This window comes from Brassica napus, chromosome C3 (genome assembly GCF_020379485.1).
Source record: "Brassica napus cultivar Da-Ae chromosome C3, Da-Ae, whole genome shotgun sequence".
Lineage (NCBI taxonomy): Eukaryota > Viridiplantae > Streptophyta > Magnoliopsida > Brassicales > Brassicaceae > Brassica > Brassica napus.
Genome location: NC_063446.1, coordinates 8,234,977 through 8,307,065, shown reverse-complemented (window position 1 = coordinate 8,307,065; position 72,089 = coordinate 8,234,977). Strand labels below are relative to the sequence as shown.

At 32.5% G+C, this 72,089-nt stretch overlaps 7 protein-coding genes and 3 pseudogenes across 8 annotated transcripts; 6 read left to right on the top strand and 4 right to left on the bottom strand.

Annotated features, from left to right (window-relative positions):
- Positions 1-2,896: 2,896 nt before the first annotated feature.
- On the top strand, positions 2,897-4,418 carry LOC106443352 (transcription factor TRY). Its single transcript, XM_013884915.3, has 3 exons — positions 2,897-3,241; positions 3,588-3,675; positions 4,087-4,418. The coding sequence occupies exons 1-3, from the start codon at positions 3,178-3,180 to the stop codon at positions 4,253-4,255; spliced, it is 321 nt and encodes a 106-aa protein (XP_013740369.1). The 5' UTR covers positions 2,897-3,177; the 3' UTR covers positions 4,256-4,418.
- A 9,835-nt stretch (positions 4,419-14,253) lies between these two features.
- LOC106443353 (transcription factor SPEECHLESS-like) lies at positions 14,254-24,817 on the bottom strand. The gene is made up of 4 exons (XM_013884917.3): positions 24,287-24,817; positions 23,339-23,956; positions 22,569-22,683; positions 14,254-14,476 (listed from the first exon to the last, which is right to left on the bottom strand). Exons 1-3 carry the CDS (start codon positions 24,662-24,664, stop codon positions 22,618-22,620), a joined length of 1,062 nt encoding a protein of 353 aa, XP_013740371.2. The 5' UTR covers positions 24,665-24,817; the 3' UTR covers positions 14,254-14,476; positions 22,569-22,617.
- Positions 24,818-35,469: 10,652 nt separating this feature from the next.
- Positions 35,470-37,447, top strand: LOC106437511. Of its 2 annotated transcripts, none has more exons than XM_022698913.2 (4): positions 35,470-35,584; positions 35,670-36,049; positions 36,134-36,968; positions 37,049-37,447. In XM_022698913.2, the coding sequence occupies exons 2-4, from the start codon at positions 35,716-35,718 to the stop codon at positions 37,242-37,244; spliced, it is 1,365 nt and encodes a 454-aa protein (XP_022554634.2). In that variant the 5' UTR covers positions 35,470-35,584; positions 35,670-35,715; the 3' UTR covers positions 37,245-37,447. The 2 variants fall into 2 exon arrangements, with proteins under 2 accessions (XP_022554634.2, XP_013733858.2); XM_013878404.3 differs by having other exon boundaries at positions 35,490-35,584; positions 35,663-36,049.
- A 90-nt stretch (positions 37,448-37,537) lies between these two features.
- LOC106443354 (arabinogalactan protein 22) lies at positions 37,538-38,369 on the top strand. The gene is made up of 2 exons (XM_013884918.3): positions 37,538-37,972; positions 38,079-38,369. The coding sequence occupies exons 1-2, from the start codon at positions 37,855-37,857 to the stop codon at positions 38,150-38,152; spliced, it is 192 nt and encodes a 63-aa protein (XP_013740372.1). The 5' UTR covers positions 37,538-37,854; the 3' UTR covers positions 38,153-38,369.
- A 2,453-nt stretch (positions 38,370-40,822) lies between these two features.
- Positions 40,823-42,175, top strand: LOC106437512 (plastid division protein PDV1-like). The gene is made up of 2 exons (XM_013878405.3): positions 40,823-41,178; positions 41,399-42,175. Exons 1-2 carry the CDS (start codon positions 40,888-40,890, stop codon positions 41,846-41,848), a joined length of 741 nt encoding a protein of 246 aa, XP_013733859.1. The 5' UTR covers positions 40,823-40,887; the 3' UTR covers positions 41,849-42,175.
- A 1,748-nt stretch (positions 42,176-43,923) lies between these two features.
- On the bottom strand, positions 43,924-45,583 carry LOC106441680 (uncharacterized protein At2g39795, mitochondrial-like). The gene is made up of 3 exons (XM_022697440.2): positions 44,707-45,583; positions 44,314-44,630; positions 43,924-44,201 (listed from the first exon to the last, which is right to left on the bottom strand). The coding sequence occupies exons 1-3, from the start codon at positions 44,941-44,943 to the stop codon at positions 44,027-44,029; spliced, it is 729 nt and encodes a 242-aa protein (XP_022553161.2). The 5' UTR covers positions 44,944-45,583; the 3' UTR covers positions 43,924-44,026.
- Positions 45,584-49,309: 3,726 nt separating this feature from the next.
- On the top strand, positions 49,310-50,853 carry LOC106443356 (annotated as a pseudogene).
- A 756-nt stretch (positions 50,854-51,609) lies between these two features.
- On the top strand, positions 51,610-53,615 carry LOC106441681 (annotated as a pseudogene).
- Positions 53,616-54,823: 1,208 nt separating this feature from the next.
- LOC106443357 lies at positions 54,824-56,742 on the bottom strand (annotated as a pseudogene).
- Positions 56,743-67,310: 10,568 nt separating this feature from the next.
- Positions 67,311-69,056, bottom strand: LOC106443358 (ethylene-responsive transcription factor CRF3-like). Its single transcript, XM_013884923.3, has one exon. It carries the CDS (start codon positions 68,583-68,585, stop codon positions 67,548-67,550), a length of 1,038 nt encoding a protein of 345 aa, XP_013740377.2. The 5' UTR covers positions 68,586-69,056; the 3' UTR covers positions 67,311-67,547.
- Between the last annotated feature and the right edge of the window lie 3,033 nt (positions 69,057-72,089).

Sequence of the window (72,089 nt, the reverse complement as noted above, 5' to 3'; positions counted from 1 at the left end):
TATAAAGACAATGACATATAAGATTCTATACATTCACATATGCGTAATCATGTAATCAGTTTTATCTATCAAATATATATAATCAGTTTGAGATAATTTCACACAAAAATACAACAAAGTATTGTTTCAGTATGAAACATTATAAATGTGAATTCATATACGATATAAAAGTAAGTCAACATAATTAGATGCCACAATCTTTAAAGTCTTCTGTTTATAATTGTGGTATGATCCCAAAAGTTTTACAAACACTAATCCCACGAAATACTACATCTGTATACGCGTGGAAAAATTATTTTCATCTAAAGCGCGGCTAAATGACTAGTGCGAATCGAATTTAAGTGACGGTAGCTCTGCCAGAACCAATGGTAGACCCAGTAAAGGCCAACATGAGTGAGATGATACCCCTAAAATTGTCAATTAAATAAGAATGTGTAAAAAATGTTAAAGAATCTGCAGTAGAAATGGTTGTTGTGTATGGTTTGACACCTCTAAAACCAAGGTTCCATTCCCTTTTGACACCCTTTTTCTTTATTTTTAAAAACTATATAAATCTGATCCCGGAAAAATAATTTCTGGGTTTGCCACTGGCCGGAACTTCTTTATTACCAGTTTACCACCACGTTTTGGTTATCTTTAAAGTCTTTCAAAACGGATTATGTCCAAAATGTTCGATAAATAATATATTTATGCATTATAACAGGTAAAAATATAGCTTTTTAATTCCAAACAAATTTGCAAACTGTCTTCATAATAATTCACAGGGGATGCTCATAAATGCTATGATAGTAATCGTGAACTTCCTTACAAAATTTATTGAAAAGCGTACTTATGTGATGTCTCACACTCGAATTTAATACGTTATTTTGATGGCCCCGTTCAAACTTATCATAGATTCTGAAGTTTCTGAAATTATTATTTTTTAAATCAAGAGATTTTTGTTGTATAATGTATGAGAGAGATTAATTTCTCCTGAATCACTTTAAATCGCTGGTTTCAGTACTCCGCCAGCGTAGGAGTTGCCATTGTGAGTCATATGTATTGTCATAGTCATAGTAGATTCTAAAATTAAAATACATTTGGTTTTTTTTTCTGGATCATCCATATATATAAAATACTCCATCTGTTTCACAATGTAAGTAGTTTAGACTAAAAACACTAATATTAAAAAAGTTGATACTTTAAAAAAATAATATTTAATTAATTAGTTCAACTAATTATAAAAAAAGATTGATATTATTTGATTGGTTACACTATATCCAATAAATGTAAAAGTTATCTAGATATTTGGAAACTATTTATATTTTGGAACAAAAAAAATTTCCTTAAACTACTTACAATAAGAAACAGATGGAGTATTGATTATTATTATTCTGTTTGAAGGTGAAATTTAATTTATACATTTTTATTCAAAGATTTTTATAAGTTTGAAACTATAAAAATATTTGTTATGCGATTTGGGTTAATTTATGCATGGAAAGAAGTTGAAGGCTCAATGCGCTAACGACCTGGTTTGCAAGCAGAGGGTAGTGGAGTTAAATTGTTCTTTTTTCTGTATCAACTAATTTCAAACAAACTCTAGAATAGAGCTACTACACATGTTGTAAAAAAAAATGATTTAAATTTTTTTTACATTCTTTCAAAAAAAAATCCGCATATCACACACGATTATCAATCTCTGGTAGAGAAAGCCAGAATTTTATTTCTAAAATTTGATTAGCAATGTATTTTACAACTTTTAAATTCGGTAATTAGTAGCATTGTAAACTTTGGATGTTGTGTGTTGGGATTTTCTAAAATTTGATTAGCAATGTCTTTTACAACTTATTTTGAGCGTTGTTATAGCTAGATTGTTCATCAAATCAGAAGGGGAAAGCTTTCGTGGAGGAAAATTTATACGGGTTTAGGAATCAAAATATGAAGGATCAATCGCGTTTCTTTGCTACAAATATAATTTTGAAGTTGATTACTCTCTCGAGATGCCTGGATCAGAACGCGTGCTGAAGAAAAGAGACCAGCGAGAGTTTCAGAAGCAGCCACAATGTCATCATGTCTAGTTTTGGTTTTATGCCCGTACAAAAAAATCATGAGAAAACCAATAATTTCATAAGAACTTTATTTCTTAGAAAAATAAATTAGACCTGACAAAAAGATGGAAAGAACAACAGGAAAATTACAATAAATTCGTAGATATATATATATAAGAAAAGAATTAAAGAAGGTTCACAAATTTGGATGTATGTAAAAAATTAATAAGTTTGCCAATATTAGTGATTTTGAACAAAAATGGCTTTTAAATACTTACAAAATCTATTGGGAAACCAATAAGATTAACAGTTTCAAAATAGGAATTTTCATGTTTACCAATTTTTGGTAACATTATTCATGTTTACTACCATTAAAAAGATTTTTTCAAAAATATCTTCTTCATTAAGTGGTAAAATACTTGTGTACCCTTGTTGTCTATATATATATAATAAATAATTATTTAAATAAATAAAAAAATTATGTTTTCGAATTATACTTTCTCAAATTCAAAATTTTTTATAATTTATTTTTGATTTTTTTTTTCGAATTTTTTTCTTCAAAATTCTATTTGAAAATAGAAAATTATTTTTGAAAGAAGTTATCAATAAGTGGATAATCCCCACATAATAATCCATAAGAAGCCCTTAACAGACCATCAATCCCAGGTCCTTGTCGTTAAGTGACTTATGAATTAGATTATATATGTATTCTAATACTAATATCATGTTAGGTTTATTAAACTTCTGATCTAAACTTCCAATATAGAATATATTTTACACATTCTTTAGAGACTAAGAGTTATGATCCATTAATTCTTAGTTAATCGTTACAAATCTCAACAAAAGACTTCACCATGTGTGATCAAAACAAAACAAAAAGACTCCACCATGTGTACATGTAAGTCAGTAAGTGTCAACGACAAGTCTACATAAAGGCTAATAGGTCAACAAGACCACACAACATTTCTTACTATTATTTGCAAAGGCTGTTCGTTGGGCATTTCCTTGTCTTCATCTCTCTCTCCTCTCTTCTTTTTCTCTATATAATTCTCATCTCTCACATTTTTCTTTTATTGCATTCTCCAACTAAACCTCGAATTCCATTTACCTTCCCTCTGTTTTCTTCTTCTTCTTACTATCTTCAATAGCAATGGATAACACCGACCGTCGTCGCCGTCGTAAGCAACAGAAAGTCAGTCTCCATGACTCTGAAGGTCCCTTTTTATACCCTACTCTTTCTACATCGAATTTTACTTGTTTGCGTAATCTTTCATGGGTGGGGAGCAAGAATAATGCTTTTGCAAATCTTGAAAGCATTTTTGGCTTCGATTATAAATTTAGTTCCTGAGATCCGACTTGTGGTTTATTTTGGAGAGTATTTGTAGAAAAGAAGGCAAATATTCACTTTTATATCAGTTGAACACCTCGTGCCAAGTAACTTAATAAACGTAGCAGTATAACGTTTCTAAATTTAACAAAACAAAAAACAAAACAAAAACGAATATTTTTTTGTTAATTTATCATTTGTTTTAAAGTTTAAATGGTTGAATATATCTACAGAAGTGAGCAGTATCGAATGGGAGTTTATCAACATGACAGAACAAGAAGAAGATCTCATCTGTCGAATGTATAGACTTGTAGGTGACAGGTAACAACAGTTCCTTCTTTTCTTCTACTTCTTCTTCTTCTATCAATTATCTCGGCACAAAGGAAAATGATATTTGTATACATTGGTAGGTTAGTGTTTCCATTTTAACAAATGTTAATCTAGGCATGTACGTATTTACTTAAGTTTGTAGTTGTACAGTGTACCATGTTGTAGATGAAGCACATGGCGTCCACTAATTTTCTTAAAACATTTAATTAAAGCTAGGAAGCTATCACGATCATTAAATTATATACGTACACATACAATCATATAAAAAAAGTAAAATAGGCTATTTTGCTTTTCTTTATCGCTAGGTACTTGTGAATAAATGCTTGGTTTTCTCTAAAATGGAATCTGAATTTAGAAATAAATTTAAATGCTAACAAAAGTAAATATAATTTTTATTATTAGGTGGGATTTAATAGCAGGAAGAGTGCCAGGAAGACAACCAGAAGAAATAGAGAGATATTGGATAATGAGAAATAGTGATGGCTTTGCGGAGAAACGACGCCAACTTCATCACTCCTCTCACAAAAATACCAAACCTTACCGTCCACGTTTTTCAGTTTATCCTTCTTAGTATTTTTTTTTTTGAGCAACAATCCTTCTTAGTATTTAATGTCATTATATTTTATTCTGTTTTCTGCCCCCAGCCACAAAAAAAAAGAAAGATGAGTTGTAGTATTATTAAGGGTAACGTTTAAAAATATTAGCGTAACGAAATTATTATGTTTGTATGTCTTTTTGTTGTGCTTTATGTTTTAATTATATAGGTTTCAATTCGTATTTAGAAAAGGTTTCATTTAGCAATCAACTATTGATCAGTGTGCTTAATAAGGTGGTAGTGGTTTTGAGTTTTTGATGGGATTTTGGTGATTTTTGGTGAATTTGGGTCTGTTGTTATGAATATTTTTAATAGAAATCTATCAAAGTACCACTAAAAACCGTAGAAAAGTTCTCCAAAGTATGTATATACATTACAAGAAAATCAATTATATCGTATGAGTATTTAAGATGCTTAATTTTACAAATTTGTTGTTGTCACTTGTCAACAACATGCCTTGGATGGTGACTAAGACTACTGTATTTAAACTGCATTAAATGATATATTTTTCTTAAGGTCCTTAAATAACGTAAATTATCTAGGCCTCTTTGATCAAAAATAAAAATATCTAGACTTCTACTTTTTAAGAAATCATTCCCTTCTTGCTAAGAAAAAATCAATAAAAACCCTGTATATATTAATTGAGAAGTCAGTTGAGTAATTTATGCTGACGTGTTGTTCATAATGCTAACGTGTTGTTATAAGAGAATTTTCCAATTAATTGTTATAATTTGTTTGGTTGATGGTTTTTAATTTTTTAATTATTTAATTAAAGTTTTTTTAAAATAAACTAACCCTAGAATTACCTAATCTAATATATGTTTCCATACATACAATTAAATATCTTAAATACAGATGAATTATTATAATTTACTTATAGAAACAATTATATATCATAGATTACATTATATAAATTGATAATATACATTTAAATACATATGATACTACAAAAACAATTAGAAAATGGTTTTTAATATATTTATATTTATAGTGAATACAATAAATCAAAGATTCCAGAAAACAAATTAATGCAAACCTAATAATAATAAGTAAACTCACTCATTCACTCGATGTATATATATATATATATATATATATATATATTCAAAAATATTTCAAATGAATGCAAAACAGTCAAATATATAATTTTTTTAAAAAATTCATCATTTTCCAATGACAATGAGATATAATAGATAAGTTATCACTTTTAAAAATGATTAAAATATTTTTATATTTTAAAAGATCCTCCTGTTTACAGAGTCAACATGAGTTTGTAAATTTCTTGCTGAAAAAAAAAAAAAAAAAAAAAAGATCCTCCTATATATTAATTGAGAAGTCACTTTAGTGACTTCTGCTGACGTGTCACTCATACAAGCATTTTGAAAAAAATTCTTATAATTTTGTTGGTCAATGATTTTTAGTTTTTATTTACTTAAATCCTCCTATATATTAATTGAGAAGTCACTTTAGTGATTTCTGCTGAGGTGTCACTCACATAGAGAATTTGAAAAAAATCCTTATAATTTCATTGGTCAATGATTTTTGGTTTCTATTTATTTTAATCAAATCTAAAAAAGGCAATCCTAAAACAAATTAATGTTAGTTGCCAAAAAAAATTTATAATCTTATGAATAATTATTTATAGTAACTAATGGTAGCAATTATAGAAATTCTATATAACACCTCATCATTTATTTTTTTCACTAATAATTTATTTATAAATTATATGAAGCATGTCGTTAAAAAAAGTTAATAAAACTAATATACTAGCTTTGCTTTTCTATTATAGACACGCGTAAAAAGTTTTATTTTCCTATATAAGTCATAATATACATATATAAAACATATAATTTTAATAAAAAATATTATAATAACTATTTATGCATCATATAAAAAGCTTATAAATTATTTACATTAGTTTAAAATCATCTGTGGTGATTGATATATATTTTGGAAAAAAATAAAGTCAATTATATTGATTCATTTCTAATGGTCTATAAAAGATATATAATAATTTATAATTATATAAAAATTCTGGTAATCATTTTAAGGTTTTAAATTATCAATAATGATTAGTATCATTAACTAGAGTTTACAAATCAATATAGAAATATCTATTAAAAATGTTACAAATATTTATAAAACCATTTATCATGAAGAATTTCTCATCATTAATAGGAATTTAGAAAACATTTATGAAGGTTAACAGATTTGTAACTTATTTAAAATTAAATATCAAGTAATCATAAAACTAATTTATAAAATTCTTAAATCAGTTTTAAGTTTATAAATTAATAGATAAAAAATTATTTTCTTGGGTTATAAAACCATTTATTAAGATTTATGAAACTATTTATCATGATTTTAAAACTTCTGAAATATAATCCATAAAATTTGTAAATATTTTATAGATTATTTATAATTGTATAGTTTCATTTATAAGAGGTTATAAACACTTTATCAAATCAGAATCAATCGCAAAATACTATTTTGTTCACAAGTTCATTATTTGCAAAACATTTTTGAAAAATCTTTAAAAAAAATCGTTTTGATTTCATCTGAAAGTAAAATAACTACAAAAATTAGAACAGTCATAAAACAATCCAAAGAATACTATGAATAAAATTATATTCCTAAATTTCTGAAACTTTATATATTCTTAATTTTTAATTAATTTTTTGACAACTTCTTAATTTTTATTAATTTTTAATTAATTTTTTAACAACTTCTTAATTTTTTTGACAAGTTCTTATTTTTTTAACAATCCAAAGAATACATATATATACTTATGTTTCTTTTTAATAATTTTTGTTTTTATACTTTACTTGCAAGTGTGAGTCTATTTGTCACATAAGTTCATGTTTTTGGATTTTAATAATTTTTATAGACGAAAAATTTGATCTACAAACCAATTAAACTATATATATGTTCTAACGATAATGTTATAAAATAATTTAATGAAATATTGTTTGTAAAAGATGTGAAAATCTAACTAAATACTACATAAATCATATTTAAGAATTCTAAAAAGTATTAATTAATAAAATATGTTTATTAAAAAATCACCTACCAAAATTTTACTTTCAGTTTTAAAGTATTAAAATATATTATTGCAGATCAAAGACATATATTATATTATATTAAAATTTTAAAATTATATGTACCCGCAAAATTTGCGGGCAACCACCTAGTATCTAACTAAATATTGATACTTTTTAATAGAGTTATAAGTGATTTAAACCTCTAACTATTTTTTAAATCAGATAAAAAATATTTAAATATTTATCGATGTTAATTTTTAAAATTATAAAGATTTTTTTTAAAAATAACAAAAATCATATTATCTAACAATGATTAATCTTTACTACCTTAAACCAATGAAAACAAATTTTAAACTATATAGTTTATTTTAAAAATTAAACAAAAACTAAATGTTTAATTATTTACTCGATAATATAAATCTATGAAGCGAAAATATTAATTTTTAAAAAACTTCCTAAATTTGTGATATATTACAATATCTTTGAATATGACAATAAACCAATATTTTACTAATCTTTATATATATAGTTACGATTTTAATAATGAAATAATACTCCGAATATATATATATAGAAGAAGATATAAATACATGTGAAAATTTAAAAAAATATATTCAATGAAAAAATATACCGTAAACTTATTATGTTTTAAAAATTGACAGACACATATATTATAATATATACCAATTTAGAATTGAAAACAAAATATTTATATATAATAAATGAAAACAAAAATCCGCGCGGTTGCGCGGATCAAGATCTAGTAACATGTTACAACTACGTCAATTTAACATTCTTAACTTTAAAAACTAAAAAGATGACGTCCATTATCTAACTATTTTTAAATAAAAATTAAATTTTGCAAAATTTTCAAAAATCTCAAAATTTAAAAGTATTACTATTAAAAATTTCAATATTAAATTCAGAAAAATAAAGTTTAAAAAGAATATTCCATAAAATTATCTAAAGCAAATAAAATAAAAAGTTAAACAGAAATAAGAATTTGTACAAATTCAATCTTTCTTATAGTAGTTTTCCATTTTTAGTTACAAAAGTTCTCTATACTATACTAAACCATGTAAATATAGAATTTAGATATTAAAAATTTTCTTATAAAAATTTAGAAAATGTAAAAAATAAAATTTTGAAAATTTTAAGAAATAGTTTCTGAAACTTTTTAGAAATATATTCTGAAAATTTTAATAACTTTCTGTATTTTAACAAAATAATAATTACTTAAATATAATTTTTAAAAAAGTTGAATGGGCAGATTTTTTATGTTAAATGAAAAGGTGGAATGGGTATATTTTGAAAATATAAGTAGAAAAATAATTAGTTGATGTTAAATGAAAAGAAACAAAAAAATAGATATTAAAAACTTATCAAAATTAACTGACATATGAAAGTTTGGTATAAAATTTATAATATTTACTTATTATATCTTTCATGTTTTTTTTTTGTGCACCAAAGTCTTCATTACTAGATTAAACTATGACAATAGTAGTAGCAACATCGTACAAGCCACGATCTGCGAGCCAAACGGCTAAATCCCTAACATATAATTCAAAGCAATACAAGGATAGAGACACAAACTTTAAAAAGCTTGATAAAACGTTATAGAAGATAACAAAGTTGGCACTTGCGATCCAATCTATGAAAGATTTACACCGCACTTCAATCTCTTCAAATAACAAACGATTAGTCACAGAAGTTTGTGACGTCGAAATATCATCCGAAACCTCGACTCTCATATGAATGAGATTTGTTGCATCTACCGGCCCCAAATGGACCATCACATAAGATAACAAACGGTCTGAAAATTTGTAAATTTTCCCGGTTTTGGATTCCGGTAGAGAATCAACTCTTAGAAAGAGGGATTTTGGTGGGATAGTTCTCTCCTTTGAGAAGGAGGAAATGGAAAAGGATCTCTCTCGGCCCTGTCGAGAGGAAATTTGACTAATTTTATCCACAAAGAATAATTTTAGTGGGCTGTTTGGATCAAGCCTTACACATCTCAGCGAAGGATATGGAATTGAGTAATGTCCTGAGAATGAGCTATCTGAAATTGATCGATACCTGAACAACGCAACTCCCGACCATTGAATGTTGGAAGAGACGCTTTGACTGGCTTGTGAGTGCTCCAAAGGATGTTCTTTTATACACAGAACATAATATATCAGTGGTGGAGGGAGCAGATTTCGTGAGTCAACAAACAGGGTGGCCATTAACGGTTGGAGAGATTTATCATCTTGTGCAGAGCCACAAAAGCACTCAACTATGGTGAGGTCTGAAATAAAGCCACTGGATATGATGCCTCGCTCACACCATAGCAGAGTTGAGCAGTTCTTCCAGGTACAGAGAGTGTTCATCGAACACTGAGTCGTTGATTGTGTTAAAAACCGGTGAAATAGTAGATCTGACCAACGGAAAGACCGTGAGGAAGAAAAGCTAGCAGCATCACCCGGCGGTTCTACAGGAGCAGAGAGGTTTAGGACTGAGATTAACAAGCTCCTCCGAGGAGAAACATTCTCAATACCCACCAATAAACGTTGAGCAGAGGAGTACCAGCCATAGGGAAAGCATCACCAGGAGCAACAGGTTCAACCGGCTTTGCTTCCGTCTCCGTTGTGAGCTCCGTTGAGATCTCCAGCCATCAAGAAGCAACAGATTTATAAACGGACAAAACAAAGACAAGATGTTTGAGAGAAGCCGAGAGATGAAGAAGAAGAGGAGACAAGCCGGGAGATCCCGGCGCCAACGAGATCTAGCTTCGCCAGCGCCGGAGAAGGCGGAGTTAGAGCTTGCCTCGGGTATCGTGTCTGAGAGCGGCTAGGGCGAACTCGGCAGTAATATATATTTCATGTTTATATTACAATTTTAGTTGTATGTTGAATTAAAAATTTACTCTAATAAAATAAAAAATTATAAAAAAGCAAAATTTGAAAACCTGTGAACTTGCATTTCCACTTAATAAAAGTAAATTGCCTAACAAAATATGAAATTTAACTTCTACTATGTCATTTTCTCTGTAGAATATAGAATTTCTTATCCGTAGAGCAAAATTTGAAAATTTAGTCAAATTTGAAAGTTTAGAACAAAATTTTCCGTAGAATATAATTTTTTTTAATGTTTTGGACTTTATCTATAATTTTATTTTATTTTCCCAATAGTTTGCATCTACTGATGATCATAATTGTTGTTACAATTATGTAGAATATAATTTTAAGGATTTGAACTTTATCTATAACTTTATTTTTCAATAGTTTGTATAAACTGAAGATCAAAATTGTTGTTACAATTATGAAGACTTTCTTTTGTTTCAAAGCTTTACAAGTCGTGGCATGGCAGTAGTTTGATACATCGATCATAATAGCACAAGTCATAGTCTAATTTTACAAATACTTGATATATATCCTAACACCTTTTTAAATGGTTGGCTCATTCCAGCTTGAATCTCCTTCTCATATATATATATATATATGTATATTTACAGGACCACTAATAACATGAATATTATATAGTTCTATTGGTAAGGACGTCAGTTTCGTACCTGAGGTGTTGGGTTTGATTCATGAAACTACATTTTAGTTAGTTTTTCTCTGATTTTTAAAGATAAATGGACCCAAAAAAAATATTTTTGCTTCTGGATAGGATATTTGTCTCTATTGTCCATGGAACCGCACGAGATGGGTTTTACATTTATTCTGACCTCCGACGTGAGAATGCTTCTATAGTAGCATAGAGTTAGCGCTTTATGCACTTTATTTTTGCTTTTCGTTGTTGTGCTTTTGGTTTAAGAACTAGGACAATGTCCTTATTTTTACTCATAAAAGAAAAGTTCATTTTATTGGTAACTACTAACTAGTATATCTCCTGTGCTACGCACGAATAGTGTTTATATGTATATACTAAATATAGTATTGTATTTGTGTTTTTAACAATGATAATATGTTATTTTGCATCTTAAAAAATATATTTTTTGATGTTTATATCTTATAATAGTCTAATATAAACCTTGAATGTGAAATACTGATCTCTTTTCAAAACAAAAGAAAACTTATTGGATATGGATTTTTTTTGAAGAAAAGCATATTTTTGCTGATCTCTTTTCAAAACAAAAGAAAACTTATTGGATATGGATTTTTTTTGAAGAAAAGCATATTTTTGCTGAAGTACAATTATAATACAACCTTTAATTTTCTAAGTAACTGACATTGGTATCTTTTGTAGTGTTAACCTCTTTTCCTATGAATACATTTGTTGTCTTTCATTGTATATATTACAGCTCTTTGTTTCAACTTTTTTGAGTCTAAGAAATCTACAAATTCGGTTACAGTATATAAGAAAAATAAAAGAAAAATGTATATATAGATCGAAAGTAAACAAAATAAATAGATAATAAGGAAGACCAACATGATCAGATTATGTTTTATCTAGATAGTAAATAGTCGTTTTGGTTTTCCTATCACATGAGTTTCTTAAACCCCATCCGTTGCTTTCTAATTATTATCACTTTTTCTTCTTCTTGCCGCATGTCTCAAAATTTTAAAGGCATGTATGTGTGCTTTAAAGTGAGTCTCTATTACTCTTCTTCCCTGAATTATCCCCACCATACAAAATAAGTATTTCCAGCAAAATCGAGAACTGATGTAATCCATTTTGAAAATGTTATTGACTTGTTTTGTTGTCACCCAGTATGTAGCTTTTGACTATATCTATTAAAACGAAAAGAAAAACAAAAGCAGTAAGTAGATTAGAACAGAACAAAATTTTATGAAAAGGAAATTCAACATGATGCAAATTAAGATCTGAGCATGAAGAGTTTGAGTGTTTTTAGAGATACTAAACTGAACTTTGCGTTCTTCAGCCTACTTTGAAGTGCGCTCGGTTTACATATCCACAACTTTTTTTCTCAATTCATGAAAGTATTTTGTTTTGAAGAATACTGTTGCACCACATTTTTTTTTTTTTTTTTTTTTTTTTTTTTTTTTTTTTGGTTAACCTGGGGGTATCCCAGGCCGAGGCCCAGACTAATCCCCAAGGGGAGGTGCAGCCCACGGATGGACCCTCTCTCCGGGTTTTCAAATGGGCCCTAAAGCAAGCCCATATCCGCGTGGCCACCTAGTGATTTAGCCGTAGTGGGGTGCCTTCGAACCCGGGTCGCTTAGCTCACCGGTATCCGCTTATGCTGATATGGATCGAGAATGGATACGGTCAGTGGAAATTTCGATCTATTTGCTTAAAACTTGAAACTGCATCACATTTTGGAGAGAATTTGAAGATGTGACAAAAAAATAGGAATTAAAGTTTCTTGAAAGCAAGTAAAAATGAATTTACGTTATATGCATTTTGAGTTAATCTACAGAAAGATTAACTGTTATAAAGATCGTGAGTTCATGAGTGAGATGTGAGAAATTTTAAAGATGTTTTAATTTATATGAATTTTTTTTGTAAAACAAAAAACAGTTAAGAGACGAAAATATTTTTGCATTTAATTTTTTTTTAAATTATAAAATATATATCCTATGTGTCAAAAATTTTGTGCTTTGGTATATAAATTTTACATGATAGATAGATCATATGATTATTTGGTAGTCGTCCGTGATGGCGACTAAATACTGTTAGTTTGCATGTTGATTACAAGTCGCAATGATTCCCTGGAAAAAGTGAACTGCTGAATTTTTATCGACGCGATCCCGCAACCACGTGAATGTTATTGTAGTCGCTTTGCCATTTTCTATTCAACAAGGTCATCCTATGTGATTCACACAAACAAAAGTCACAATCTCAGTTAAAGGGAGGAATTGTACGCCTAATAGTAAACTAGTGCCAATTAGCATAGCCAGCTAGATAACAAGGTACGACCGATCAATCAGTATTGGGCTGAAACTATCTGTCCAGATCAATTTTTCATAACTACTCAGTTGAAAGTTCACCAGTACTGGGCCACATTGCGCTACCCTCCGGTAAGATTTTATATAATTTGGGTGTTTTCAATGACAAAATCATCACATTAACTCTGATCAGATCGGGTGAGTGTTCGGACTGTAGTATTCTGGTTGTGGGTGATTTAAAAAAAAACGCTTAAGTTTATATTTAACTTTAAAATTTTAGTGATCCAAACGAATCATTCGGACACCCAAGTAATTATCAACTATTTATATATATATTATTAAAATTGAAGTAAAAATAGAACTAACATTTTTTCAACAAGTTATTGCATTAATTATCTTTTCATTTTCTATTCAATTTAACAACTTCATTAATTATATTAAATTAGCAATACATCACATCATTAATTATATTACCATAATAATAATATTACAGATTTTTATTTATTAGTCAATCAACATTAACTTTGTACCAATCATAAAATTAAAATGTAAAATAACCAGATTTTGCATATAGTTAAAAGTTCGGTTTAATCTGTTTTACTAAAACTTTTTTTTATCTTAGTTTCAATCGGTGAAAAACTATGTAGCCAAACACATAATAATCACTTAAATCAAAATAATAATAAAGTATTACATTTATTGGCACTTAATTTTTCACTCCATATAAATAATTTACTAAATAAAAGATTCTTTCTATTTCACTTAATTTAGTCAAACACATATAAAACAATTTATTTGTTTACAGAATCAGTTAGGCATGAATATTCGGGTATCCATTAAGGTACGGATTATTTTTTCGTGTATCGTTTTTTTTAGTTTTAAAATTAAACTTTGCTTGGATATCATAAATTTATGTGTGGGTTTCGAGTTGGGTTCTCCTAGGTCTATATGAGTTCGGTTCTGATGTATTTAAACCTAAAAATATTTAAAAACCAATATATCTGAAACATGTTCGGATATTTGCACCAAAAATAACCATACTAATCTATTCAGCTCAAGTCTTTTGAATACAATTTGTCATATGGCGACACATCTAAAATATATAACACTAATCATGAAAAACAAATACCAATATATAAAAACGTAAAAAATAAATCTGCTCAAACTCTAGTACATTTTATATGTCCACACTTACATGGATAGTTTCAGTTATTATTTTTTTTTGGTAAAAAGTTTCAGTTATTATTACCTAAACTAGTAGGGTGAAGGCAGGGTCGGATCATTCTTTTGTTCTGCCGGTGATTTCCTCGTGCGATGATTTACTGTGCAAGAAAACTAAAAAGTAAACTTAATTGTCACCCAGAGCTGAATTTGCATCGACTGAGAGTTGGTTTTTGGCAACCCCTCAAAAATATGTCAATTGTTTATTTATCAATCAGATTTATACTAATATATTTGAATAAACCCCTAATACAAATGGACTCAATATCACATTGATTGGGTTTGATAAGGTTTGTGTCTAATAGATTTGATACAATTAATTGGCATTTTCACGTCTACACCTTCATTCACCTGCTGCGGGTGGACGGTAAACCAAAATGGTCGAATGGTCAGATAAATCTTTCCGCAGTTCAGTTCTAAGTAATAATATAATTATTTTTTCGTTTATTAAACGTTCGCGTTTGAACTTGTATTGGCTCTAGGCACGACTATAAACTTGTGTATGTGCCTTTGTTTTATTCTTTTCCAGTAACTTTGGATTATTACATTGATTACTTAATATTTGAAATAAATATACAGTGGGTATCTTCTTACATAAAATAAAAAATACAGTATTGAATACGTTTTTTTACTAACAACAATGTGAAAAGTGAAAACCAGATAACCCATAGATAAACCGTATACTTTTAAACATCATTGTCAACAATTTATATATAACATTAATATACAGTTACATCATGTAACTTGGAGACAATATAACATTAATTTGATCCAAAACAATGGAATATGTATTTATGCGTTTGAGTTCCAATGTAACAGCACGCGCTGTCATATTCTATTCTTTTCGTTCGTCTAATATAGACACTACAAGAAAACAGCGGTATTCTGAAGGACATTCCGACGGAAAATGAAATCCTCGGAATATCCCGAGGAATTTCCGAGGAAATTCCGAGGAAGCACAAAATTGGGTTTCCTCGGAAAAAACCGATGAATTCCGAGGAAATATTATAGCCGTTGGAGAGCCGTTGGGGGATTTTACAAAATTCCGAGGAAATTCCGACGAACTAGCCTTTTCCGTCGGAATTCCGTCGGAATTTCCTCGGTCTGTCGGCAGGATTTAAACTATAAATACAAGCACTCATCTTCCTCTTCATTCACTCCATATCTTCATCCTCCCTCTTACTCTATTTACACACGAATTTGATTCATAAAAAATATGTCTTCTTCAAATTATTTTCGTTCTTGGATCGATCGACCTCATTTGGATCCGAACACGAGATTGCTTACGGAAGAATACCAACGAGGTATAACCGAATTCATGGGGTTAGTTCACCGACAACCGAAAGAAAAAACAGGTATGGTAAGATGTCCTTGCCCTAATTGTAAAAATAGAAAGGTTATTAAAGAGTGGGATGTTTGGACTCATCTATATTTGAGTGGGTTTACACGAAGTTACAAAATTTGGTATCATCATGGGGAAACTGATTATGAACATGGTAGTACTAGCGAACCTCAGCCAGCGGTTAGATTAGAAGAACCAATTAGAACAGATGTAGATTATGGTGTAGGTACTGAGCAGATGGTAAATGATCATTTTAGAGGGGAATATTTACCCAATGCAGAAGCTAGGAGATTTTATGATATGTTGGATGCTGGAAAACAACCATTGTACGAAGGTTGCAGAGATGGTCATTCAGCTTTATCACCTGCTACAAGATTGATGGGCATTAAAACAGATTATAATTTGGCTGAAGACTATGTGGATGCGATTGCTGATTTTGTAAAAGGTATTCTACCCGAGGATAATGTAGCTCCTGGTTCATACTACGAGGTTCAGAAACTCGTAGCTCGTCTTGGTTTATCGTATCAGGTAATAGATGTATGCAGCGACAACTGCATGATTTATTGGAGGGCGGATGAACAGCGGGTTACATGCAAATTTTGTGGAAAGCCTCGTTATAAAGATACGAGTGGAAGAGTTCCAGTGCCATATAAAAGGATGTGGTATTTACCTTTGACGGAAAGGTTGCAGAGGTTGTATCTGTCTGAACGCACAGCGCAACCAATGAGATGGCATGCGGAGCACTCAACAGATGGTGAGATCAGACATCCTTCAGATGCAAAAGCGTGGAAACATTTCCAATCAAAGTATCCCGACTTTGCGTATGAGAGAAGAAATGTCTACCTTGGATTATGTACTGATGGTTTCAGTCCGTTTGGCAAGAGTGGAAGACAGTATTCTCTATGGCCCGTCATTCTTACACCATACAACCTACCCCCAAACTTGTGCTTGCGACGAGAGTTTTTGTTTCTCTCGATTCTCGTTCCCGGACCAGAGCATCCTAAGAGATCACTTGATGTGTTTCTTCAGCCACTAATATATGAGTTGCAACAACTATGGGCTCAAGGTGCTGAAACATACGATGTTTCGTGTAAAGAAAACTTTCAAATGCGGGCAGTACTAATGTGGACAATAAGTGATTTTCCAGCATATGGTATGTTGTCTGGATGGACAACGCATGGAAGGCTATCATGTCCATATTGTCAAGATAACACTGATGCTTTCCAACTAAAACACGGAAGGAAAACGTGTTGGTTTGACTGTCACAGGAGATTCCTACCACCTGATCATCCATATCGTAGGAGTAGGAATTTGTTTACGAAGAACAAGAGGGTGTTTGACAGTCCACCTCCGAAAATTTGTGGGAAAGATTTGAAGATACAACTAAGAGATTTTGGTGCAGAAAGGACGCCAGACGTCGGTGGACATGAGCGTTTTCCGGTAGATGCTGTTGGAGAACTACATAACTGGCTCAAAAAAGTATTTTCTGGGATCTGCCATACTGGGAGGATCATCTGCTAAGGCATAATTTAGATGTCATGCATATTGAGAAGAACTTTTTTGACAATCTCATGAACACGATCCTTAATGTTCAAGGTAAAACAAAGGATAATTTGAAGTCAAGACTGGATTTAGTCGATATATGTGCTCGTTCAGAACTTCATGTTTATGAGAATGGTAGGGCTCCTTTTCCCATATACCGACTTGATGCAGAGGGAAAAGATGCGTTCTTTGATTGGATTTCAAACGATGTGGAATTTCCAGACGGTTACGCATCAAATTTGCGTAACTGTATCGACAGAAAGGAAGGAAAGTTTACTGGCTTGAAAAGCCACGATTGCCATGTAATGATGCAGCGCCTCCTTCCGTTCCCCTTCAAGGAACTATTACCACGAAATGTTCATGAAGCAATTGCAGGGATAAGTGGTTTCTTCCGCGATTTATGCACGAGATCAGTGACTCTTGAAGGTATTGAAAATTTGAAGACTAACATAGCCGTGATTCAGTGCAACCTTGAGAAGATATTTCCTCCCTCATTTTTTGATGTTATGGAACATCTTGTTATTCACCTGGCAAGAGAATAATCTCATCGATCGATCACATTCTAACGGCCCGGTGCATCTTAGTGATCGATCAATGCGTTTCTGGATATATATCCATCGATCAATCCGTTTATAAAAAAACTTACAAGATTTTCCGAGGAAATTCCGAGGAACAATTGAGATTCTCGATCGATCGATTGGATCATCTCATCGATCGATCACATTCTTACGGCCCGGTGCATCTTAGTGATCGATTGATGCGTTTCTGGATATATATATCCATCGATCGATCCGTTTATAAAAAAACTTACAAGATTTTCCGAGGAAATTCCGAGGAACAATTGAGATTCTCGATCGATCGATTGGATCATCTCATCGATCGATCACATTCTTACGGCCCGGTGCATCTTTGTGATCGATCGATGCGTTTTTGAACATATATCCATCGATCGATGCGTTTATAAAAAAATTCTTACGGCCCGGTGCATCTTTGTGATCGATCGATGCGTTTTTGAACATATATCCATCGATCGATGCGTTTATAAAAAAAAATTGACGTTTTGAAACCCCAAACACTAGTTCCTCGGAATTTCCTCGGAATATTCCGAGGAAATTCCGAGGAAGAAGAGGGTTTCCTCGGAGTTCCCTCGGAATAATCCGAGGAAATCCTGAGGAAATAGGGTTTTTAAACCAAAAACAACGTTTTGCGGTTTGAATAACACCTATATAACCCTTATTAAGTGTCTTACGTTCATTATGAAGTCAAATATTTGTTCCTTACCGTATAATTAACACTTTTCCGATTGTATGAACGAAATCCCACAACATAAAAGAAACACTTATACCTTTTAATGAACGGTAAAGGGAATACTTTCAATTAGTTTTGAAATTTGTTATTTCATGGTTTATGCTCATCTATACAAAGAATTCTCAATGGTATGCATTACAATTGCATAAGAAATGAAATACGACAAAAAAAAAATTGATGTTTTGAAACCCCAAACACTAGTTCCTCGGTATTTCCTCGGAATATTCCGAGGAAATTCCGACGGATATTTTACTATCCGTCGGAATTTCCTCGGAATATTTTCATTTTACCGGGCAAATATTTCGCGAAAATTGAAATTAGAATTCCGACGGAATTCCGACGGAAAATGTCCGTCGGACCCTAGGTTTTATAACCACGAGCCCCTTCTTCTTCCCCATTTCTCTCTTTTTCCTCTGCGCGACTCCTCTCTTCTCTCCAGCGATTTCCCCCTGAAATCCGACGATATCTCCGGCGATCTCCCCCTTCTCTTACACAAATCATGTAAGGACCCTATCCCACTCTCTTAGGTTCTATTTCTTAGGTTTTTGTGTAGTTTTGATAGATTTTTGTTAGGGTGATTGGTTAGGATTGTGATTTGGTTGTATAATAGGTTTAGAATTATGATTTGGTTGAATAATTTGTTTTGTTGAATTGATGTAGAATTTTTTTATAATTTTTTTATTTTTTTGTATTTATAAAATCGATTTTTGTATATAAAATCGATTTTTGTATTTTACAAATCGATTTTTCTATATAAATTCGATTTTTTGGATTTTACAAAAAAATTTGGTATACAAATTCGATTTTTTTGGATTTTACAAAACATTTTAAATATCTATAAAACTTTTTTTGTGATTAAAAACTATTATTTGGGATTTAAAAATATTTTTAATATATATATATTATTAAAACTATTTTTTTTAATTATTAAACTATTTTTCTTTATTAAAACTATTTTTTGTTTATTAGAACTATTTTTATCTATTTATTAAATAATTTTAATATATATAAATCTTTTTTGTGACTATATTATTTGGGATTTTTTTTTAAAACAAAATTAATTTATATATTTCTCTATTTATTAAATATATTTTTTTAATTTACAGGTCTCATGATGATCAGACCCGGCCTCGACAGCGTCATAGTCGTGGTGGTACGGGGAGCCAGTCTCGGGATTCCAGCCATTTTCAGGATTCCCCTTCGCCCCACAGCTCCAACCATACATCTCCCTCTGCTGCACCCGCTCCTGCTCCTCTCGCTCCCGCTGCTGCATCCGCTCCTGTTCCTCCGGGTCCTCCGGGAGTGATGCGTGTTGCGGAGTTGGTTCAACAGTCCGGTCGTGACCATCTTGCGTATCTCACTCCGTATCCACATGGACGGGGTCAAACATGGTAATTAAACATTTTTTTCTTTAAATTTGGATTCATTATTAACCGTTTATTCTTTTTATTAGGTTCAACCGATCCGGGAACGGGATCAGCGCATGGATCAACCGTATGATGTACTCGGCCCTCGACAGTGGACATCCGACTTTCACTCACTTCCCTACCGAGAAGCAGGTTCTGTGGTTTCGTCAGTTTGCGGTAAGTATTCTAATTTCTTACTTATATTTTTAATCTTTAATATAATTTTTCTACTAATTGTGTTTTTTTTTCAGCAAGAGTTCAACTGGAATTCCGATGAGACGTTCTTTATCTATCACCACTTCGTCCATAAAGTAATGGACAACTATGGGAAGCAGATCCACGAGTGGAAGAAGAAGTGGGAAATCAATAAGGTTCGATTTAATTTATTAAACAATTTTTTAATTTATTAAACTATTTTTTAATTTATTAAACTATTTTCTTTTTTTTTATTAAAAGGTCACAAAGTCGATGAACGACACGGTCTGGAAGGAGTTGTGTGCGCATTGGGATAAAGAAGAGACGAAAGAAACTTCTTCCACCAACTCCACCAACCGCAGGAGCGACCGTAAAGGGAAGGGCATCTACAAGCATAACTTGGGTGCTCAATCTATTGCCACTCTGGGAGATCGCATGGTAAGTTCAACCGTTTTTTCTTCAATTATTTGAGTTTCAGAATTTTAATTTATTGTGCATTTCTTCTAATTTCTAATGTTTCTTTAATTTATGTTTTTTTCAAGGCGGAAGAAAATGATGGCGAGCCGGTTGATGATCTCGCCCTAATGAGGAGGGCGTATACCAACAAGAAGACCGGCCAGATTGATGACGGTCTTGTGAGGGACGTGGTCGACCTGGTCCAAACTCAGGTGGTAGACGAAGTGTCTCAACTTCAAACCGAGGATGACGCTTCGACGGCTTCGACCAACTTGTCCCGGTTTCGAATCAACGAAATCGTTGAATCCGTAAGTTCTTTTTTTTTTAAAGTTCAATTCATTTATTTCTTGGTTTAAATTTGTAAATTTGGCTATTTTCTATTCAGTCGGTTCCAAAGAAGAAGGGACGTTTGGTCGGTTTGGGTCGTCGCACCCGGTCGGTTCCTCCTTCTTCTGCACCACCGCCCTTTGTTGATCCAGAAGTGCTTACGGCTCAGTTGAAGGACAAAGATGATCGTATATCTTTGTTGGAGACCCAGATGGCGGCTCAACAGGCGGGCTATGAGGCACAGAGGAGGCTGAACCAGCAAATGATGGAGATGATGCAGAGGATGTACCCGAACGAGGTCTTCCCGGACGTGCCAGACCCGTAGTTTTTTTTTTTTTTTCCAAAAACTCGGAATGTTTTATTTTTATTTGTGAAACTTTGAATATTAATTAATATGATTTCAATTTTAATTTTAATTTCATATTTTCGAATTTAAATTTCAGAATTTTTTTTTTTTTTAAATTAATATTTTTTACATTCCGAGGAAATTAATTATATTTTTACTCGATCGATCGATGTGTTTTTGGACATAAATCCATCGATCGATCTGTTTATAAAAAAACGTTAGGAATATACCGAGGAAAACCTTTCCTCGGAATATACCGAGGGAAACCTTTCCTCGGAATATACCGAGGGACACATTCCTCGGAATATTCCGAGGAATATGTCCCTCGTTATATTCCTATCGATCGATGTATATATGCCTAAAAATGCATCGATCGATGAACGTCCGAGGAAGTATCCCGACGAAGTTCTCCCTCGGTATATTCCGAGGACCTTTCCGACAAACTAGTGATCCTCGGAATTTCCTCGGAAGTTTGTTTCCTCGGAATTCCGTCGGAAAATTCCGAGGAATTTCCGAGGAAAGAAGAAATTCCGAGGAATTATTTCCGACGACTTGTTTCGTCAGTATGTTGTCGGAATAACGATATTCCGACGAAATTCCGACGATTTTTTCCCTCAAAATCCTTGCTGTTTTCTTGTAGTGAGAGTACCCGATATTAGTAGAAAATAAAAAAATTAATGACAATTCATTATATGAACCACCTCCAATTGAAGTATATGAGGGAGTTCTTCACTTTAAAAAAAAAAACAAATTAGAAAAATAGAAAAGAGAGGGTAGTGAAGTTGTAGAATTAGAATTTATAGGAAATTCATTAGAACCTTTAAAGCATCTCCAACCCCACTACATAATTTACTGCAAAATGGAATGGGAAATAGAGTGATGAACAAACAAAAAACTCATTACTCCATTTATTGATCATTTTTTTTTAGAAAATTAAATTGAATTATATAGATAAACTGTATTAAAATGGTAATACTAATTTGTTTAGATACTTGTTTTTAGATACTAACCAATAATGTTGCTTTTAATTCACTGTCTTCATATGCATAGAGTACTGTTACTCTATAAGTCTAAACTTAAGAAGAAAAAAAAACATGTGATGACGCTGTTATATTTGAAGCTAGTAACTTTATAACCTCACCTATATTAGTCAAACTTAATCAATATTTGTTTTCAATCTAAAATAACCATTTTATTCAATATCTGCATACATCTGTAAAAAGGTTTGAAGACAAATTAAAGGATAATAAGGAAATGAAGTGAGTACGTACTGATCTCTTGTTAGGATTTATGTGGAAGATGTATTTAATCCTTCTTTTACTAGCAGAATGTTTGCTGAATTTGTTGAGCCAGTTCTTCGGCACTTAGCTGGCACTCAATTCCAATCTATCAAAAGAAAAATAGTGAGAGAGAGATATATATATATATATTGCCAATCATACCATAGCATTCATCTAAAATTGATATAGACTATTTTTTCTTCTACAACCATTGTGTCAATTCTTTATTGTAGAAATTAATTTATGCATCTATCGGATATAAAACTTAGAGCATTGATAATGATAAAGTATTCCTAATGACATTTTTATCTAAATAATATTAATATTGTAATATAATCTAATTTATTTACTTAATTAAGTCTAATTTATAAACAAAAAATGTGTTACAAAAATTTCATAAAGGGTTCTTAAAGTATTTTATTTGAAATTTACATTATTCACTCTATATAAGTGTCTCTCATTAGACATGCTTCAAGTCTTGACCAGTAAGCCACGTCAGCATGTCAGTTGTGACAATGTGACATACGGTCATATACCCTATGTTCGTGAGAATTTATGTGTATATACAATATATGAGGATTGTGGATCTTAATTATACTGATTTTCTTATATTCCATGATCTGTGTATAAATTTATGTGACTGAATCAATTATTACTAATTACAGTACCCTACCGTTTTCCCCTAACCATATATTACACTCGTTACAAATTTAAAATAATAAAACGAGTGAAAGTTAATTAGGATGATTATTCGAACGTACCTTGATGGTGAAAGAATTAAGCATGGTTTCGTTGACGGTGTTAATATTAACCTGAAGAATCTCGAGAGCCAAATCCTCAAGAGCAGCGATTATCTTCAAAACCTGTCCAGGGATCTTATGCGACACCGTTTTGAGCAGCACATTAGCTCCTGAGAACTTCACTTCCACGTCAGCCAAAGCCGACTTAGAGTTAGCGACGAGCTCATTTATCACACTACTCTCACGGATACTACTAACTGAAGGAGAGGAAGAAGATGAAGCTGGAGAGTATGGAGGTGGGTCCCCTAAGCTGCTACCACCGGCCAATGAGCTATAAGAACGAAGAGGAGGCTGTGGGATGAGTGGTAGTTGCGGGGCATGGGCCAGGTATGGGCTTGTAGGCTGAGGGGTTCGAGGGCTTATAGGAGGCAGAAGGAGATGATGGTGGCTGATACGCGGGCTAAGAGGTGGTTTTCGCGGGCTTAGGACAGGAGGTGAAGGACGAGGACTCGGGACTAGTCTCGGGCTAAGGACTTCTGCGTACGTCTTACGTTGTTTCTTGGCTTCTAAAGATTGAAGAACTTGTTGTAGCTCGCTAATGTATTCCACAACTCCTCCTATTATCGATGCTTGGTCCCCCTTTTGTTATGATCAAAGGAAAAGACAATATAAGTCAATATAGACATTATATATCTATCACATTTTAACATAGAAGAGAGAAAAGAAAAGAGACCATTAGTTGGGACCAAATGTCATTTGTAACTGTCATTTTTCCTAAAAGGCACAGATATGATACTTTTGTTGTAAATTGTAATTGATGCTTCTAAGAGCTGCTATGATAGTTGTAATTGATGTTTTTAAGAACTGATATGATAGTATACCAAAAAAGATTTAGTGACCAAATGTTTAATAATACTAACTAGTACCTAAGCACTGACTCAGAAAATATATAGATGTACGAATCTTTACCCTTTTGACGTAGAAACAAGGCATAAGAGAACGTAAAACGGTTAAGTGCTCGTTCATTTGCTTTCTCCTGTTGCGTTCCACGGTTACGTGAGACATCTTTTGTTGCTTATTCTCTTCTTCTTCTTCTTCTTCTTCTCCGTCTTCTTCTTCTTCATCTTCTTTCTCGGTTTCTAGTCTTTTCCTCTTCTTTTTAGGAGATGAAGTTTCGTAGTTTGGATCAGTTACTAACTCTTTGGAATTTGTGGCTCCATCTTTAGGTGTAGATGCAGCCGTTGGAGATATCTCTCCGGCGCCTTCAAGACCCTCTAAGATGGCAAATAGATCATCTTCGGCTAGTGAAGTGTCGACAAATTCACACTCTTCAAGAAAGTCCGACATCGTGACTAGATATTTCTCTCTCTTCCTTTGTTCGTTTTTTTGTCTTATGCTTTTGGATACAAAAAAGTATAAAAAGAAAGATTTACAGAAAGAAGGAGACGCAAAGAGACATATCAAGTTGTGTAAGAGAGAGATAAAAACAGTGGATGCCAAAAGAAGTAAATATGAGGGACTCGCATTCAAAGAGGACTAAACTATCGCTATCAAATTTCAATATTTATGTATTGTATTTTTATAGGGTTATTTATTATGCGGTTTGTGCCGTTGGGTTATGGGAGAAAATCTAGGTTTTTTGGGTGTTTCATTTATGTTATGCATACATATATACATAAATATAGGGTCCGTTAATTATATACTTTATATTAGAGAGATAAAGGTTGCATATATGCAAAGGGAAGGATACATAAATTCCTGATGAAATTATTTTATGGATTTTTGGGTAAAATAATGAATAATCAGAAGCTCGGTATAAGGAGAGAATGAATATTTGGTGGGAGCTGGTATCTCAACAAGGAGACTGCAAGAACTCCATCAGAAACCATGGGAACAAATGTCACATTTTCAACGACCAATTTTATTAAAAAGGTTAAAATCAAGATATTTAGCTTAATAATATTAAAGATGTATTAAAAGAAAAAAGAATAGTAAAGATATTGATATCCTATTGCTGAAATATTTGAGTGAGTATTCCACCGTTAAACATGCTATAATTTTTTTTGGTGCTCGCAAACACAGACATGTACGTCTTTTGTATTTAATTTAACTACATATATGGGTTGCGAATGGTCCGACCAATCACGTCTTTCAAGTAAACATTCACACGAAAGAAAGAAAAGGGTGTTTGAAATTTACTGATTTCACATTTATTTTAGCGACCTCGCTAGTGAGACAATCAATTGAATGATATCTTTGTACATTCGCATTATGGATCAATTATTTAACAGCACTAACCTTTAGACGCTTCCACAGCTGATAGACCAGTTCCAATTCCAAACGTACCCGCAGCCGAGTCAAAACTAACCTTTAGACACATGTTTATTCCTCTTTATTTCATTCTTTTCAGTTCACTTATTATTTGAAATCCTTTCCACTCAGCTTCTTAGACCATTTCGAACTGAAGACTATTTTTCACTCTAGAATTTACTCTAAAATAGAATAATTCTACTATATAGTTGGATTTGCTCCACTAAAATTACTCTATAATAAAGTAACTCTGTTACAGAGTAACACCATTGATACAAATTTAACTATATAATAGAATTATTATATTTTAGAGTAAATAATAAAAGAGGTTATATAATTTTATTGGAGATGCTCTTTACTTGTTGCTCTCTACCTTTTTCCACTCCGTCCTTAGTTTGGTTTTACTATCTTTTGTTTCAAGATTTGGAAAATCGATTGGTTTATTTAAAGTTAATTCCGCTCAAATGGATCCTTATTATGTTTCATAAACACGTGATCCGATGGCAAACCAATTTTATTTCTTTTAAAAGCAACCCCAAATAAAATATAAGTTTAAGAATACTATATAATATTAAGAAAAATGAAATACGGTATCTATACACCTTTTTGTAAGTTCGTCTTTAAAGTGATAGAAGGGAAACTTGATCCAATGCAATAAATAACTGATGTCTGATGACATACTTATGGTGCCTCAATTTGTCTCTTCAAAATCAAATTGATTCTTGAGGAGCCACCCTTCATTTGAACTTGCCTTTCAAAATTTTGAACTATTTTGTACATGAACATATATACTCCGTATATACTATATAATAATGATGATAATAATCCAATAAGATTTTGTTTTTTAGGAAAATAAACAGAAATTTAAGAAGATGGAGCCAAGACAAGACCAGGTAGACGTTAGGTTTGAAGTTAATATGTTGGCTATCAGATATTGTTTACCTGACCACATGTCTTTTTTAGTAACGGGTCTGTTCTCCTTTTAATTAGGTTTTGTTTGTAGCCGAAATCTATAGAGAACTTATCCAAAAAAATAAAATTATAGAGATCAATATTTTGTATACAAAATAGTTCAATTGTTGAAAACAACATCAACTAACGAGATCATATATGTGTTTTTAGTGAATGGTTCCTTTACTAATGAGTAATTTTGTTTATATCAAACATAGTAATGTAACTAAAGGTTACTTATGCATGCATGATATTAATTTTAGATATGACACGGATCCAAGATGCTTTTCAGCTTCATATATATACGGATATATATATTAAGGAGACTATGACATGCTCCTACTATTCGTACGGTTTTGTCTTGCTATATTTATTTCTTAAATTCACTAATTTTATGCAAAAAAAAATCACTAATGAAAAAATCGACTGCAAGAAATTTATTTCATATGGTATGATATGACGAAACATTGATTATATTCTTCATGTGCTCTCAATTAAGAAGTCATGGGTAGGCGTTGATAATTAGTAATTACTAATCAAAAAAATAAAAAGCGAGAGTAAAAGAATGTATAAACGGTGAAATTTATTGCCCTTTAAAATAAGCATTAATTTTAAGGAAACTAATCAAAACAATTTGAGGTTGAGAAAGAGAGCAAAGAGAGAGTTAGTTCACGAAACAAAATATCTACAAATTGAGCAGAGATCAGTACTTGGCAGTGCCGGTCTTGCACTAAATACAAAACCGAGGCCTTTACTTAAAAAGTTTTACGATAAAAAATCAATTTTATAATAAAAAATTTACAACATCTTCAAAACTATTAAAATTTGATCTTTTCGTAAAATAACACATCTTAATTTTTTTCTAAAAATTATCTATCAAATTTTTAGAATCAAGGTTTTTCTGATCATATTTTTCTTAGTTGATAACATAGCCAAACCATTAAATATTTATTGTAATATAGTTAATCGTGAGTAATATTTTTACAATTGCAGTTTTGAGAAGCTTCTTTCGGTTGGAGCATCTGAAACCGGGATTATAAACATTATATTATAGACAATCTATATATTTTGATAACTCTTTTTAAATTTTTGTCATGTAACTCGTAAGAGGAGGTAGTAGAAAAAGAGTGAAACACGATTTTCTGTGAAAAAAGAGTAATTTAGCCTGAAAAATAATTATCTTAATCAGTTATGTTATTTTTTGACCCAAACAAATTCAACCATGTTTTTTTTAATTCATTCATATTAAATAACATAAAATATTAAATAACATAAAATGATATGTACGATTTAATTGTGTTTGTATATAAAAGTTGTCTCGTCACTTTTTTAATTTTTCTACAATACACATTGATCCATTTAAGTAACCGCAATAGAAAAAGTAGACCTTATTTTTTTTTGATAAATCATGGATCCCATACGATTGTTTCACGTGTATGGGGTCAAGCCCGGGCCTAGTACTTGGAAACCAAATATAATAAAAACGGTGGGCGGCTTTCAATGATCGGACACGCCTTCTCCGTGCCCGAGATTCTACTTCTTCATTCACCCACATGCACACTTGACATCATACATGCATCCATGTTTTCACATTTACATATACTCTCAAATTTGTTTTAAATTATCTATTTCCAGAGTTGGATCCTTTAGTATTTTTTTGGTCAAACTAAAATTGCATTAGAAAAAGTCAACCTCCACTTAGAGAGGATACAACAAAGCTACCATGAGCTGAAAATACCAAAGCAGAACTAGGATAACAAATGCTCAAATAGAGACTTAGAGATGAAAGTGAGCACATGAGCTCAACCAAAGTTGGATGTTTTATTTAGTTTATCGTGGATTCTAGATGGTCTGGTTTTGTGGTTAATATAATAAATCATTTGAACTTTACAAAGGTGTGAAGATTATAGATGGTCATTTGTAAGATATATATTCTGATATTTTTAATTAATATGATGGATAATGAATTAGTGATGTAAACAAAGAAACAATATTATTTGGAACTAATTAAACAGATTGTTTGTAGTTCAATTTTTTTATATTACCTCTTTAGTTATGAGTCTTGGCCTATATCATCTCTTCAGTTAAGAGAACACAAATGTTTAAATTTTTATAGGTAAATTTTTTTGTTATGCAGTCTTCTAGATATAACCAAGACAACAATTTAAAATGATCTTTGACATCGTAAATTATCTCTTCTCAGCTGTAGTACCAGACTCGAATTAAGATATCGTTCCACTAAGGGCATCTCCAACCCAACTCCATTGTTTACTCTAAAATAGAATAAAAATGGATATGGAGTAAGAAATGATTCAATCCAATTCCATAATAAAATTTACTTCATTTATGGAGTAATCTATTTTTTATTTGTTCATTACTCCATTATAGAAGAAGAAATGAGGTAGGGTTGGAGCATTTAACTCCATATCCATTTTTACTTCATTTTAGAAGAAAAAATGAAGTTTTACGTTAGAGATGCTCTAAGACGGCACTCTTCTTAGTGGTTGAATTAATCTCTTTTTTTTTTTTGAATTAATCTCGTTTGGGTTACAAACAACAAAACGCAAAGACACATGAATTATATATATATGTATAGGATGTAAACGCGTATATTAGCTTTAAAGCTTATATGGGGCGACTCACGTAGTTGCAAATTTTGTCACTAATTCAGAGTCGCAATGGGGAACAAAACACAGTATGCCTTAAATTGCTAAATGCTACGTCTACGTCCTACGATGAGTTCAGAGAACGAAACAAGCAAAACCCTAAGTTTGCAACTTCGAGCTAAAATCAGTTTGAAACCCAGCATTAAATGTTTCTTTGAGATACGTCAAGGGCTTGCGTTGATAGGCTGATAGCATTCTTAAGAGAGAAATCAATACATATAATGAAGAATCATAAAGATAAGCATCATAATAATAATAATAATAATAATAATAATAATACATGTAACACTAACTACTGCTATCTTTATCACGCCTCCTGATTATATCTCTTAATTATTGCTTCAAAAACGTTTTTAGTTATTTGTATCTGCTCTTTTCTTTCTTAGTTTATCTTCATCTTCCTGAAGTTCTCATTTATTATCACAAATGACCTCTCCTTTGAAAAAGGAAGGCCAAAAAAATACATGTACACAAAAAAATCAATGTCAAATTTTCAAGAAAAGAGGATTAAAATTCATACTTAAAAAAATCAAAAAAGGATTTTGGAGCCAATCGTTATCTTTTTCGCCATTTAATATTCAAAGATCCTTTTTTGTTCAACATATTTAAAATTCTTTAAAGAACTAATACTATTACTCCATAGCTACTACTATTACATATTTGTCTCTTTATATGTGCTTTTATTACATCTACATGACAATAATTTAATTTCCATAATTTCTGCATGCACCCCACTTAACTTATTACATGCCTAAACGTTTCTCGTCTCAGTAATTCGGCAGTCACTACTCACTAGGACACGGTCACACGGCTATATTGTTGTGTATATAACTATGATCAAGTTATAATGTTATATCTCTCTGTTACATACCAATGGTAAAATGTATATCAATAAACTAGCAAATATTTTGTACTAGAAGCAGAATCTAAGGCTTTTGAAGGATGACATTTATTTCTATTTGTTTTTTATATCTAATAGTACTATTTTCTATTTGTTTATGTGGGTTAAAATTAAAACCGATTCTAGTAGAAACAAAAATATAGAGTAGCTGAAGACGTGAATGAGTTGGGTCCTACTCAAACTTTAATCACTACGAAGATCTGAAATATCATTTACTCTTCCCACGAAATACATGAGAGACACTTTATTGCTCTTTCTCTCTTCTCATCCCAATGTGCCATATTAATTATGATTACGTACAGATCATGAGTTTCATAATCTATGAAAAGACAAATATCGTAGGTAATAATTATGTTTCTAATACGAAGGGGGTTTCCTAAAAAGTAAAAAGTAACTTAGCTCATTTTTGTTTCTTTAATTTCCGATATACAGTAATCTACTCCATTTATTATGAAAGTGTTAAAACTTATTTTCGAAAACTAATGAATTTACATTCAACCAAAAAACATAGTGAGTTTCACAAAAGTAGTAGGAAGAGGTTTAGGGAGCTTTAAAGTACTTTTACACAAAAGCAAATACTAATTAACATACTAACATATAGTGGAAAGTCAAAGAAAAATTACATAATTAAGTCCACCGAAACGACCAATTACATCTTGAGGACAAATTGAAAGTGTAAATCACAATTCAAGAAAGCCAGATATGACCATTTGATCAACAGAAAATTTACTTTGAAAACTTTTCTCCCGTTTATTACAATTCTCTTTATTTTACATGTTTGCAAAAAAAAAAAAAAAACTTTTAGATTTCATCGTTTATACAAATTTTGGCTTGCAAGATATCCTAGGGTCAGTTAGACGTTGCAACGAACGGACATAAAACTATAATATTAATGCATGATAGAAATGCGATGCATATTTCACATCAAACAAGAGATCCTCCTTGGAGTCTCATCAGTCTCATGAAGACCATCGAGACTAAAAGGAAATACTTGAAGAATAAGTTAATCTCAAGATATCCTAGCATATTTACATTAAGTGTTTAGGAAAGTTAGCATTATCTAGTGTTAACATTATGTTAACATTACCACTATATATATGCATACTAGATTAAGACCCGCACCTTGCGCGGAATAAAAATTATATATATAAATTATTTTATGTATTATATGTTCTTACATATTATGAAATAATAAATATATATTAAATAATTAAAAGTCAGTAACTATTACATATATAATAAAATTGGTGCAAACGTATAAATCAATTTTATTAATACAAACAATTTTTTTAAAAAATTTGATAGGATATGTAATTAAATTTAAATGATATTAATGTCTATTTTTTTTTAATGGTGTTTTCTACTCATATGTTTTTTTTGATCATGTGTATCTTTAATAGCAAAAACTTTAAATTACTAATAACAAAATTTTCATTGTGGGACTAATAATTTTAGTAATTGATAATTTAAAAAAATTTATCAATGTTAGTTCAAAACTTTTATCCAAAAAATTATTCAAAGTAAATTTTGAAACTAAAATATTTATTTATTCAATATGGTTTATAGTTTAATTTAGAATGATATATATATACATATATATTTTAAATCTTAATGATTAATTAAATTAGACTTTTACTTATATGATTTTGTAATCATTTGTATTTTGTCATAACAAAAATTTTAAACCATGGATCGCAAAATTTGAATGTGAGACTTTTAACAATTTTAGTAATTTATAGTCATTTTTTAAAATTCAAAATATAAAATATACAGAAAAATCTAAATTTTTATAATATGGTTATTTTGTTTTTTTTAAGTTATTTTAATAGTTTTAAATTAAACAAATTTGATAGAAGATACATTTTTTTTATCAGATCTTTTTTATTCAAAATCATTAATTGTCATATATACTTTACCCACATTAGGCAATTCCGTAATCTTTATTTAAGGAAATAATAATTGACATTAATAATGAATTTATGGTTAGTTTAATAAAAAGTTTATTATATAATTAGATGGACCAACTTATTTCTCTAGTAATTCTAAGAATCATCCTAATGATGACATGTGGCTACAAAAAGAAGTTGTAATGGACCAACCTATTTCTCTAGTAATTCTAAGAATCATCCTAGTGATGACATGTGGCTACAAAAAGAAGTTGTAATGTTTCACAAATAATATATAGGGGATTGTATTCTCTTATCAAATACAACACAATAATATATCATATTCTATTATATTTTACAAAGTGTTTAACCTTCTTTTTAACTTCGAGATATACGGGTCGAGACCCAACTTCTTTTTTTTGTTCACTTGTCGAGACTCAACTAACTTCGTCTATTCAAACAATAGCAACTTAGTTCATATAACAGGATTCGAACCTAATACTGATAAGTTTACGTTGTCCTAAGCTCTTCCTCTTAATGCTAGACCGCCACTTCTTTGTTACCAGTGTTTAATATTGTAGTCACTTTAGTGTCTTGAGAGACAGTCCATAAAATTTGGTTCATAAAGGCTACGTACCATTTTGTGTGACCTCGAATCAAAGAGCAAGAAATGATATACTCTTTCATCCATCAAATGATGATTTGTTAAATCAGTACTGATCATGAATCCTAAAAGTGTTTTATTTACTAAATAATTTGGGCGAAATAATAATTTCGGCTAGATATGGAGAAGAAATGGCTTCCCCAAATTCGTGGGGACCCATGATACATTTGATTGCAAATTAGATTTGAAGAGCCCACAAGTGAATGTCTGTCATGTCTCCATCTTCTACTAAAACCATAATGAGTGGTTATGATTATGCACTTTTTGTGATGTGGTGCGTGCATCTTTTCAAATTTGCAACTACTAGAACGATTTAAACAAGATATACATTTGAAAAGTGTTTACTTATATTAGTTATACTAGAACCAAATAAAAAAAAATCTTAACTTAGTTTGGGAACAAATAGATAACAGAAACTCGAATAAATCGGAGAACAATTTTTTTTTCAGAATTCTGAAAAAGTCAGGGACACTATTACTGAATTCACACCAGAAGAACACTTTAGAGAGAACCATTGGAACTGAGAGAATACAAAGTTATACTCAAGCCACCACTACGGAAAAAAAACCCAACAATAAGCTTAAAATTACTACATGAAAGCAAAGTCGGATCTTCTTTTTTTTTTTTTGTTAGGTATGTGAATTTCATTAACTTAATAACGAAGCAATGAGATACAATAGGCTTCGACGAATCTAATCCTAATGAATCTAAGAAGCTAAGTCGACAAGACAAAGCAGTGGAGCCTTAGCGAGCCACAAAAAAAGGTAAAAAAGACTCACTAAGACTAATAAGGTTCGAACACAACCATGAGGATGTGAATAAAGCTTAGCTAATTAAACAGATTCAAAGACAACCTTTTAGCTAATAGTAGACCAAAGTGAAGATCTTGAAGCCGGAACCTGCATCAAAATCGCTCAGATCAATAGAGAATCGCAACCGGAGAACAGACCGAGGGACCACGAACCATCTCGAAGGAGCTTCAACAGAAGGATAGGCGAAGCAGGGTCGGCAAGTCCTGGTCCGGCCATCGCAAGCAGTGAAGTCCAATCCAGATATTGCTATCTCAAGAAGCTGCCACGCCTTGCTCTGAGAATCCTAGCTGGTGTAAAGAAACCAGTAGATGAAGTAAAGGTGGGATACTTGCAGGCAGAAGCAGAGGTTTAATCGGCTGGACTCTGGTCCCACCACACGAGCAGAGCACAAAGGATTCCGGCATCAGAACACCAAGAGAGGCAGAGGACAGTGGCCAACTTCCTTCTGAAGCTTGAGGAACAGAGGAGCAAGATCTCCTAATAGCAGGCGAACAGAGAGAATAAACTCAACAAAACACCAGGTGGTTGTCGAGAAACCATTTCCGAGAAGAAGTCCCCGACGATAAGCCTCGATATCGCCTTTTCAACTTGGAACAAGAGGGGGAAGTTCTTACCAAAGCGGTCGCAAGAGGAGACAAGGGAAGACGGTGGAGGCAGCAACTGACCAGAACGGCGAAGGCAGCGACGCAAAGCCACTCCGGCGAACCCTCCTAGAGAGATCTGACCCAAATCTACTCAAAGTCAAACCCTAGATCTACCCGCTATACGACGCCTCCAGCTCAGATCCGGCTCACCACGACCTCGCCATCTCTCCAAGGAGGCTGAGGACTCCCACCACCGCCGGTTTGAATCGCTTGGTCCGGTCGCAACCCGACGATAAACAGAGGAGATGAAGCAAGGAGGAAGTGGAGAAGACGAAGCTTGAGAGGGTATAGGCTAGGATGGTGACGAAACGGGGTGGCGACCAACGGGTAGAGACCCTCCGTCGGCCACCGTAACGGAAGACAGTGAGGCTTTGTCGAGGTTGGGCTGGCGGTGGGGAGAAAAGCTAGAGAGAAAAGACTCTCTCACCTCTTTCTAGAAGTTTTCAAAGCTACACTTATTATTACTTGCTCCGTATTATTTTCGTTTAGGCAAAAAATGCAAAGTCGGATCTAGGTGGGTTCATTACTTTTCGGTTCCTACACATTAGCACCAAACACTTGGACATGATTTGAACCGAATCCAGTTTCTTTATAATATATGAATGAAGTATTTTCAAAAAAAAAAAAAAAAAAATTAATATCCACAAAAATAATATGTAGCCCAATGAATATCCAAATGTCCATGCATTCCTTAAATCACAAAAAGAAGTATTTTTTTTGGAAATGTAATCATTAGAGTTGACAGATTATACAAATGCTCTCCTGAAATTAACCAACGGGTAAAAAAGCATTAATTTTTGGTTGAACTTGAGACAATAGCGAGAAAAGTGAATTCAAAGAGCACAATCTCATAAAAGAATGTCTGCTCCTTCATCTTAAGATTGTGGACCTATAAAATAATTTTCTTGTCTTGTTTCCATTTAAAACACTCTGTACGCTCCAGAGGTTTCCGTTCCATAATCCACCATGAATCCAATGCCAGCAGACAAGAAAATGGGCCAAAAGTAAATTGACTTACCCCTCTTATGCCATAGGTGAGAGGCCATTTAAACGATTCTTAATGTAGCAGACAACAGCAGGACACGAAAATTGATGTGTTAATTGAATAATATGACCTAGTAATATCGCAACTATTGGTGACATTACTTACTGTGGCAAATGAATAGAATGAATTCTTAGTTTAGAGAGGAGAACTGCGTGACATTATGTTACTAGGAAAACGGCATGTAGTTCGTACAACACAGATTAGCTTATCCTTCTTATGGGGCCGAAAGCAAGCCCACTAAGAATCACAAACGTCAACACGTGGCAGATCTAAACACGCGTCGTATACTCCCCTTGAGTTCACTAGGGTTTTGATGTCCGTTACAGTTCACTTCCACAAAAGAAACCAGAAAGTGTTTCTTTCGCTTCTTCTTCTAAACAAAACTCAGGTACGTATAAGATCTCTGATCCTCTATGTTTGTTTTATTATTACAGAGACTCGTTTGATTCTAGGTTTTTTTTTTAAGATTCTAGGGTTTACGAAGAGGAATCTGTCTTGGGTCAGAAGAAAAGGGTGCAGATGAGGTTTAAGGAATTGGAGTCGGAGAAGTTAGTGTTGGAAGAAGAGATGAGGAAACTGAAAGAGTCTGATGAAGATTCGTTAGTTGAGCAGATGATGGTGAACAAAGCGTTGGAGGTTGAGAAACAGGTTGCTGAGAACAAGGCCGAGGAATGGAAGATCAAGTTTGAGAAACTCGCGGAGGCGGTTAGGAAGCTAGATGAACTCGGTGCGTTTAGGGTCGGAGAATTGGAGTTAGATGAGGATGTGAAGGTAGGGTTGGAGTTAGCTGATGTAGGAAAGAAAAAGATCGAGTCTTTGTGTAGGGAAGGGTTAGTTAATCATCAGGTTTCAGGTGAGGATAATGAATGTAGAGACATAAACATTTATTGGTTGCAAATCTTCTTTGTGTTTATTGTTTTGTTCTTGTTTCGTGTAGGTTGTTCGCCTTGTGTTACCACACCGGTTAAAGACTGTAGTATGTCAGGGAGAAACAGAGATGATGTGTCTTCTCGTAGACGGGTTAATATGATGTTGGTGTTTGAAGGTGATGGTTGCAAATCCACCCATGTAGTTGATTTATCTGATAGTGAAACGGAGGAGGGAAATGATCGTGAGGAGGAATGTGAAGATGAAGATGTGGGAGCTTGTGAGGTTGACACAAACATTTGTCGTAAGAGGAAACGGGTTATTACGAGTGATTCAGAGAACGATGATGATGATGATAACATACCCATTGCAACACTCAAGAACCTGAAACCACCACCACAGAGCACAGGAGAGAATGTTTCTGGAGGGATGAGGAAGCAGCGTCGAGTGTCGTCAAGGCTGAGAAAACAGAAAGAGATCTCTACTTCAAGTGAATGTAATCCAACAGAGAGACTTGTGGGAATCCCGACAACTGGTAATGCTCACGATGATGATGATACGGAAGAAGAGTCAGAGCAGGAGAGCGAGAGCGATAGTTTGAATGGGTTTATAGTTGATGATGAGACTGCAAGCGAGGAGGGAGCTGAAGGTGCCGTACCGGAGGAGGAGGGATCTGATGGAGAAACCGGATACGCTGACGTCATCGCAAGACTGAGGAGGGACAAGAAACCCGGGGAACATAAATGGAACCTCGAGGGAGAGATGCTGGCAGCGTTCGGGAAAGACCCCGAGCTTTGTATGAGAGCGGTTTGCGTTCTGTACAGGTTTCAAACCGAAGGCGAGAAGGCAACACGATCAAGTCACGTCGCTAACGGTCGCGGTTTCAGCATGGCTGACGCCGACAGGTAATATAAAACAAAGAAACCCACAAAATAACTTAACAAACCGTATTATTGGCTAATGTTTCTTGAATGGTGATGATTAGGGGCACTCGCATAGGGCAGTTTCTGACGGATGGAGATCCCGAGGGTGATTTGAAGAAATCGGTTGAGGAGTTGCGGAGTTTCGAGTTTAACGCGGTTGAGATTTGTAGTGCTTTAGCAAGACATTACTCGAAGCAGCTGTTCGAGATCTATAACAACAGAGAAGATCTATTCTTCGCTGCTCCTCCATCTCCATGAGTTTTGGTGAGCATGTTCGTTATGGTGGTATAATAACGCGGAAGCTAGCTCTTAAGGTTTTGGTTTTCTTGTAAATTTTAAACCGGTTTGAGATGAGAACCAGAGATTAATCTAATGTAATTACTAATTAGAGACTGAATTCGCTTTTTATGTAAATGGAAGGTTGATTTGGACTAATCATCATGCTGAAGAGATGTTTAATTCGGTTAAGTCCTAAACTGGGTTATTACAAGCTATAAACCGGCTTATTACAAAGCACCAGGAAAGTTAGAGAGAAACAGGCTGTAATAAAAATTTAATTTTAATTTGATCCTTCTCACACACAGCTTAGAAACAGAACATTATTAACCGTTTTCTCGTTAAACCTCTAATTTTAAAACTGAAACCAATTAAAAAGACAACATACAGAGTGATGAGAGTTCGAGACAGACATGATCTGTGAGATAGGTGTGGTCCCGAGGCGTTTGGGCCCCACGTTCCTCGAGGCATGGCCTTTTACTATATAATCGAATCTTATAGCTTCTCTTGTTCTTTCACCAATCGGCATTTTACTTATCTTTGTTGAGGAAAAGAGATTCCCTCACCCAGTCACCGGAGATTAACAGAAGGAATGGCGTCCTTGAAGTTTCCGTTGGAGATTCTTGCCGTCTTCGTCATCATCTCGGTGATTCTCTTGCCGATTGCTCATGCGCAATCATCTTCCCCAGCTCCCGCACCAACCAGCGACGGTACGATATACTTAAATGAATCTACGATTTCCAATCTGGATTTATGGAGTTGTTTTACGAAGAAGATGATTGTTGATATTTGTTTTTTGATTTCGGGTTGCGGCAGGAACATCGATAGATCAGGGGATAGCGTATGTTCTAATGATGCTGGCTTTGGCGTTGACTTATTTCATTCACTGAACTTGATGAATCCATCCACAACAATGGTTTTGTTTCCTAGTGTTTGTGTTCTTTTCTTGTGACGTGAGATTTTTAGGAAAATGAAAAAAAGAAGAAGAGAGAATTAGGTTTTGGACATCATGCTTTTGTTCTGTTTTTGTTGGTTGGATTATTCGTTGTAAATTAATTAGTTAATGATGAGTTGAAGTTGAGCAAAATAAAATCATATTCATCTTGACAAATATCCACCACGATAGTTTAGTCTACATATAGCTTAACTATTGAATCGCTTCCTCTCTTGTTTAACAACGTACCATCACCATGCGGTAAGTCCACCTTCTCACTAGCTTGTCTCAAACTCTCTCCGGTGGATCATGATTGTAAGTCTGCACGGTGCCAACGTAAATAAACTTGGAGACAATAATGGTACTTTCATCTAGGCATGCGGGTTCGGTTCGGGTAATTCGGAATTCTGATAGTTTGGTTCGATCAAAATTTCGCTGAATTAAACCTAAGAAAAATTTCGTTGGATCCGGTATCCGGATAGTTCGGTTTTAAATTTTTTACCGAAACTAATCAAAGTTTTTGGTTTTGATGATATTCGGTTAACCATTTAGTTAAGTTTTGTTAAATTTAGATAATTTCAGTTTGTGTGGTTTGTTCGGTTAATTTGGTTCATAATTTTGACTTGTTCAGTTTGAAATTGGTTAACAAAAAATGTTGAAACCCGAACTAACCGACTACTGAACCAAAACCCGATTTTTTTAATAAACTTGCCTAACTAAATCAAACTCATTACCATTACCGAACTAATCAAAATTTCGGTTTGGTTCCGCAAGTTCGGTTCGGTTAAAAACCGCAAGCCTACTGCCATCAGTCATCATATAAGGTATAACCATTTCATAGTAAATGAAATGCACTTACATCTCTCAGATTCAGAATTGCAAATATCTCTACTCTGGCAGATTTTGAATTGTATATATGCTTGAATTCTATTGTCCCAGATATTTTTATTTATTTATTTATATACTTTTGAAATCTATACGCTCGTTCTTATAATATATAATTCATTTTGTGCAACTAAAGAGAGGCCAACAAACGTCATAAGACCGTAATATGTGAGGCCAACAAACGTCATAAGACCGTAATATGTTATATGTTTTTATATACTTTGGAATGTTTTTATATACATTGCAAAGTAATTAATATCACATAGAGGGACTACGATTTAATTTATAAGCTGCAGCCACAGACTCAGCGACGCCTCCTGGAATAACATGGTTATAGGGAGAATGATTGAGCTCAGCCTGAACCACTGCTTCCGCGTCTTCACTCGTCACTGACCTGTCTCTCGTTACCTTCACATCAATCTCGGCGACAATGTCGCGGAGACGAATCTTCTTGTCATCTTCTTTACCTATTTTTTTGTTTCGAGCAACCGCCTCATTTGCCATGGAGGTTACACTATCGCCGCTTTCTATTTTGCCTCCTGTAGCTCTAGCTTCCACCTCTTTTATGGCACTTTCGGCCAAACTCTTTAAAGCGAACTTTTCCGCTAAAACCGCAAAAAATATTTTTCCATCAAAACCATAAAAATGTTTTTTTCGACCAAACCCGACAAAACACAATTTTCTGCCAAAATTGTAAAAACGCTATTTTCCACCAAAAATGTTAAAAAAGTCTATTTTAGTCATTATTAACAATTCCATCTGGAAACAAATACAAGTTAAAAAAATCAACGGAAATAGTTGCATTCAGATGATTCATCTAGATACATATATGAAATATAAAAGCGAAAAATATTTTCATCCGGATAAAACATCTAAGATAGATCATCTGTATGCAGATATAGAAATGGACAAGGCCAAAGAGTAAAAGAACGCACTCAACATTACATATGTATCTCGGATTCAAATACCGTAACGATTTAGCACTAGGTGTTACACAAGTCAACCGTGTAGTATTAATAGGATTGTTTTATATTGATGGTAAAAATTAAAAAAAAATTGCATATTTTTACTAAAATATCTAAAATATTTCAATTATTTGATATTCTATTTAAATCTGTATTATTTTATTTTGAATAAAAAAGATCAGGTATTTTGGTTTTTGGTATTATGGTTCGAGAAATGTACAATTTAAAAAGTTTGGTTTGGTTTTAGTTAGATTATTTTGGTTTTTGGTTAGATTCAGTAGCAAAGGTAGGAACCAACTAATATGAAAAAAATAAGGGTCTAATTCAATTTTGGTTACATTATGGTTTTTCGGATCATTGCAGATTTTGTAGATAAAAAATATTAAATAATTTGGGGTTTTAATTTTAATATCGAGTACTTTGAATTGTTTTGAAATTAAATATATATGAAATTCAGTATAATTTGGTTTCGTTTTTGTTTTATAGTGTGGTAGGGTTCGGTTCGTGGTTTCGGATAAATATAAAAAAACATATATATTATCTTATATATAAATTCATTTAAAATATATATTTAGTTTCGAAAACAAACTCGCGTTTTCGAAACGCGAAACGCGGATAAAAATCTAGTATACCTTAAAATAAAATAAAATAAAAACCAAACTGAAAGCCTGAATTAGACACGTGAGTAGTCCGTGGCAGAAGTACCGTTTAGAGTTCCCGGGTCGGGTGGGGCTCAGACCCATTTTCGAAATCAAAATCACCGGGGCGCTAATCCGAATCCACAATTAAAAGTGGAAGCATTTCCCCAAAGAAGAAAAGAAAAGCATTCCTCTTTTGGGTAATGAATGAAATGGAGATTGAAGAAATCGAAGCGGTTCTCGAGAAAATCTGGGATCTGCACGACAAGCTCAGCGACGAGATTCACTTGATTTCCCGCTCTCACTTCCTCAAAAAACCAGCTAACAGATCGGAGAATAAGAAGAAGAAGAGCTATGGCTTAGGCGAAGAGAAGAAGCGGCAGGGTTACGTCTTCATCAAAGGATTCGACGACGCAGCGATTCAAGAGGCGAAGAGCCTGTACGCGATCCGCACCGCGCTTGAGCACCTCGAAGACCAGCTCGAGTTTTTCCACGTGAGTCAGTTTCTATTAGATTAGATTATCTTTGCATTGAGCGGAATAGAGTGAGTTTTAGCTGATTTCTTGAAACGCTGCGTATTGTCGAGACTTCTTTTAAGACTAATGCTAAAGTTGTTAGCTAAGATACACAAGTGAAAGTGTAGAATCCATTTCACCTGAGCATTAAATCTGAAAGAGAATCTGTACAAACTTTATTTTTCTCTTTGCTTTGCAGACTATACATACACAGCAGCGAACAGAGAGAGATCTTGCGGTTGCACGGCTGGAGCAGAGCAGGATATTACTAGCTATGAGATTGGCTCAACACCACGGCAAGAGCTACCGTGTCCTAGACCAAGCTCTTGCGTTTGTTGCCAGCATTAAAAGCCACACTCGTTTCGTTTCGCCTGATCAACTTTACAACTCCTCTCCAAACCCAACCGGAGAAAACTCTGCTCCTTGCGATGGAAATACACCCAACTTTGTGATCAACGCCTTCGCATCGGCTTTCGGGTTTGCCAAAAGGGCATTTGGATTCAACCATGTGGGAGGCGTGCTTGGAAACGCTGCTATATTCTCCATAAGCTTGGTCGCTATGCTACATCTTCACCAGGTGGCTACTAGTGAACATCATCATCTACACAAGAGAGAAGATACAGGAGAGAGATGTCTTCATCTGACATAAGCTTGGACGTGATGATGGCTCGTGGTTAAAGACTAGGGGTCCAACTTGTCTACACGTGATCAACTAAGATGAGAAGAGATAGTTGTTTGCACTCCATATGATGTAACGGGTTTCGACTTAGAAACAACAAAAATGTGGACATAATATCTATGCAGGTAGGTTGTGGGTTGAATGTATAGAGTTTGCAAAGATGGAGTATTATGGCTTCATTTCTAGATTGCTATCAAAATACCATGGTACCAATGTCAATGCGAATCCGGCTGTTGTACCTAGTCCTTAGACTTCATGTTTTTCTCTCTAATACGTTTTATGTGTCCCACACTCCAACTAAGTCGGAATCTAAAAACAATATCTTCATATGTTTAGGTACCTGAATGGATGGACATACACAGTTATATTACGGTCACTAGCTCTACATATTCTCACCGTAAACAACAACAAACCTACTCACTGCCATATAAAATTACAGCAAAGAATAGAGCAACACGCAGCAAAGAACTGCTGCATCCTGAGGTTTAAATATAAAACATGCAAATGTGTGTATAGTTTTAATCCTTGGGATACGGATTCAGTAACCACTGAACTTGGTTAGTTTCTTTCTCAAAAGAAAAAAAAACTTGGTTAGTTCAAATATAACCTCAACTCTCTGCAACTTGCTTATTTTTAAGAGATATTAAAAATGGAACCTAAAAAATATTTTTTATGATAAGCATATTTTAATCAAATAATTACATATTTTTTTTAAATAGCATATATTTTTAATGAGGTATATATATATATATATATATATATTATTTTATCATTATTAAAAAATATATTTTCTTAATACTTAGTTTTTTTTTATTTTATGTTTTCGTGGAACTTAATATAATCATAATCAAAATACCCAAGCAAATATGATTTCTCATTTTAAGATTATTTAAAATAATTTTAGTTTATTTTTCAATAAATCTAAGGCATACAATTATTTAGAAGTTATACAATATTTTAATTATTGTAAATATCAATATTCGTTCATGAGCTTACAAAACTTTATTAGTTATACATATGTATGTAATTTCCTATTGATCATCTCTTTATTTTTTAATAATTTTTAAAATCAACATATAATTTTAATAAATATTATGAAAATACATGCACATGTAAACGAGAAACAAAACTAATTTGATTTGACTTAATTATAATCAAAAATAAGTATACATGAGTTTGAATTTGAAAGAATATACGTAACTCAATTTACTCGCAACATGAATGACTTGACTAATCCAACTAATATCCAAAATCAAAGATCTAACTAAAATAAGAAAATATAATTTTATAATATAAATCTATTTATTTTTATACATATAAATTATAGGATGACTCAAAACATATTAATAAATAAAAATAAATATTAGATAATAATTATTACATATATTATACATATGCATTAGACTTCAGAATATTAATGTTATATTCATTTATGAATCAAACACTTCTGTTTATTTTTATTTAATTCTAAGCATAATATATATTACTTTATACATAACCTTACTAAAATAATTTACATATCTAAGAAAATAACCAATCTAAATGCAAATAAAAATTTAATCAAAATTAAATATATTTAGAATAAAATATTATAGTTAAATTCTAAGAAATAGATACAATCCAATATAACAAGTGATAAAAAAATCGATTGTTGACTCAAAAAACAACCAAATCAACTAGATTTAACATATCCAAAATCATATGTCTAATTAAAATAATATATATATATATATAATTAATATAAATTATATATGTAAATTATAAACTGATTGTTGATCAAAAAAAATTATAAACTGATTTAAAAGCAAAAATAAACATTATCAATTAATTATAATATATTAACTATTTATACCGGTAGAGAATCACCTAGTTATAATATATAAGTCGGAAATATCTCAACCCTAGCCTACGGTCCCTACCCTCAAGATATATTTGGTGCTTCGGATCTTACTTAAACTTTGAAGAATAAGCAAAATCAAACTGATACATGAACGGTAGGTCGTATGATGCCAAATGCAATGGTTTGATGCTTCGGATATAACATAAGTTCTGAATAATAACTACCAAATTAAATCAAATGTAGCAACTCCTTACAATTATTGATAATGGTGATAACAAGTTCATAAAACTCACCTAGAAGTTTCACTCTTATTGAGAGTTTTCAGATGTCAAAACAAAAGACTTGACATCCTTGAGCCATTGAAGATGCGATCTCTTGTCTTTGTTGACCATATAATCTGCCAAAAAGTTAGTGAGGGTGAGATTGATCCCTCTGATCTCCAAAAACTTGTGGAAAGCCCTCTGCAAATTCTCATCCAAGTCACTGCATAAAACCCCAAAACTCAGTCACATAACAATTTTCAATTTCATAAATAAATAAATATATATATATATATGTATATATATATAAGAAGCGCCTGTGAATCAAAACATACTCAAAGTCAGGTCCTTGGTAAGGATACTTAGGTTCATGGGGTTGTTGGACAACTAAACTGTCAATGACAATCTCAGCGGCGAAAGCGTTGACTCCAAACTCGAGACAGAGACCATCATCATCTTTCGACACATCGACAACCATGGGAATCCCAGCTAGTAGTTCTTCATCATCTTGAGGAAGCTTTGGTTGTTCATCAAACAGATGCGCAGAAGGGTCAATATAGACAATAATGGTTTCATCATCAAACTTCCTAATCAGTCGCACAACTCGTTCAGATGGAAGATCAATAATTTGGAAAGTAAACCATTCCGGCAACTGTTCAAGATTCAATATTCAAAACACATGAGAGAGAGATAGGGAACAAGGCAGATAAAAGGTATATAGAACTTACCTCTTCATTGTCGGGAGCGTCTTCGTTAACAACAGAGCTTTCGATCTCAGATTCGAGGAGGCTAAGCAGATTCGAGGTGGGGGTGATAGCACTTAACGCCGAGAATGAAATCAGGCGGCTGAACCGATGGCTACGACCAAAAGTCACTCTATGGGCACCAGTTTGGAGACTCGCCGGCGGAGATCTAGCCGCACCGAAAGGAAGAGTGGCCACTGAAACTCCACAAAACAAAGACATCACCGTTCTAGGGTTTGTTGGAGAACACTAAAACAGAGATCTAGAGTTTTAACTCTAGGGAGGGAGATAAATATGAAAGAATATGCCCCTCATATTCCGAGTCTGTTGTTGCGTAAGTCCCAGTGATACTCTCCTGTAATATAGGAAGACTATAGTATATTCCATCCATGCTATGCATGGGTATTTTTTCCATTGCTTTTTAAAAGAATGAAAATGTTACTTTTTTATCCTTAACTAATAACAAAAAAAAATTAGTTCAAACAGTGTTGTGGCCACAAAATTAATATTTATTTTACATAAAGGTAATTTAAATAATTAGAAGAAAATAATTGATGATAACTGATATTTTGATATATTTATTAGTAAAAAGATAGCAAATAAACATTTAACTTAGATTGTCCTTGTTGACAAAAATATGAGGTAGTACATATATAATAAATTTATAGATGTAAACAAGCTTATATATGTTCAGTGACGGATCCGGGATCAAATTTTACCGGGGGCAAACACTTATAACAAATCATATCATATATAAATTTATTATATGTCACTGAAATGATATATTTATTTATTTATTTAATTAAATTCTGTAAAATACTAAAATGATATATGTAAAGTATATTTTCTAAAGACAACGTGCAAATATAAATTATCTTAAACATATTTACATATCATGTATAAATTTATTTATTTATATTTATAATTTCTGTAAAATACTAATATGATATATGTAAAGTATATTTTCTTAAAGACAACGTGTAAATATAAATTATCTTAAACATATTTTTGCAATAATATAAATAAATAAAATTTAAAATGTATTATATGCAAAATGTATAAATTAAAAAAACATATTTTGAAAAAAAAAAATCTTTATTTAATTATTTCATATTGTTATTTTATTATATCTAATTTAAAAATATATTAGTAAGTAATAAAAATTAATTATAAAGTATAAAATTAATATAAAAAATAATAGTATGGATTTACACAATATATAACACTAAAATGAAAATTATATATTAAAATTATTTTTAATAAAATCAAATATATTTATAAACTAGAAAAATATCTGTGCACGTCAATCTAGTATAGGATTGAAATAAGCCTTTATTTTTTGCTTTCGAGTGTGAAGCATCAAACATCACTTTGATGATAATAATCTATTTTAAAAATCTGTTTCAAAAAATCTAATGCAGATTTTTGCCTCCATCACTTTGATGATAATAACCAATGAATAGAATAGTATAATTTTTGTCAGATATTGTTTAAAAATATGTTTCAAAATTTTTTAGTTATGCCATGTGTAAAAAAAATATGTATATATTTACTAACATAATTATTTGGTTGAATTATATTTGATCCAAAAAATATACATCAATAAAATTTGGAAGGAGAGAAGAAAAAAAAAGACAAAGGAAAAAAAAATGAAAAAAAGACAAAAGAAAGATGAAAATTGAGATTGTTCAAAAGGTAAAACAAGTAATATTACATAAAATACACAGAATACTCTAACCTAATTGTTGCTATGGTTATACACTTTATTTCTTTTTTTTATTATGTACATGTGCCCCAATTTCTCAAGGTTTATTTCAAAATGTTAGATATGATCATATGAAAAGGTCCAAAAAATAGAACTGTATTAATAGTCTTTTTTTTAGCTAAAAAAAAAAAAAAAAAAGTAATTGTTTCCACGCAGACTCTCTCTCTCTCTCTCTCTCTTTCTTTCGGTAAACAACAAAAAAAAGGAATAAAGTAACAACCTCCTCTTAACTTCCTTCTCCCCCACCCCCATAGCGTTTGTTCACCGGGTTATTTCTCCAAGAAAAAAATCATCTCTGTTCTTTCTTTCTGAGAAAATGTCTACCATGGCTTCTTCTGTCAGTGTCTTTGGTCCAGCTTCTGCTCGTTTGATCTCTTACAAGCGAGGACCTACGCGAGTTCGATGCGACAAGGAAGAAGATAGGAATTGGAGACGAGAACCAAAGCAGAGCTGGGGACAATCTACACCAAATCTCGCAAAGAAAAGCGTAAGGGAAATCTGCCAGAAGCTATTAAGATTTGTGAAAAGAAAGCCAAGGATTTAGGTTTTGCGATCACCGCGAGTGATTGGAAAAGGATGTTAGAGAAGAGTGAAGGAGGCTTTGTGGACGATGTTTATAAAAAATACATTCAGTCAAAGCTTGAGACGAATGAGACGGTGGTGAACGAAGGATCCGACGGTGGTGGTAAACGTGAAGCCGGCGAAAAGGGTTCCGGCGGTGCTGACCTGAAGAATGCGGCGGTGACGGAAGCACGAAAAGGTAATGATTATGGATGCTTTAATAAGGACGAATCATAGTATGACATCTGCTACTATGTGAGATTTAGATTTTCTATTTTATTTTCTCAGTTATCATATCACTACCTGAATCAGTTTTTTTAATCCTGGCAGTATTTTGGTTTTTAATTAGAGTTCTTTTAATTATGTCACTGATAACTTGCTAATCTGAAAACAACAGACAATAAAGCGCATCAATTATTTACGGAAGCACTACTGTGTCTAAAGTTAAATGACTATTGAAATTATGTGATAATTTTTGCTAAAATCGATCAAAAAAATTTTAGTTGGGGATTTAGTAGTTTCATGGATCTGCGAAGTTATATATATATATATATATATATATATATATATATATGTTTTTATTACTTAAGAGATTATTGAAACCATCACTACTTTAAAAAAAAATGTAGACAGATATGAAACTATTAATTTTTTCCTGCCATAATTTAATTGTGGTCCCATTCAATCCTTATTGTTTAGGGTACAACAGATATATTCTTTTCCAATCATTTTGGGGAAGAAAAAGACAAATTGTAACTAGATTTCATGGTAGCTCAAAAGGTAACCACCTTTATCCCTATATATCATGAGATAAAACTTTTATGATCAAGATTCCCCCAATTTTCTACTATTAGTTATTCGACTTGGCAAACAGACGATTTTCACATGAGATACATCTTTATATTATCATGAGTACATGGTCCGTATAAAAATATTATCATGATCAGTACATGGTAAGAAGATTGTATGAATATGCGCTGACGCTGGTGATGCTCTATTCTTCTTTGCATTTATAGTTTTCTGATTTTTTCACCGTAGATCAATAGAATAATAGAATAGTAGTACTAACTGAAATTCCAAAATTTTATTATAATAATATTCATGTTTATATTTTTTTTATGTCATCAAACTTTAAATGTAAATAAGATCATACTATCAATCTTATTTTGCATATGGAACTTATATTTTCAAAATTTAATTGTGCAGTTGTATCTTCAGAAATCATTTTTAAAAGAAAATTGTCAAGAAATATATTGTGGTAAATGAATTGTCTTTTATAACGAATTGATATAATAAGATCCGGAAGTCTACAAAACGAAGTCGTTTTCAGTTGATACATCTTCTCGAAAGCTTTCGTGTTATTTGATACTTTTTATATCTAATCTATTATAGACCAAGAAACATACTAAAACCTTGTTACTATTTCACGGATACGAGAATGAAAAGAATTATTTTCTTTTTTTTGTACTAAATTTTACTTTCCTAATAAACAAGCAGTACCTTGGAGAAAAAAACAATTCGTTGGTTTTTGTAAGAGATGCTGGTGGAATCTTCCAGCGCAATTGTTGAAATATGGGTGATGGTTGTTTATTTGGTTTATAAATTTTGGATTTTAATTTTTAGTTTTTGGATTTTAAATTTTAAATTTTAGTTTTAGATTTTTTTTTACAATAGATTTTAGTTTTTGAAAAAACATGAATGATGATTTTAGATTTTAATTTCTAGTTTATGGTTTTTGGTTTTCAAAATAATAAAATAAAATTCTTATTAATGGTAAAATATTTATTATGGAAATAATAAAATATAAATTATTATTACCAAAACACACATAATATTTGTTTTTGGATAATCTAATTTACAAAAATCTAGACAATGAATAATTACATTTTATATTGACATAATTAACATAATTATATTTTCAAAAATATGGTAAAAATGAATAATTTGTTTTTTAATATTTAATAAATAAAAATCGAATTACAGTGTAGCAAATATATAATACATTGAAAATATTTTTTTGGATATTTCTTTTATGGAAATAATTATATTTTGATTTTCTTAGATAATAGTTATTTGATTATACTATACATATTTGGTTCTTCTAAATTTTATTTGTTATTTATCTACTAATTATTTTTAACATGATTATATGTAATTTCTTTAAATAAAAATGACATACTAAATCGATAAATCTGAAATTAAGTATATAGATTATCAATAACTATTACAATAATTAGTATATAGATTTTTTAAGATAAATTACAAAATATATCTCAATGAGAAAAATGACCAACATTTTTTTTGTTAAAGGATAAAAATATTTTTTTACTTTAAAGTTAATTAGTTTAGACTTAAGTAGAATTTTGAGGAGAGTTTCAAATTTTTTAAAAAGAATAAAAAATAAATATTAAAAAAAATTGAAAAATTATTTTGGTCGTTTTGCTTATTGAAAGCTTTTTTATGAAAAAAACAAAAAAAAAATATTTGAGAGAATTATCTTTTTTTTAATAAATGATAAATGATTATATGTAATTTTTTTAAAATAAATGTGACATACTAGGACCTCCTTCACCAGCATCGCCCCACCCTATGTACAACGGACCTCCGGAATACCCAAAGATCGGCGACCAACCGTTTTTCCCTCCGCCGGAGAGAACTCCGTCGTTTCAACATAACTCATCTCCTTCTTCATCTTCATGTAAGTCTCTGGTCTGATCTGATCTTGAATTGCTTTATAAGATATGTAGCTGATGCTCGTTTTTTGTATGGGTTAGCTGGATTAGGAATCAAGGTGACTCTTAAGCCTGAGCATCGGATCACTCCTCCGGTGAGAAAATTTACTAACTTTTATAGATTCTGATTTGAAAATTCTCATTTTTTACAACTTTGGGATAGAAGATTTTAAGTCTGTGTTGTGAATTGTGATGTTATCAGCCTCCGTTATTGCCTCGAGTTGGAGATATTACTCGGAGCAGCTTTCAGTTTGATTTCTGTTTAGAAAGGAAGGTGCTTGCGGAGGCTGAGAAGGATAACCTCCTCCCCCGTCTAACTTTCCTCAACCACCGACACCTTCAATGGTAAGGCTCATCTTAACTTGTTCTATGGAAGCTTCTTAGAGTTAGGCCGAGGTTGTTAGTATGGAAGAATAAGTGTGGATCATCATCATCATCTATGAACGTACTTTAGCAGAACATGTTTTGTTTCGTGTATTACTAAATGGGAACTGGGTCAATATTAGATCTTACATTACACTGTAGTATGATCTTACATTACAAAACATGTTAGTCCCGAGGTTGTTAATACGAACATGTTTTGTTTTGTGTACTACTTAATGGGAATTGGGTTCAAGATTAGATTTGCTTTACACTTAGTATGATCCTCAGGTTTGCTCTATGGAAGTTTCTTTTGATCAGGCCCAAGGTTGTTGTTAGTATGAGTTTTTAAAGAACAAGTGTGAACGTAATTTAATAAAACATGTTTTGTTTTGTTTTGTGGGAATTGGGTTCAAGATTAGATTTTGCATTACAATGTAGTCTGATCCTTAGATTTGTTGAAGCTCTATCATATCATTAATGAGGTTGGGTTTCCAATACAGGGTGTGGATCCTGTAGTGATGAAATATGCTGGGCTCAGCCGAGAAGTTGTCAACATCGCTGTTGCAAACTATGGTGATAATCCCACCAAGCTGCATTTATCTTATTTCCATTTATCACACTCTATTCATGTATTTAGAGATCAACCGTTGTGTTTTGGAGATATACACTCTCTTCAGTTTCAAGAGTTTGCAAATGGGTTCACGGCGTTAAGGGAAATGGGGGGGGGTTCCCAACGAACGCTGTTGCAGATGCTCTCTTCATGTTTGAGAATGATACTGAGAAAGCATTGTCACATTTGCTCCCATGGTTCTTCTTGAACTTGGATGTGATTATTTTTTGGGGGACAAAACTTTGTCAGTGAATATACGTCTGAAGAGTAACAACATTGCCTTTACATCCCGAACCTAGTAGACTTTAGCATAATGCAATGATTGATACCAAATTCGATCGATCTGCAACATATCAAAATTAACCATTACAATCTGTAATAAAACTCAATCTGCAGCGGAGTAGATTAACCATTAGAATCTGTAAACTAATAAACTCAATCCGCAGCTTAACCCGTATAGACTGACCCGGTTCGACGCTCTAACCAATTATTGCATAAGATCCCTCACTAAAGACGACGACTTTTTGAAATAGATATTATTCTCACCCTTCATCCTTTCCGTCTGCTCAAGTTTCAGTCTTTCCTTCGTTTCTCGAAACCCCATCTCCAAAAATCAATTGCTAATTACCTTTTCCCTCCAGTTGATTTTCTTCCTCAGAAACCGCCATGGCCGCAGCTCTGAGGTCAAACACCACGAGAGAAACCGCTTCTCTTACACTCTCTCACTTTCGTCACTTCATCTTCAACCGCCACTCATTTTTCCACCGTAACAAGATCGCTTCTCTCAGGCCTGTGGGAGGAGAGAGGTGAACGGTGTAAATTCTGCTCTTTTGTGCTCTCAAGGAGACCCACCGGCGATGGAGTTTCCGTTACCGTTGAGTGATGATCTTGGTCGTGGCGGTGGTGGAACCAGTACTGGTGTTGGTAACGGAACAGGGTCGGATTCGAAAGAGGATTGTTGGGTCTAATTTTCCGACACCAAAGGAGATTTTTGTAATGGTTTGGACAAGTTCGTGATTGGTCAGGAGAGAGCTAAAAAGGTGAATATGATGTTGGTGTTGTTACTTGATGATTAGTTCATGAAATTAGGCTCATCACTAATATAATTTGCTCGTGGATGATCGTTTGTGGCTTAACATGTCTGTGATGCTTTAGGCTTTGAATGGTGCTAGTGTCAACTTTGCCTATTCAGAGATTAGTTTCTACTTTCTAGTTTGATTGTAATTAGAAAGTTTCATCTTTTTATGAAAACAACAGCTGATGCTGGACTCTTAGGTGTTTTAGGTTTGGTTCCACTGTAATCAATTTCTTTATATTATTTGTGATGAGTGGTTTTCATCTCTCTCTCTCTACAGGGGATTGTTTACATCGACGAAGTCGACAAGATAACAAAGAAGGCTAGCGATACAAATAATTTGTGAAACTTGAATATTGTTGTATCTGCTTCTTAGATAAATAATGTTCTTTGGACATTTTTGGGTTGCCAGGCAGAAAGCCTAAACATCAGCAGAGATGTATCAGGAGAAGGTGTTCAACAAGCATTGCTTAAAATGCTTGAAGGAACTGTAAGTCTACAGTTTAAGTAAGATCCCAATAATTCTTTTTGTGGTTGATACATAATTTCTAACTCTCTCTTTTTATTTGGGAATAGATCGTTAACGTACCTGAGAAGGGCGCTAGAAAGCACCCTAGAGGCGACAACATCCAGGTTTGTTACTTGTGCTCTACTCTAATGTTCTTTTGCATGATGATTGGAGTGTTAGAGTTGATTAAGGTGCCTCCTCTGTTTCTTACTCTGTCAAAATGTGTGCAGATAGACACAAAAGATATACTCTTCATATGTGGTGGTGCTTTCGTAGACATCGAAAAGACCATCTCAGAGAGGTATGACTAATGAGCAAATCCCCCAAACATTACCTTTATGTAAGTAAACTGATTGTGTTTTCTTTTACAGGCGCCATGATTCTTCAATAGGGTTTGGTGCTCCTGTGCGTGCTAACATGAGGGCGGGTGGCAGGTGGAAAGCAGTGACCTGATTGCTTATGGTTTAATACCTGAGTTTGTTGGAAGATTCCCAGTTCTCGTCAGCTTGTCTGCTCTAACAGAGAACCAACTTATGCAGGTCAAAATTGATTTTGACATAAACATCATTGCAATACTCAAAATCATTGGATTACAGGTGCTAACGGAGCCCAAGAACGCACTTGGAAAGCAATACAAGAAGATGTATCAGATGAACAGTGTAACTACTTCTCTCTCCTCTCTCTGTTCAAAATCTTGAGCCGAATCTTTATTCTACTCTTGTCTTCAGGTCAAGCTGCATTTCACGGAAACTGCCCTGCGGCTAATAGCTAGAAAAGCAATAACGAAAAACACAGGAGCTCGTGGTTTAAGAGCTCTTTTAGAAAGCATCCTCATGGATTCTATGTACGAGGTAAGTACTTGCCTCTTATTGTATTACTTACAAACACATGTGATTAGAGAAGGGCGTAGAGGCTCTGGAGCCAAGATTCTCCGTGGGAAAGGAGCTTTGGCTCTGTATCTCTCTGAAACCACCAAGTCCAAGGATTCTCCTCAGGTACGGTACTTACTTGCATACCACAAAGTAATCAAAATAGAGCAATCCCGGTTTTAGTTAAACCGAATAACAATTGCATTGTTTGGTTTGTTAACCGGATTGAGCTTGTGCTTAAAAATTTTTTTGCAGACGACCAAGGAAGGATCTGAAGGAGAAACTGAGATCCCGTCCGTTGTAGCCAATATGTAATGTATCATCATCGATCCAGAACATGTGTCTATTTATGTGTAACGTTAACGTTCTTTGTACATAAATGAAAGAAAGAAAGCAAGGGTGGATCAGTAAGTTAAAAAGAACACAAGGACTGCACAGTTAGCAATAATCTTCATTTCTTTCAAGAAGATGGCCTGTCATTTAATAAGTACACTTAGAATGGCTTGAGTTTGTATATGAAATCTTCCGTATAGTAATGTTACATACACGGCTGAGAGGTGAGACAGTGACAAACCCGGAGGATGGCAACCAGCAATGAACTACTTGCCTCGACTTTGAAGTAATAACGTGATAACCAGGCCACTTGACTCGTTGACCTGTATCTGATCCCGCCCCTCCGTTCGTTCATATATACTCGCCTTTAGTAGAACGTGTCCAACTCAAACTGACCGTTTCCTCTCCAAGCATCCTCTAGAGTCGATCTGATCTCCCATATATAATTCTAAAGTGCAGATAGAGTCTTTGTTCAACGTTCCTCATTCAAGCTTTGATTAGCCTTTTCTCCTCACTTTCCCGTGTTATTCAAGCTCAGCTTCATCTTAATCGAAGCCATGGATTCTCCGAAGAGATCCGAGCTGAAACGTCTCACTCTAATCCAGTCATCCATAGGAGTCAGTGTCTCCTCTTTTTGGTGATGCAGCTCAGTTCGTCCATCACATATCCAATGTGATCTCTTCATATGACAATATTCATTCTCCGTATTTATTTTCACTGGATCGTTTGTGTAGGGAATCATCAAGTCTCAGGTGAGGTTGGATTTAGAATGTAGAAACTGAATCATAGATCGGTTAAATCATCTTTGTGTTTATGGGTTTCTTTTTGTGTCATGTAGGTTGTTCGCCTTGTGTTACCACACCGGTTAAAGACTCTAGTATATCAGGGGGAAACAGAGATGGTATTTCTTCTCGTAGGAGGAGTTGATAAGATGTTTTTGTTGTTTGAAGGTGATGCTGGCAAATCCACCGATGTAGTTGATTTATCTGATAGTGAAACAGACGAGGGAATTGATGGTAATGATACTTTAGAGGAGACAAGTGTTGAATCACATTTTAGAACTTGTGAAGCAGTCCAACGAAAAAATCTACTAAAAAAAAAGATAAGTACATTTTTACTACTTTTAATTTTCAAAATACATAACTAATGTTCTGTTCAATAATAATACGCCGGTATTATCTCTACCCTACCCCCAAGATATATTTTGGTGCTTCGGAGATCTTACTTAAAACTATGAATAATAAGCAAAATCAAACTGATACATGAACGGTAGGTAGGTGGTCGTAAATGATGCCAAATGAAATGGTTTGATACTTCGGATATATTACATAAAAGTCTGAATAATAATGACCAAAATCAACAACTATTGATAATGGTGATAACAAGTTCATAAAACATCAAACTCACTTACAAGTTTCACTCTTATTTGAGAGTTTTCAGATGTCAACAAAAGACTTGACATCCTTGAGCCATCGAAGATGCTCTCTCTTGTCTTTGTTGGCCAAATAATCTGCCAAAAAGTCAGTGATGGTGGGATTGATCCCTCTGATCTCCAAAAACTTGTTGAAAGCCTTGTGCAAATTCTCATCCAAGTCACTGCATAAAAACCCCAAAACTCAGTCATATAACAATATGCAATCTCATAAATATATTTATATATATATATATATATATAAGAAGCCTCGTTGAATCAAAACATACTCAATGTCAGGTCCTTGGTAGGACCACTTAGATTCTCGGCGTTGTTGGACAGCTACACTGTCAATGACAATCTCATCGGCGAAAGCTTTGACTCCAAACTTGAGACGGAGACCATCATCATCTTTCGACACATAGACACCCATGGGGATCCCAAATACTAGATGATTTAACCTTTGGTCGGTCAATTAGGACAAGAATGGTTTCATCCCCAAACTTCCTAGTCAGATGCAGAACTCGTTCAGTTGGACGGTCAATCATTTGGAAAGGAAACCATTCTGGCAACTGTAGATTTCAAAACACATGAGAGAGAGAGATAGGGAATATGGCAGATAAAGAAGTATAGAACTTACCTCGTCATTGTCAGGAGCGTCTTCGTTAATAACGGAGCTTTCGATCTCAGATTCGAGGAGGCTAAGCAGATTCGAGGAGGGTGTAAGCGCCCAAGTGCTCGAGAATGAAATGAGGCGGCTGAACTGATGGCTACGACCAAAAGTCACTCTCTGGGCACCAGTTTGGAGACTCGCGGTCGGAGATCTAGCCGGACGGAAAGGAAGAGTGGCCACTGAAACTGGACAAAACAAAGACATCGCCGTTCTAGGGTTTGTGGGAAGAACTCTGAGAGAGAGGGAGATAAATGGAAAGTTGGTAAAATTCCGCCTTATAGAGACGTGATCTACGAGATTTTTACAACAGAATACTAGGTATATTCAAAAATATACAAGAGAATATTCTAATATTTCACTAATAGTATTCACAAGAGATTTAAGCAGTTGTTGTTGAGGATCTACACGACAAACTCAGCGACGAGATTCACTTGATTTCCCGCTCTCACTTCCTCAAAGAAGAGGAAGAAGAAGAGCCAGCGCTTAGGCGAAGAGAAGCGGCAGGGCTACGTATTCATCAAAGGACTCGACGTTTGATTGATTTATGTTTAGATTATGCTGATTTGATCGGGGATCGAGAGTAGCTTTGTTAATCTTAGGGTTTTTAGCTGATTTCTGAAATCGATTGTGTATCTTCTTGTTGATTCTTGCGTAGCTTTCGTTCGTTTAGACTGTGAAAGATCATCACACAGTGAGCATTGTATATTCACACTCTTGTGCTCATTGTGGTAAGCAGTCTATTAGCTAGCTAGGGTTTATGGAATACCGTTTAGGTTCGATCTCCTACTTTTTGTTATAACATTTTTTTTTTTGGTAACTCTGGTATCTGGGCAGCCACATTCTCAACTATCCCCGTAGGGGGTCCAGCGCTCCAACGGAAGAGATGTTAAATCCGCTGTGCCCGGGGCTCGAAGTCGTGATGGCGGGCACCTCAGCCGAGGTTCCTTTACCACCAGACCACGAGGCCCGGTTAACATTGTCCCATTTGCTTCTTCTTTTTTGTATAAGTTGCTTTCCTTTCTTTTAGATTATATGTAACTGGCCACCAGTGAACATCATCATCTACAGACACAAAGAAGACAGAAAAACATAAAGAAGAGAGATGTCTTAATCCGAAATAAGTTTGGACCACTTGGACGTGATTATGGCTAGTGGTTAAAAACTATGGATCGAACTTGTCTACACGTGATACTCAGTGCATTTTGCTTAAAAGTTAAAACTGAGGAATTAAAGACAAAATTGTGAGAACTAAGAGAGAAATTGCCAAAAATACCACATTTATAGTACTACCACTTTTCATATTTACACTAACTATTTTTATCTTCATTTTTAGTGAAAGGTAAAAGACATTTATAACCACAAGGTTAACCAATCTATATTAGAGTTTAGAGTTGAATGGTGAGATAGAGTTTTTGAAATGTGAAATTTAGGATTCTAATATATATATATATATATATATATAAATAAATTTAAAATAAAAATATTTTTTTTATTTTCAAAAGAAATTTTGGAAAAAAACTTATAAAAAATTCGAATTTGAAAAATTATAATTTGAAAACATAAAAAAATATTGTTTTATTTTATTTTTATTTACTTAAAATAATTATTTATTATATAGAGAGAGAACAAGAGTATAAAAGTTTTTTTGTCACTTAATGAAAAATGTATTTTTGAAAATCTCTCTTTAGTGGTGGTAAACATGAATAATTGTATCAACAAAGTGGTAAACATGAAAATTTCTCGAACTAAAAAGAGAAGAGAAGTTGTTTGTTCTTATATGATGTTCTGGTTTTCTACAAAAAAAATGTAATTTAGCTTGTGTGCTTGATTTGTTGATTTCAAGTGTGGTTAGAGCATAATTATTGGAGGGTTCTTAGGGTGCGGTTCTTAGCGGAATATAAGAATCCGTCTCTTGATTTTTAACTAAAAAAACTAAGAACCGGTTCTTAAATAAGAGTTTTAAGAGCCGGTTCTTAACTTTTTTAGTTAAAAGTTAAGAGACGGGTTCTTATATTCCGCTAAGAACTCAACTCTAAGAACCCCCCAATAATCATAATCTTAGACCATGATTAACGCTGAAACCCAAATGGGTTTTTTAATTTTTTTTTTATTTTTTTTTTTGTCTGAATAAAAAAAAAAAAACCAACCAATCGTGAACCGCCTCGTGTAAGTGAGATCCCCCTTAAAAACCCCTTCCCCTCCCCCAGATAATCCTGCCCTTAGGCTTCTATTTCTCTTCTGTAGTGGCAAATTCTCTTGTTGAGCATTGTGAAGATTGACGTATGAAACAGGCCACTATTGGCCCATCTGTATTCCAAAACTCTCCAGGCCTAGTTTGCTCCATCTTAGGCCATCACTCCATTTATCAATTCCTTTCTTAGCCTCAACAGCTAAAGCAATTTTCTCTAATTTTATTTCATTTCTAGCTCCAAAATAGAATAATTATATTCATCAATTTTTTTTGTATTCTACGTTTTATTTTTAACTAAATTCAAGGAAAATTTAATTCTATTTTTAATTATTCAATTTAAAATAAAAATAGAATAATACATTGAAAAGAATTCTTAGTAAATTTGAACTTTCTATGGCCGAGTGGAACAAATATTGAATTCTTAGTTTATTACTTTTATTCTGAAATTAGTAGAATTGTTTATAGTGTCTAAAATATACAATATTTACATAGCTTCTAATCCTAAAAATAATTACTGTGATTTGTTTTGGGTTATTTTTATATGAATTGTGATGTGAACAAAGCAAAGATAAGCGGGAGGATAAGGTATCAAGATGACAAAAAGGGGGAGCATGTAATGAGAGCAGACTTGGTATTATTACGAAGGAAGCTTTAATGTGAATGTAGCAAAACTCCTGTTCTTAACATCTGCTTTGTCTCTCATTTTTTTTCTTTGAATTTTTCTTTTGTCCACATAACTTTATATATTTGCGTGCTGCCATTTCATTTTCATTTTGTGAACATGTTTTTCAATGTGTGTATTAGACAAATATATAATACCATATGGACTATGCAAATATTGTCTTGGCACACCTTTGTAGGTCCCGGTTCGCATTATGGGAAATGTCACTCCGGGTTTCCTGTTAAATAAGACCCAATATATTTTTGTCTAAAATTCCAATTCCACTATGCAATAACACCCCCTAAATTTTTTTTTTTTTTTCGAGAAAGCACCTTATAAAATTGACATGGCAAACAAAATACCTTTTCACCCACATTTTAGTCTATTATGATATTACATAATACCAAATAGTATACGATAATATAAATCTAGATGATAGATTGATGAAATTTATACAAATAAAAAAATTAACCTAGTTGGTAAATTTGAAAAAAAAAACATGTTTATCATTAGAACTGAATAATAATATAATAAATTTACTTACGATTTTGTAATTGATAAAGAAAAAAAATTATAAAACCACGATGTCCTTTCGTCAATTTGTCACTTCACGAACAGGAAGTAATATTTGAATTTGGCGACTTTCGTTCTAAAACAAGTGAAAACTATGTTTAGTCAGACGACAAATAGTAATCATGATAACCAAAGTCATACTTGTAAGCACACAACATAATCATTTTTCTGTCTTAATCATTTTTGATCTTTCTGTATTTAACTCGTTCAAGAACACGAAAATTGATCTCCACATGCGGACATAATTTTGTTATAAATATTTATTTACGTTTTATTAATTCTCATGATAAATTATTATTTATGTTTTCAAAAAAATTAAATCAGACATCAAATTATTTATATATGACAAAATGTTTCATTAATATATATATATATATATATTTATTTATTATTGTGCTGAAATTTAAAACACTTACATCTTAAAAATATTTAGAAAATATCTTTATACAAATGTTTTTACTTGTTTAATATTTAATTATAAATTGTTTTATACTGTAATTTTTTAATTTTTATAATAGAAAATATTATTTCAAGATAACATTAATTTGACAAAAATGTTTCATTAAAATATATATGTTTATTATTGTGCTGAAATTTAAAGCACTTACATCTTAAAAAAATTTAGAAAATATTTGTATACAAATGTTTTTACTTGATTAATATTTAATTATAAATTGTTTTATATTGTGATTTTTGAATTTTTATAATAGAAAATATTATTTCAAGATAACATTAATTTTAATTATAAATTGTTAATATATTTAATTATGATTTTTTTTTTACATTTAAAATTTTAAATTTATAATAGAAAACATTAATTCAAGATAAGAACATAATATATAAGAATTATCCTATTTTTTAAAAATGATATTATTAATATAAATTCGTTTTAAATTATATATAAAAATTCATTCATGGTATAATTGATTAGGGCGGGGATATCTCGATCTTACTATCATTATGCCTTTGCAATGTTACTTGGTTCAACTCTATTTGTGACATTTTCTCGTATGTGGGACTCTCTATCTTTTTGGGTAGATAATCGACCGTCTTTCATTTTAATAGGGAGTAGTTTTGTATACAAAGTCAATTCAAGAATAATAATCGAACCGGAGGAGCTCGCCAGGATGGCTTGGTAAGCAAGCAACCAGGTGCATATTCCTGTTTTAGCAAAATTCTAATGAGGAAAATTTATTTTGCAAATAATAGTATTGATGTTGATTAATCATAACGAGAAGGTTTGGACAAACTAATAATTATGAAATAGCCAAGTTGTTTCATAACGAAACGACAAAAGCTGATGTAGCAGGTAGAAAGTGTTTTGCCACTTCTAATTAATTATTAACATATGTTAATATATTATGTCATATCATTCTTCTTTTGTTACCATTTAGGGGAAAAATAACTGTGTAAGTGTTGACGCAGACAGACTATCGTAACGGTTAAAAGTCATCAATCTAGCTTAGCTTCTCTTGATCCAACTCTTAGGGAACATGAATTGAATTAAAATTTCGGGTACGAATAGTATCTGATTTGTGACCATCTCTATAATATAGAACATATAACAAAAATAAAAAAACAGTAGATGTGTAAGTAAAATTTCACGTATCTGTTTTAGTTATATGAATGTGTACGAACAGAATTTCACGTATCTGTTTTATTTCATCTATAGTTAAAATGTTTTTTTATTGGACAAAACAGTATATGCATATTAACTATCAAAGCCCACAGAAAGTAAGTAATTATGTATTTAATATGTCTATTCTAGCCAACCATAATTGAAATCATTGTGGAATATTATATCGAACTCTAGAATTTTCAATTCATAAAATGATTTTTTAAATATTCGGTTATAACGTAAATTCATAAAGCATAAAATAAATATTCATAATATATTAACATTTTTCTTACTTATACACGATTTAGTTTTGGTCATTGACTATCAAATATATTATGCAAGCTATTGTTTTCCATTTTATTTTCCATTTTATGCGAGCTATTGTTTTCCATTTTTTCATCATCTATTAATACTTTTTCTTTCTTTAACAAGATTTAGTTTCATTCCATGTGTCAAACGAATCATCAAGTGCCTGCTATGAATTAGACAGCTATAGTTTGATCCCATACTTCCACAGTTCCACTAACAAAAGACACTTAAAGGTTTCTTTCCATTTTAGACAAAACAAAAATCTTCACGTTACGTTTCGCTGCATTAGCGAAGCTAAGGACTGTCGTGGATGGTAAAAAATGAATGTGTGTGCAGTACAAACTGCAGGGCCCATAATCAAATCACGTGACCTTGTGCTCTCTTTGTCTCTCAGCATTCTTTTTGAACCAAAGAGTTAAAAAATGCATGTAACAAACATGTAGTTTAATAATTCGCATTAATGATGTTTTCACCATGTATTCAAATCCATATATTGTTGACATAAATACATAAAATCAACAATTATTTCAATGTTTTATAAACATTTTTTACGATTTATAAAGGTTTTGTTAGGAAGATCTTTTTTCATTTTGGGATTATCGCTTGTGAACGGGAGATAGTTTAGTGTGTAATGTGGTTTCCGTCCCACGAAGCGTAGTCGTTGACAAAAAAAAGGAAAAAAATAGCGTAGTTTTTCGTTTCAAAACTTTCTATTTCAGCATAAGGGCCCTCTTTCACGTGTCGACAACCACTACTCACCAAATCAGAAGCCGTGATTTGGTGCAGGGTAACTAAACCCCACGGCTACAGAGCATATCACGTGTCACTGCAACGTTCGCACTTGCTGCCTTGATTAGTCAACGTTCTCTTTGGTGTAATGTGATAATACCCAATACTATTTGTAAAAAAAAAATTTACAATCATAATAGTTATTTTACCGAAAAAAGGTAAATGAGAAAATACGGCGTTACTATAGAAAGGATATAAAATCTCAATAAGGTAACAGAAAATTTCAGAAGAAAGATCTTGAAATACAGAAAAAGTAGATACTAAGTTATGATAAAAGAATAGAATAGATAGGGGACCGTAATAGCTTCATCAAACCCAAAATAATTCGTAAAACAACTGAAATGAATTATGAAATGCGGCTATAATTTTCCCACTTGCGGAAAAAGAAAGAAAAAAAGCCTAAGGCTTACTTATTGTGACTATTATTGCAATATATATCTGCCAAAAGAAAGAAACAAACACAGTATACTGCAGTGCGTGTGTACAGCCTATATAGTAATTGTAGCCTGTTATGTTCGTTATAACCAATTAAATCGTTGGGATTTGTTTTATTTTGGTAGATATTTTTCATTATTGACGGTTGAGAAAATAGAAAAAAATGGACATGCAAAATTCACGTGGAAAGCTGCAATTTTTTTCGTAGACCAAAAATAGTGTGATTTTACATGCACATGAAGACTAACTCGCGGCTCAGCCCAATTAGGACAGAAGCAAAACGACAGTTTACTAGATATGTATAGTATCATGTATCCTAGATTTGGTTAGTTCGGTTATGAAAAAGCTTGCTTAATTTAAGCTCCATGCGAAACTAATAAAGGTGTATAGAAATAATATTATATAAACGTTGAACAACGTATATGACCAAACAACATCACAGACTAACTAATAGCCCCAGCTTCAGTAGAAATTAGCAAGAGGGCTCTGCAACCTCAAGCTGAGACAAGAAAAAGTAATTTACCTTTACTAATAGTAATAATTAGCGTGGAGTATTTTCTTTTGTAACAAGGGGTAGTAGTGTTGAATTTTGTTTTGGTCATATACGTTATTAACAGTTTATATATTATTTTGGATATATTTAAGCAAATAGAAAAATTAATTAAAAGATTAAAAAAAAGTGCATTTCATTTACTTTGCATTTCGTTTACTTCGCTATGATCCGCCCAGTGGGGGGGGAGGGGGGGGGGTTTAAATTACTAGACATGAAAGATTATTATCATATTCTAGTTTCATATACACAAGTGCTCTCTGGTGTTCAAAAAAAAATTACACAAGTGCTCTTTTTTTGCTTTGTTTAGAAATGACATTAATAACAGATGCGTATATGAATATTGTAGATGCAAATATATAAAAATTGTTATCATGCATGAACGGTGCTTATACTAAAAAAAGGTTAGATGATCGATGTGTTTATTGTCTATTTCTGGTGGAACTATGCGGCCAGAACATACATTTTATTATGTGTATATAACTAGAAAATATTTTTTTTAAATACATGTTTTTGGTTTTTGTATGAAACTTTAGTGTGACAAAAAATGACAAAATGTGAGCCTCTGTTGCAGGGGTTGTACGAGCCTATACCTAAGAGGCCAGCTCACGTGAGGCTTTCGCGTTTGTCAATTTCTAAATGTGTCCTTCCATCTTTTAAACAAATTAAATCACAGATTCTAATAGAGAAACTTGATACTGATTCTGACATTCAGGAACATTAAAAAAAAAACTAAACGACATACACGATTCGTGTTCTAATAAAGCCGTCAAAACGAAAACATAGGTTCGAAATATTAGGTTCCACAACTCAAAAACGTTTTATTAGTTTGACGTCAAAGCTACTACATCAAATGGAGTAACATCACAATTATGAAAATATCTTTTATAGTGTTAAGTGACAACCATTTTCCGTTATAGTGTACTACCATATTTAAATACTTAGACATCAAACAAGTTCTCTCCAAATTATCTGTATTGGTGAATCTTTCACCATTTGTATTAATATTTAGCTAGAGTGTCTATTAAAAAAAAGTTTTAAGAAACTTATGCCAAAGTCTCTAGTTTTCATAAAATAATTTAATTAAATATTAATATGATTGGTGAGAGATTCTTATGAGAGATTCATCAATATGGATAATATATCTAATGAGCTATCTACCCTTTGTAAATACAATAATGAGTGTAAGTTCGTTAAATTAACTGTTTCATTATTACTCTAAAATGTAGTATGTTTTATAATTTTCAGGTTGAAATGTCAATTGGGTACTATACAAAAGCTTTACTGGTTTTGCTACTCATGATGCCAACAAATAAGTTCGGTTCAAAGTCTTTGACCAATATCTCTGTCCATTTGTCAATATCTATCTGTTCAATACCAAGTTGCTTTCAGGTATTTTCTGATTTTTTTCTGAATTGGTACATTTGTTTGTGATTGATTATATAAAAAATTCCTGATAAAAAAAATCTTGTGAAACATATTTTTCAGTATAGCTTCTTTTGATTCGAAGTTAGGATCTTCAGAAAATGTTTACACTAACCGGTTTGTCGAGTCTTGAGTTTCTTTAACTGTGGGCGAGAAGCCACGGTTAAAGGAACGTTTATAAAGCATAAACAGGAATAACACTTAAGATTAAAGTGCCTCAAAGTAATTTTAAAGGTGAAAGAAAAAGAAAAAAGTTACCTCAAAGTGTAGGATTTTTTTTTATCAAAACTTAACTGGACCAATTTGTACTGTGGTGACTTTTTCGATACTCCAAAAAGGGGAACTAAATACATATTGAAAATGGTACGAAAAGGAAAAAGGGTTGAATGTAACGAACACGGACTCACGTGAGTAGAGAGACATAATGATCCTTAGCATCCCATGTTATATAATATACTCGAATTATCACTAACCTAAGATATCCTTATCAAGCATGCATTATAAATATATATATATATATATATAATCCTTACATGCACACATCATATATTTATATGTATGAATAACTGAATATTATGAATCAGAAACACAAGCACATCCGTAATTATAATCACTCTATGGATATGTTAGTTTTAATACAAGATACAGTGGAAAACATCATGACTGTTACATTGTACTACAAAACATTGTTTCCTTTGGTAAATATGGATACTGGTGGTAAATTGATTAAGGGGACAGTTACTTTGTCAGTGTCCAATATAATACTAGTTATTATATTTTTATCCAAATTACGTTGATGTGAAGTGAAATCTAAAATAATTATAGATGTTGTCAAGTTTCTTGACAATACTTGTAAGACAAAAAGGCCAATACTTGAGCGAGCTAGTTCTTCTCAAACCGGAGGATTGGAATAAGACTAATAAACTTTTCTTGTTGACTTATTTTCTATACAACCTATGGAGATTTACGATCACCATGTTATTTATGGATATGATTGGTACACATCAGCGTAAATGAGAAGAAATAATATAGAGTAATTGGGTGGAAAAGTTCTAGAGTAAAAACAATAACAATAACAAAATAAAAATCAAACTCAGCGTAACTCATTTCCTCTCAACAAACCTGGAGGAAAAAAAGTAGACAGAATTAAACAGCACACAGAGTAAAAAATAAAAAAAATAAAAATTACTTTTTCACCTGATTGGTGAATTTACTAGTGGGAATGAACGTAACTGAAATGTGGCTGAAATATTATCGCACTCGTGTCATCCAATCACACTCTATGTGTTAGTCTGGTCGTATTAATATTCATTTTGACCAACAGTGGCATACAATGTAATTACTATGTTCATATATATTGATTTAATTAGGCCATTTATAATCACGATAGAGTATGTATAACTATATAATATTTATTTTTATCTGGGGTAATGATGGTGTGATCATTTGATATAAAAGATTTACGGGTGGAGAGATGAACTCCAATATATTAGTGTAATAAAATAACAAAACAGTGTAATTATATTACTAAATAAAATAAACGCAGCGAAAGTAGATATATTTCTATGTATTTTGTATGTAATCGAATAAATTGAACAATATGATAACCGTTGAAAACAAACAAGGCGTACGTATGATGTCTCTATCTCGGTGATAACAGACCAAGTGGTAACCTTATTCAAATCCTATTGGGGCATTGTCCTTTCACGTCACAAAAGCGAAAGCCAAAACCGTTTAACTACTCTCTTCTACAAAACCAAATCTATTTTTAAATTTATATCGGAGATAAAAATAATACAAATATAGACGGTTGTAAATGTGATTTAAAATTTAAGGTCTATGTGTGTGTTTAACTTTTTTCCACGTAAATATATTTTTTGAAATGTTTCATGTGCACCTACTTTTCTCCGACATTTGACCGAATTTTCAAATAAAATTCTTAAACTTTTCATTCGTTATTGTGTCTTTAATAATTATACCAACCGGCAAGTAGCCAGCAAGCTAACACGACGGAAGAAAAAAGCGACGTCCAGATTTTTCTTTTTGCTGCATTAAGTTCGATGATAGTTCAGACTTTAGACCAAAAGAAAGTTCGATGATAGTTCAGACTTTAGACCAAAAGAAAGTTAGAAGATGGTTGAGACAAAAAAGAGTTACAAAACTCAATTACTTTGATAATTGATCTATTATTGGTATTCTACACATAATGCTATGCTGGTCGAACCTATTTTACAAATGCTGTTAGAAATAGTTCGTCTATGGACTATGGGTCTACCGCATATGTAACTTGTTTTATTTACTGCAACACACAAATGGTATATAAACAGATAATATAATAAATTAGACTCCAGTATATTTGAGATTTTCTTAGTCTCAGAAAGTATATTTGTTGTTGGCTGTTGAGTTCCGAATTCGATTTTATACATGATGATCAATGGGAGAACATGTTAAAACCAAAAAAAAAAAAGAAAAGATGATTAAAGATGTGGATAGTTAGGAAATGAATTTCTATAAAATGAAATCAGACACTATGATAGACAGTAGAACAAGACGAATGAAATCAAACATTTTACCCTTAGACTGCATCAATCTCATTCAGTTGATCATCAAAGTTGTTATCATTAATGGTGTATCCAATATATGCTTGGATCTGTTGCTAGTATGCTTCCCACTATAGCAGTGAATCATTTAGCCATTTTGGCTTCTTTGGCGTTTTAAACAATTCTATCTATAATAACAATTATATAATTTTATTAATCAAAAATAAATAAAATTATAAATGGTACAATAGAGAAATATGAATCAAAGCATCAAAGCCTCTTCAGTATTAATATCCATAATATTACAATAAGAGAATTTTATATAATCGTATGCACACATTTCTATGAGTTAATATTCTTTTTCTTTTTTTGAGTTAATATTCTTTACCAAGCATAAAAAGTAAAACTCAACGCATTCTCTTTTGGTGAAAAGCCTGCCTGAACGAGAACACAAATAAGACCAAACCCAAAAGCCATTCACTTCACCGGCCACGACCGTAATTTGCGCCTCATAGTATGACATTGACAAAGAGAATGCCACTTTAGCTTTTCTAAAATAAATAATTAACGAATTGAATAAATGCAAATGCTATAAATATTACTTTAAAAATTTTAACACGTTCGTGCAACTAATAACACATTTAATTATTGAATAAGAACAAAACTCATTAACTATTTCCCCACTATTCCACCAAAATTGTTTTACAAGCTCCTGACAAAACTAAATTATTAAATGCTAAAAAGCTCATTAAATAAATTAAAAAAACATCAAAATTGTTGTTTGGTCGCACCATACACATTTGCTGTGATTTCTCTTATTCTCTCGCTCATGATTTTAAACGACTAACAGATCTGATATCAATGAATCATCAAATTCACTGAACACTGAACCAATATCTTTAGTAAACTCATCTCCAATGTTCATCATAATTTCTTCATCCAAGAAAGTATCACTGAAGATATCATTTTCCAAAAATAATTGACCCATTGGTTGATCGAGTATTGAAAACTCCGGTGTTGATTCGTTGAAATAGTTGTCTAGAAACGTACTGTCCAACATAAACGAATCTTCTGATTCACCTGAACCGGAACTAAACCCGGTATGCCACCACGATTCTTCCGAAATTTCCGGTTCCGGTTTAGCTGATTTAAACGGTTGTTGTATTTCTTCGGATGATGATTGGAGATTGAGAACCGATGTGGGAGATGAAACATGCTGAAAATCTTCAGTTGATTCGGTACTCGATGTTGTTATTGTCGTTGTAATGTTGCTTTCCGGTTTATCAACAACCGGTTCCGGTTCTTCCTCTTCTTTAGATTGAGGCGGTACAGAGAAATTGGTTAGAGCGTCCGGTCCACGGAGTCTAATAGCAGCGTTATCATAAACCACGGCGGCTTCCTCCGCCGTCTCGAAAGTCCCGAGCCAAAGCCTCCGCTTCTGCTCCGGATCTCGAATCTCCGCCGCCCATTTCCCCCACGGCCGCTGTCTAACGCCGCGGAACTTCCTCACGTTTTGCCCCGAGGAGGTCGACACTTTGAGAGGACGGTGGCGATTCGACGCCGGAGCCGAGACTCTCGTCCTCTCCTTCATCGAAACTCCGGCGATGTTGGTGTCGTTGCAGCCTGGCTCGACTTTGATCTCGTTAACGAACCTCCTGACTCGCCGGCGAGGAAAGAGGAAGCCTTCTTCTTCTTCGTCGCTTGATGAGTCGGTCGCGTAAGGATCGGTTACGGAGACGCGAACGATTTTAACTGAGTCAGGTCGAGTTTCCGGTGACGTTTTGGTGTATTTGGTGACTGATGTTTTGTGCTCAGAGTACTTCAATGGTCGAAAGTCCATGTACTCGTGTAACTCCTCATCCATCATATTCATAATTATTTTTCTCTCTCGATATTTGCATCAAAATGAAAAAAAAAAAATTGGTTTATAAAAGGATGATAAACTTGAGAATCAAGGGAAGTTTATCGGTTTATTAGGAAGAGATTTCGAGAGAATCAAAACTAGAAAATAAAACTTGTGAAGGATTTATCACGAGAATTTAATTTTAAAAAAAAAAAAGTGAGAAAATATCGAAGATTTTTATTTTTTTTCTGGTGAAAGAGAGAAAACGTGTTTTGGAAACGCAGTGGCAGACTTCTCAAGCTCACTCTTAACATTCTCATTTATAGCCATTGTTAGGAGAGAGAGAATCTAAACTGTGATTATTTTAATAATAAAATGTATTGTTTTATTTTTTTATTTATGTATGTTCCACCAGTGGCATTTTCAGATATTATTCACTTAAATGTAGGGGTATTTTAGGAATACAAAGTTTAAATTACGGTTAGTCGCATTCATAAGAGCAAGTTGCATGGTAACACATGTCGATATTAGATATTTGGCCTCTTGTTGTTGCTTATTGTATGTGCTGAGTCAGCGCGTGGTTATCAGTCTTGAACTTCGCGATTCATATCACGTGATACCCAAGATACCCGGTCCTGTTTTCTTTTTCTTATAGAAATTTTACTTTTATCAGTAAATTTTATAATAATAAAAACAAATAACTTCTTCGCAACTTGTTTTTTATATGTAAAACTCTGTTTTACTAGCTGTTACCACTTCAGTAGCTTTGACCGACGTGTATAAGTAAATAATGACGATTCTTGAGGGTGATTGCGTCTTTCTGGACTCTATATCTCAACTGCCATGTACTAAAAGTCTTTTACTTAAATTAGTCTCCAACTGTTACCAAATTATAGAAAATTTTAATAAAATGCTATGTTCATAGTTTGGATACATTGTACTGGCATTGTTTTGTTTCCTAAACAAGGAAACAAATAAACGTAATTAGTAAAGAATAAATATTATTTAGGAAGTTAAATATTTATTTCTATCTGCATAACTCACTAGGAGGAAAACATCTGTTAAGAATACTAGTAATATGTTAGCTAAAATCTTACTATCATTTTCCTTCTGCTAAAAATATCTTCACCCATTTACAGCTATAAAGTAACTAGGATTTGCCGCCATTTATAATTGGTTGTTGGCTTTTTCTTGTACTATTTGTTCTTTCACGCCCCTTCCCACCAGTGCTTGGTGTTTTTCACGCTCTTCTCAAATACTTTTAAAATTAAAAGAAATTTATCTAAAGATTCTAAACACACAATTGTCATTTCAGTTTTTCTTAATTACACTAAGATACCCTCCTTAATTACACTAAGATATCCTCTCTAAAAAACCTCATTGATCATGGTCTTAAATATTCATGTTTTGGAGTTTTACTTGGGTTCAAAAAAAGTAAAGCTATATATAATTTGTAGGAATTAGAAAAATATTCTTTATATTTTCGTTTGATACAAAGAGATTTGATATATTTATTTTTTTTGCATAAAAGGCTAGATTTGATATATTTTTGCTAAACTGTTAAATTCATTTATCAACCAAAAAAAAGTTTACATACTTTAATTTGGCTTTAAACATTATAAACTAAAAGAGTTTAAAATCTTGCTCCTATTAGAATTTTAGCTAGAAACAGATTTAAACAAAACATTGATATTAGAAAAAAAGAGCTTGACATCCATCATCTTCCGCGGTTAGCTCGTTACATCTTCCGCGGTTAGCTCGTTACATGTATCCACCTGTGAATAATTTTTTTTCTTGCATTTTCGTTGCGTCTTTGTCGTAAGACAAATAGCCGGTGATGAATCTCTGAGCGGATCGTATGAGCCAGACTTGTCTCCATATCCAGTAAATTGTTGCTTGGAAAGCCATTTCAATAATGTTGAATCCATCTTTGGCAGTCTATTACGCATCAGGAAGTTCAATGTACGAGTCCAATCCGGATTGATTTGGTACCTTTTATTAATTCATGATTGATGTAAGAAGTGCTAGTATTGCATCGAATGCTCTAAATATATAATCTTATAGTATCAAAATGTAAATCTTATAGGTCATTCACAAAAAATATTTTCTTTTTGTAAAACCGGGATCAAATTTTCTAACAATGATTAAATTTAATATTTGGGCCATTGTAGTTTCAAATTTTATCAATGAAAGAAATCAATAGGAAAAATCTGTTTGAATATTTGTGTAAAAAAGAGAGGTGAAATTAGTTGAACTAACATTATTTTTTCCATTAAATTACTGACAGCAAGAAATTAATTCTTTCTGAATTTACCACCTATGATACTAGGAATGAAAAAAAATACATGAACACAAACATTTACCGAAGTAAAATTTGTATTTATATTTATTTTTGATAAATCATATTTCTTAAATATAAGTTTTTTTTCCTTAAACATAAGTTTAAAAGTATGAAAAGTGAATTCTAGAGATCACAGACTGCTATGTGTGGCTTCTACATGCTTCCTCGAACCAAAAATATTCAAATTACTCTTTTACATGTTTTTTTTTCAAGTAGCGCTATTTATCTAATCACAGTAGAATCTCTATAAATTAATACTCGATAAATTAATAATTTCTATAAATTAATAAATTTTGTCTGTCCTAATTTGGACCGGTGTAAAATATGATAGAAATTGATAAAATAATAAGATAATAATATTTTTAAAACTTCCATGTAAATATATAGTCCCGTTAAAATCATAAATTAATAATATATCTATATATATTTTTATATAAGTACAAGCTAAACATTATATTATTGGTTTTATATTCACGTTGAAAATACATATATTTTTCTTAACATTTTACTATATTTTGATAATATTTAGTAAAATTGTATCGAAAAACACATAACAACATACAAATATATACCAAATAAGATAATTAAACAATATGAAAGTCAAATATTTTTATAAACAAAATATTCAAAAAATGGATACAATCTAAAAAAAAACTTTGGTAAATTAATATCTCTATAAATTAATAAAATTCTAAAATCCCAACATTATTAATTTATAGAGGTTTTACCTGCTCCAAGAATCTCAAAACATAAATGCATATACAAAAACTCTAAATACACCTATATGTGAGTTCACTGGAATCAAAATATTTTTTTTTGAAAAGGTTAAAACTATGAAAAACTCAAGATATCAATCTCATTGAGATATGGGTTCTTTAGAGGCTTCATACTTAGGCGTTTGTATTGCATTCGGCATTGCCACTTTTAGGAGTGTGTAATAGGATCTAGCAGTGATATTAAATTGTCGGATTATGGAGTTTTGGTTATTTGATATCTGAGGTGTTATCTGGTTGTTCCAGGAGGAAGTGGTTGTTAGTGCAAGATGACACTAAAATAGTACCGTAGAAGATAAATCAAAGAGACAAAACAACTACAAGCAATACTTAGGCTTTATTACAAATCGTCTTGTACACTCTATTACAAGATCTGCTTAATCAGTTTTACACAGTCTGTTACACCCTAACAACTGCTAT

Coding starts and splice junctions, on each gene's coding strand:
- LOC106443352 (XM_013884915.3), top strand. CDS start 3,178: ATGGATAACACCGACCGTCGTCGCCGTCGTAAGCAACAGAAAGTCAGT. Junction 3,242..3,587: donor CAGTCTCCATGACTCTGAAG/GTCCCTTTTTAT, acceptor ATATATCTACAG/AAGTGAGCAGTATCGAATGG. Junction 3,676..4,086: donor TATAGACTTGTAGGTGACAG/GTAACAACAGTT, acceptor TTTTATTATTAG/GTGGGATTTAATAGCAGGAA.
- LOC106443353 (XM_013884917.3), bottom strand. CDS start 24,664: ATGTCGGACTTTCTTGAAGAGTGTGAATTTGTCGACACTTCACTAGCC. Junction 23,957..24,286: donor CTTGTTTCTACGTCAAAAGG/GTAAAGATTCGT, acceptor TCATAACAAAAG/GGGGACCAAGCATCGATAAT. Junction 22,684..23,338: donor TTAATTCTTTCACCATCAAG/GTACGTTCGAAT, acceptor TTCTTTTGATAG/ATTGGAATTGAGTGCCAGCT.
- LOC106437511 (XM_022698913.2), top strand. CDS start 35,716: ATGAGGTTTAAGGAATTGGAGTCGGAGAAGTTAGTGTTGGAAGAAGAG. Junction 36,050..36,133: donor AGTTAATCATCAGGTTTCAG/GTGAGGATAATG, acceptor TGTTTCGTGTAG/GTTGTTCGCCTTGTGTTACC. Junction 36,969..37,048: donor AGCATGGCTGACGCCGACAG/GTAATATAAAAC, acceptor GGTGATGATTAG/GGGCACTCGCATAGGGCAGT.
- LOC106443354 (XM_013884918.3), top strand. CDS start 37,855: ATGGCGTCCTTGAAGTTTCCGTTGGAGATTCTTGCCGTCTTCGTCATC. Junction 37,973..38,078: donor TCCCGCACCAACCAGCGACG/GTACGATATACT, acceptor GGGTTGCGGCAG/GAACATCGATAGATCAGGGG.
- LOC106437512 (XM_013878405.3), top strand. CDS start 40,888: ATGAATGAAATGGAGATTGAAGAAATCGAAGCGGTTCTCGAGAAAATC. Junction 41,179..41,398: donor ACCAGCTCGAGTTTTTCCAC/GTGAGTCAGTTT, acceptor TTTGCTTTGCAG/ACTATACATACACAGCAGCG.
- LOC106441680 (XM_022697440.2), bottom strand. CDS start 44,943: ATGTCTTTGTTTTGTGGAGTTTCAGTGGCCACTCTTCCTTTCGGTGCG. Junction 44,631..44,706: donor ACGCTCCCGACAATGAAGAG/GTAAGTTCTATA, acceptor AATCTTGAACAG/TTGCCGGAATGGTTTACTTT. Junction 44,202..44,313: donor TACCAAGGACCTGACTTTGA/GTATGTTTTGAT, acceptor GGTTTTATGCAG/TGACTTGGATGAGAATTTGC.
- LOC106443358 (XM_013884923.3), bottom strand. CDS start 68,585: ATGAATATGATGGATGAGGAGTTACACGAGTACATGGACTTTCGACCA.